The following is a 72,089-nucleotide window of genomic DNA, read 5'->3' as shown; positions in this document are numbered from 1 at the left end:
ATCAAAATCTACGTTACCATAGAACGATACCGCAGGTAAGTATAAACCAAATAACCACGAGATAAAAATATATTAATGCAACTAACATGCATGCATATGATGAAATATGCATCAGATCCAAAAATATTATTTTTCCCGAAATTGGATATTTTTCAACATTCGCCAAAATCCCATTTTGGCCCAAAAATAATAATCCGCCAGTTTTCCAGAAAATAACCTAAATCAATAAAACATCATTTTCCCAGAAAATGAATCACATAAAATTCCTTTTATTCAACACACCCTATTTTCCCAAAAAACAGCTCATTAATCCATTTATCAATGCACCATGATCTCCCCTAGGGACCATCCGCACGTCCTGGCTACGTAGCGATGCTCAGTTCCTCACCCAGCGCGTTCGTAGCCAAGCATCCTCTAAGCCCTGCCAGTAGAGGGGCCACGGAGTCGGCACGAGACCATCTCGTCCGATCCCGTTGTCGCCCAGTGACAACCCAGGGGATGTCACTCAGTATATTCAGCTCCTGTGACCAGAGGAGTTCCACCGATATAATGCCTCATCTTGGCTTGGGGTCGTGATACACACGCACCCAAAAATCATCTAACACATGAAAACCCAGTTTTCAATAAGCACATGAACATGCATGCAATTACACGAAAACACAGTTTCATTTAAAAACATGATCATGCGTGCAAAATGCCATGTACATGAACAACTTTATAACCAACAACCAACAACTCACAATGTAAACCAAACATACAATAACTCCGTCCACAATCCATCCGACCCCGTACTCCTCGGTCTCAGTCTGGCATAACCAACTAGATCATAATAAAATGAGTTAGTGCAAAAATATATTTAAATCATGATAGTTCTTTGGAAAAATACTTACAGTGCTATAATATAATTTTTGAAGGATTACGGAGGTGCAAGAAGTGGCGACTCAGCAACGAAAGTGTAAAATACACTGTGGTCGTGGGTCTCAAAAATCCACTTTTGAATGGGGACAAACCAAGACCCGAAATTGATAGGGAAGGGCTTAGAGATGTCGGTGAAGCTAGTGATGATGGTGGTTGACCGTGGGTGGCGGCGTAGAGGGCGGTTTAAGGCCAAAAAGTCCAAAATAGAAATGTTGATGGTGGAGCTTCACTGATGGCAGATCGGGACTAAGGATGGGTGCATTGGGTTGTTAGGATGTCGATGATGAAGTGGTGAAGAGATGGTGGCTGGAGGTAGCGCGATAGCAGCGAGCAAGCTCAAGATGTGCCGCGGCTTTGAAGGGTTCGTGGGGGCAAACGGCGGCGCGAAAGCTGAGAATGGAGGGGGGCGGTCGCCGGAGGCAGGGGAAGAAGATGGGTTGGGCGGTGAGGTGCACGGCGGTGCGGTGGCAACGGGCTGGGTGAGGCGACGAAATGCACGGGGAGGGAGAGAAGAGAGTTTCGCGCGGGAGAGAGGCAGAAAGAAAAAAGAAAATGGAGAGAAAAAAGAAAGAAGAAAAGAAAAAGGAGGGAAAAGAAAAGTGAGGGAAAGAAATGAGGTTCAATCCTCACATCTTGGGTTACAAAAAATGATCCAACGAAAAAGATTTTAAAACAGCAAGTCAATTAAAATAATTTAAACGTAATGATAAAATGAAAATAAAATAATTAAATCCAACAACCAATTAATTTAAAATAAAGAACAATTTAAATGCATAACAATAATTAATATTAAGAAACATATCAAATTTAATTTTCGCAAATTTAACAATTATAAAAATAAACCCACTAAAAATCCAACAATTTTAAAATAAGAGAATAAATTTTTAAATTAATAATAATAATCCTTCAATAAAAATACACTAAAATACGGGGTGTTACATCCTCCCCCCTTAAAATAAAATTTCATCCTCGAAATTGACAAGGTCAAACATTAAAGCTAAGACAGGAATAAGACTCGACTAAGAGCAGTCTTAAGAAACATACCGCCAGGGTCAACAAACGTGGCTCTTGTTGTCCAAAACTCTTCTTCAATGACGACACATGGAACACATCATGAACTTCCCCAAAATAGTCCGGCAATGCAACTCTATAAGCAACAAGCCCAACTTTCTCTATAATCCGAAAAGAGCCAACATACCTCAGACTAAGTCTTCTCTTCTTACCAAAGCGCTTAATGCCTTTCATATGAGAGACTTTGAGATAAACCCAATCACCTATCTCCAAGGATAAGTCTCTTCTCCTTGTATCTGCATAACTCTTCAGACGACTTTGTGCTTCCGCCATTTTAGTCCTTATAAATCAAACTTGATCTTTCATTTCTTGAATTATCTTAGGCCCAATTAATTTACTATCACCAACTTCATCCCAACACAAGGGTGATCTACACTTCCTTTCATACAAAACTTCATACGGGCCATCTAAATGGATGAATGAAAACTATTATTATAAGCAAACTCAACTAGCAGCAGATGATTCTCCCAACTTCCCTGAAATTCCATGACACAAGCTCGCAACATATTCTCAAGAGTCTGGATAGTACGCTCTGATTGGCCGTCTGTCTAAAGGTGATATGCAGTACTAAACTTCAACTTAGTGCCTAAGACTGCCTGCAAACTCTTCCAAAAATGGGATGTGAACCGCGGGTCCCGATCTGACACGATACTCTTGGGTACTCCATGCAAACGCACTATCTCCTTGACGTACAACCAAGTCAACTTACCCAAAGAGTCGGTATTATTAACAGGCAAGAAATGGGCACTCTTGGTCAACCGATCAACAATTACCCAAACTGAGTTCCTTTCACTAGGGGTCCTCGACAAGCCTACAACAAAATCCATACAAATATCATCCCACTTCACTCAGGAATAGGGAGAGGTTGAAGTTTACCAACGGGTCTTTGATGCTCCATCTTAACTTGACGGCATGTGACACATTTCTCAATAAACATGAAAATATTCATCATACTCGCGTTAGTCCCCAGTGGCATATCACGCCCAATATTCCTATGGTGCTTATGTTATCCAAAATCTCCTTTCCTCAAGAACATTAATACAACATCCAATAAATTTAAATGATTAATAGCTCCTTACAATAATCCATGCTAATCTCAATCAACTCTTATGCTACAACTTCTAAACCTCCATTGAATTCTTCCTTTGGTAACCTAATGGCCACTTCCAAAGTTAACCATCAATAACAAATTTTGCACAACCAAATGATTAATCTCCAACTATAAGTATCATCTCAAAAATTCAAGTTACCACTCATTCCTCAAGATTGGCACAAAATTCGAACTTCTAACTACACCAAAAAATATCACGCTTCCGCTGCACACTTAGATAATTCGCCACATGCATACAATTTATGTCCTCATAAAACTAACACCATCGAATACAAGATGGCTCCATACCTACTAATCAAAAACTCTTATCATAATTTGGTAGAAAATACTCTCTTTTCCAAAACTACGAGTTATCACCCATAGTCCTCAAGTAACTCCGCTGCTTTAATCAAAATCAATATTCCGCAAAATACATCCATGATCATAAACAGAAAACCAATATCAACCAACATCAACATCCCAAATTGAAAATAAGTAACCTAACCTAAAATACATCCGTCTCATCTACGATAAGGAACATACTCTAAAAGGCTCGATTCCAACCAAGCCAACCAATATGAGCGCCTATAAACTTCTACCCGACAACCTAAACCCAAAAGCTCATCACCTACATTCTGAATAACATCTAATCTAGCGATAACTAAACTCACTACTAACCATCATTGACTTCACCAAAACATTATCGAAACCTTCTCAGTAACTCGCCCACCTACTTCTACTCCTATGAGCTAGTATCAATACGACTAGTTCCTTCAATAGCACATCACTATTAAACCTCAAGGCAAGCCATACTGCTCAAAGCATCAATCCACCAAAAGCCAAAGCAAAGTATCCAAGGATCCTAATGCTATATTAACTCACATACTTGATCATATTATCCACCGCTGATGCCTAACCTTCAACTTCCAAGATCTTATCATACACAAACATGACGACCCTTCAGCCTCTCTTCAAGTTAAATAACAATGTCCTTAATTCAACCACTGGATGCTCAATCTCCAAAAGAAAGTATAACCTCAAAATTTAAATTCCTAAATAACCTCAAGTCACAATTAATTCATGTAGATAATCACAATAATTATTGTCAACCATCATTCTATTGAGTAATCCGCTTCGACTACGCACTCCGATCGACTCACAAAAAAAAACTCCAAGCCAAAATCCCTTGAATTTAATACTATTGTATTTACTCCTCTTCAACACCTACCAAAGTCACTTCCTCCAAACCAAAATGAGATTAGGACCTGCACTCTCTGAAATGCATACACACTCATCGATCTCATGCACCCTTAGCCAAAACCAATAATCCTCCAAACGTGTAAGTGATCCATCATTACCATTCCCATCATCTGGACCTATATCCTCAAAATCAACAAGAATCATTTCCTATATCCGCACCATCTATTATCCTTAAAATTCATATGGATTAAATCTTTAACCTGACACTGTAACCTCGACCTAAAAAAAACAATCACTTTCTGAACTAGATCAACATCTTCAATTCTCGAAAAATATCCAAACTAGATCATTATCTTCCATCTCCAAAGAAATTCTCTCCTGAAAAATTCTCATATCAGTAACTTAACTCTGATCAATCTTATTATAATTCAGCCCTTCAACTCTGCAATTCTAAAACCATAAATCAAATAAGAATCATTTCCTAAGATCCTCGAGATCGATGACCTTAAATCTAAAACATTTCACCTTATAAAGCTTGAAAATCCTAAAGTCCCAAGTGTTAACAAACTGCTTATCAAAGTCGGCAAGATCGTAAACTTCTAATCTAAGTAATCCTTCAAATGCTTGTTGAACCTACCATCTTAAATCCAATAAACTTATTTCCTAAAAATTATAGAGCCACAAACCTTAGATGAACTTATCATAAATCTAACCTTGAAGCTTGTTGAACTTACAACCTCCTATTCTAAAACCTCCTGTCATATCTCCACAAAATTTAAAACCTCAATTATCCTATTCCCCAAAGAGATCACCCAGACCATGCCGTTCCCTTCAAGCCTCGATATTTAAAACAAACCAATCACTAAGAGTTCAGGCCTACTACACTAAATGTTCAAGCCTAACAATGACATTTACAGTCGTACCATCTTCCTGCCATAGCACAATCTTTAACCCACTTTTCAAGTCCAAACAAAACAAACAAAATAAAACAAAACAAAACAAAACAAAATAAAATAAAATAAAATTACATAAATAAATAACATACGACAAAATAAATAAAACAATTGAAGAAGTACACAATAAAATAATTAAAACAAATAAAATAACTTACCATAAAATAAAACAAATAATGTAAAATAACATACAATAAAATAAACAAACAAGTAGTATACAATAAAATAAATAAAACCAATAAAAACAACATACTTTAAATTAAAAAATTTAACTTACAATTTTAAAAATCGCTTACCATACAATGGGTACTTTATACACTCCAGTATTCAAGAGGCTAAACTAGATCTAGGTGGCTCTTTTCCATTGTAAAAGTTTAATAAACATTGAGGTAATTTAATAAGAGATATGCAGCCAAGTTTTTTGCTGAGGCCCATTGTGCCAAGAGATGCGCACATCGGTTTTGATTCCGGTGTATTTTCTGGATTGACCATGTTTGGAATCATTTCAGTAGGCTTGAGATATCAGTGAGGATGTTGAAGATTGACCATTCAAGGGATGTTGAAGGATTTGTTATAGCAGATGTAACCACTTGGTTGTAACCTTCAATAATGATGTGGTTAACTATCAATGAGATGCTTCTTCAATAGCCAATTTTGCTGCCATGGCTTCTCCAAAGTTTGGATAGACTGAGTCTATAGGTTTGGTAGCAGCAAAGATGATTTCTCCTATATTTGATCCACAAATGGCAGTTGCAGTAGACCCATTATTTCTAACAGCAACATCATAAATGTGGCGCCCCCGACCCCCATGTAATGAAACATGGGAATCGAGACGCCAGGATGATGACAACACGGTCACGCATCCCAATGAAAGTGTCAAGTGTGTGTACATGCAACAGTATACAACAAACAACGCAGCGGATAAATATAAATAAGTCAACTAAGTACCAGAATTTTTTTAATACAAACTAACATAAGTAAAATGATTAAAAGAGTTATACAGTCATCTCAAATAAAATATAATACAAGTCTCAAACCAAATGCGAGTGGTCTCAATCACTCCTCAGGCGAAGCCGAATCCTCAGGCTCACCCTCATCCTCCTCTGCATCAAAATCTGCGTTACCATAGAACGGTACCGCATGTAAGTATAAACCAAAAAACCACGAGATAAAAACATATTACTGCAACTAACATGCTTGCATATGATGAAATATGCATCAGATCTAAAAATATCATTTTTCCCGAAAGTGAAAATTTTTCAACACTTGCAAAATCCCATTTTGGCCCAAAAATAATAATTTGTCATTTTCTCAAAAAATGACCCAAATCAATAAAACATCATTTTTCCAGAAAATGAATCACATAAAACTTATTTTATTCAACACACGCTATTTTTTCAGAAAACAGCCCATTAATCCATTTACCAATGCACCATGATATCCCTTAGGGACCATCCGCACGTCCTGGCTACGTAGCGATGCCCAGTTCCGCGCCCAGCGCGTTCGTGGCCAAGCATCCTCTAGCCCTCGCCAGCAGAGGAGCCATAGAGTCGGCACAAGACCATCTCGTCCGATCCCGGTTTCGCCCAGCAACAACCCAGGGGACGTCACTCAGTATATTCCGCTCCTATAACCAGAGGAGCTCCACCGAGATAATGCCTCATCCCAATTTGGGGTCGTGATACACACGCACCCAAAAATCCTTTAACACATGAAAATCTAGTTTTCAATAAACACATGAACATAAATGCAATTACACGAAAACTCAGTTTCATTTACAAGCATGATCATGCGTGCGAAATGCCATGTACATGAACAACCCCATAACCAACAACCAACAACTCACAATGCAAACCAAACACACAACAACTCCGTCCACAATCCATCAGACCCCATACTCCTCGGACTCAGTCTGACATAACCGACCAGTTCACAATAAAATGAGTTAGTGCAAAAATATATTTAAATCACGATAGTTCTTTGGAAAAATACTTACAGTACTATAATATAATTTCCGAAGGATCATGGAGGTGCAAGAAGTGGCGACTCAGCAATGAAACAGTGTAAACACTGTGGCTATGGGTCTCCAAAACTCACTTTTGAATGGGGACAAACCAAGACCCAAAATTGATTGGGAAGGGCTTAGGGATGTCGATAAAGCTAGTGACACTACAACAGAATGTGTGTTTTGTGACAGAGAAAACTGTCACAAAAAAATGGCAAACCGTCACTAAACATATTTGGTGACGGTTTGAAACCGTCACCATGACCATCACCTAAAGTGCGTCACAGAAAACATTTGGTGACGGTTTACTGTTCAACCGTCACAAAAAATATTTTTAGTGACGGTTGGAAGTGTTCCGTTCAGTACAACGTTTGAACGTTCCTTTTTTTGTGACGGTTATGAACTGTCACAGAAAATCACGTTCGGACGTAAAATCAAACATTCGGACGTTATACCCGACCGATTGGCGTTCGAATGAGAGAAGTTGACATTCGTTGGATATCGTTCAAGCGTATCATATTTACGTTCAAATGTTAATGCGTCCGAACGTTAATTACAATAAACGTTCGAATATTTGTTCGAACGTAAATGGAAATGTTCAAACGTAGCGCGTTTAATGTTCAGACGTTATTTTGAATGTAAACGAAGGAGCGTCTGAATGCAAGTTCTTTGTTCGAACGTTAGTCGCTTTACCGTTCGAACGGTTTGTTCGTTTTAGTGTGAGTACGTTCGTACGTATAGTTTAACGTTCGAACGATTCAATTGTATTTACGTTCGAACGTTTGTTACAGTGTAAACCAACATTCGAACGATTTTTATTTACATTCAAACGTACAAATCAGAAATACTAATTTCATAAAATTTAAAAACATAATACCAATTGTATCATATTACATACCCAATTAACAAGTAACAATGTCTTATAAAAGCACAAAATTAGATATTAAAACTAATCAGAAATATTGATAAAATTTATTTCTTCTTTTTTCCTCGCCCACGGGGATTCTGTTGCAACGACATAACACGCTCCATTTGCACCATCATCTCCTGTTGCACTTGCTCTTGCACTTCACTGTGTATTCTTTCCTCCTGGTCTCTCTGTTGGTCCTGCAAACGCGTCTCTAAATGAGACTGTCGTTCTAAGAGAGACTCTAACTCTTGCTGTCTCAACCTCATATACTCATTCTCACGCCGTGCAGCTTCTAAATCTACCGTAAGATTATTAATTTGTAAAGCCGATGAGGTTGAGGAGGATGAACATTTATGCTTGATAGATCGTCCTAAACCTCTTGCCATACTAGACTATGGCCCGAGCACTTGCGTGAATATGTCTATGTCACTAGAAGAGGATTCCTCAGAAGCCAACTGTATCTCCAACAATTTGCTCTGCAATTTAAAAGGTAATGATCGTAAATAATTAGTAACGTATTAAAAGAAATAGAAATAAGAAATAAACTATTAAAATGTTATATAAATAATTTATTTAACAAAATTAACACTGCCTACATAATTATCTGCAGCGACAGGATCCATCCACTCACTATACTCATTAGTGTGAGCAGCAGCATAGACATGAATGAGGGAAGAGTTTTCAGGATCATCACGTTTCTAACAAAGCGACAATATTAGCAATTTCAAAAAGATAATGTTAGTACTTATCAGAAAGAATATCAGGAAAATAAATGAATTCTATAATTTTTTAATTACCATTTTTTCAGCAAGACGGTGGAATGACCTTGAACCGGCACGATGGTGGACAGTCAGAATGGATCTATTCTGTGTATTTGTATAACTCAAGTGCTACAAAATATATTAAAAATGTTAATTGTAATATGTATACATATAATATATAAAACGAATATGAATGTAAATAATTAAAAGATATAAATGTAAAATACCTGATAATTTGGAGATGCGAAAAGATCACAACACTTTCTCCAATCATCTAACTTCATCTGCTGAAAAGGAGATTGCGCAGCCTCTTCCAACGTCTCAAACTTCTTGAAGTGGTCATGACATCGTCCTTTGTGACGTCAGAATAGTGTAGCCATCAACTCATTCACGGTTCTCAAATCCTCGCTACGGCCAAAGTCGAGGTCGAATTCATCCTAACAAGGGAATCAGGTCAAAAATATAATATATTAATCTAGGTGAAAAAAATGTACTGAAAAGTAAACTCATCAGCACACGACTTCGAATGTGCTCCTTAATCTCATTCGGAACATCTCGCCATGAGCACACATAAAATGGAGCATAAGCTCAAACTACTGTGCCAATATAGGAGGAAAGCGCTGCTGCACTATCATCCACTCCTCCAATAGAATTATCAGGAATTGTGATCTTCAGTTTACCATGCCTTCTATTTTTTTCAAGAGAGATTCCACGTGTATAGCCACGACCGCGACGTGCAGATGCATCAACTAGATGATAATAGATATACTATAATTATAATTATATAGTTATTGAGAAAAAAGTATTAACTATATATATAATTATCAACGACAATATTTCCTTACTGGTAGGTGTTGACTGGCTGTTGTTCTCTTCTGTGTTAGCTTGATCTTCAGGAACGGATTCCTCGAGTGGGGAGTCCTCAATGGATTCAAGACTTGGACTTGGCGGAGGCACATTTCTTCGTTGTCGTTTTGGCGGCATTCTTTAAAATAATTAATTATATCAAAGAAAATTAATTAGAAGAAATTATGTAAATTCAAGATATTTTATAGTCACCTATATGAATAAAATATTTAGTACTTTTATTCTTCAGATGAATTTTCCATGCTTGTTTCAGAATCTCCATCAATAACATCTTCATCATCATCATGCACCTCTTCTTCATCATCTTTATCCACCTCCTGCCCGGATTCTGATTCGTCTTCATCTTCTGACTCGTCTTCTTCTTCTTCCTCCTCACTGACTTGAATTGAATAATCATTTAATACAGACGGGTCGAGATGTACGGGTGGGACATCATCTCTACACAAGGGGAGCAACTCGAGTGCACCGAGGTCAACAAACAAGTTAATACCCTCTCCATCTTCCTGGTATGCCTCAACAATCGGAGTGTCATCTTCATCTCCACTATTCTCGTAATCTGCACTCGTTCCTGCTTCATATATATTTCGAGGAACAAATTTTTGTACGACTCGCCAAGTTATCTCTCCACTATCTTCATCAGCACTTTTCATTGGATCAATCAAGTAATAGACTTGGGTAGCTTGAAAAGCCAATACGAATAGATCATCTTCGTACCATTTAGATGCAGATTGACACTCGTAAAGTGATTATCCCTATGTATCGAAACTCAACCCCCGCCTAGATCCCACCAATCACATTTAAAGACATATGTTACAGACCCACCCAGATATTTCAATCCGATAATATCACGTATGACACCATAATAGTCAATATCATCTGTTCCATGACTCCCCTCGACCAACACACCATAGTTTTGAATCTTTCTATTACGTTCACGGTCCAAAGTATGGAATCTATAACCTTGAATCGTGCATGCAGTATATCAAAGTGCTCTATTTGAGGGACCACGGGCCAATGCATACAATTCAGAAGAAATTGATCTGGGATCACGAGCACGTTGTTTCAAAATCAATAAATTGAAATAATATATATTTATTAGTTCATTCTCCTGAATTAAAAATTTCACAATATAATATATATATAATTTTAATTCATACACGTTCTTCAAACCATCCGGGAAATTCTTCCTCGTGTCTTGCCTCTATATTTTCTATGCCTTCCGTCCTAAGTTTGTCCATGTGGTCACTGTTATAACATGTTGCAAAAGAAGTATATTTTGAGCACAACAATTCTAATTAATTTAAAGAAAACTATAATTATTCAAAGAAATGAAATGACATACCTAAGATAATCATTAATCTCTCGGCAGTTATTTAGCACATACCACCGAACTTTACCCAACTCTCCATCAATTAAATCGTAACCTGTTTGTGCACCCAAGGGTCGTACATTCTGGGAAAACACCGATAGCTCACAAGGAGGCGGAGTAGCAAGATCAGCATTTCGCTCTTGACGATTAAATCGTGTCTCAACACCACGAAGATATAGAGAGCAAAATGTTAACCATTCATCGTGTATATAGGCCTCTGCTATTGAACCCTCAGCTTTGGCTTTATTCCCAACAGTGCGCTTCAATCGACCCAAATATCTTTCAACTGGATACATCCAACGGAACTGCACCGGTCCACCCAGAAGTACCTCTCGCGGTAAATGTATTGCTAAATGGACCATGACATCAAAAAATGATGGTGGAAAGATCTGCTCGAATTTACATAGTATAGTAGCAATGTCTTCTTCCAATTTCGACAACACATCTCGATTTACTACCCGAGCGCACAAATCCTTGAAAAACATACATAGTTCAGATATGGCGACACGTACATTAGATGTCAGCTTCCCACGAATTCCCACAGGTAATAAGTTCTGCAAAAATACGTGACAATCATGACTTTTCAATCCATTGATTTTCCAATCATCAGGACTCACGCATCTACCAATATTTGAAGCATAACCATCTGGCAACTTCACACCTTGCAACCATTTGCAGAAATCCATCCTTTCCTCCCTCGTTATCGTAAAACATGCATGCGGCATGACCACCCTATTGCCTTCCACCCGCAAATGCAGATTATGTTTAATTCTCATTCTCTCAAGATCTTTCCTCGTCTTGATCGTGTCTTTCATCTTTTTGTTAATACTCATCAGTGTACCCAGTATATTAGCACAAATATTCTTCTCTATATGCATTACATCCAAACTATGTCGCAACTTGCATGACGACCAATACGGCAAGTCAAAAAAAAATACTACGCTTTGTCCAATTCAATTCTGGTACGGCTCGTTTTCTCTTGTTCTTTCCCCGACCTTTGCCAAAATTGTTCGCTCTAACATGTTGCAGCTGTTCCACTATCTCTTCTCCAGACAACGCTTTTGGTGCAATCCTATCCTCTACTCTCCCATCAAACTTGGCACATTCTCTCTCCATGCATGATTTGCTGATAAATAACGTCGATGACCCATGAAACACAACTTCTGAGAAAATTTTAGCCACTCACTAGCAGTTTCTTTATTACACGTCGGACACACTAACTTCCCTTTCGTACTCCAGCCGGAAAGATTCCCATACGCCGGAAAATCATTTATGGTCCACATTACCGCAGCATGCATCTGAAAAGATGTCGACTTAGATGCATCATAAGTTCTAACCCCTGTTTCCCATAACTCTTTCAGCTCTTCAATCAACGGCTGCATGAATACATCAATATCATTCCCAGGTGATCTAGGGCCAGGGATGAGTAAAGTTAACAAAAAGTTTGGCGCCTTCATGCACCTCCATGGTGGAAGATTGTACGGAATCAATACCACGGGCCAAGTGCTATAACTTGTACTCATATTCCCAAAAGGGTTGAATCCATCGGTTGTGAGTCCCAAGCGCACGTTCCGAGCTTCTAACCCGAACTCTGGATACTGATTATCGAAAGACTGCCACGCAAGTGAATTAGCTGGATGCCTCATATACCCGTCATTCTTAACTCTTTTCTCCTCGTGCCACCTCATATCATGAGCTGTTTTCTTACATATATATAGTCTTTGCAACCTAAGTTTCAAGGAAAAATACCGCAACACCTTAACCGGCACGTTTTTTTTACCTTTCCACCTCGACTCTCCACATACAGGACATGCTTGTTTCTCCTCGTTCTCCTTCCAGAACAATACACAATCATTCTTGCATGCATGTATGGACTTGTACTCAAATCCTAATCCCTTTCTCAACTGTTTCGCTTCATAAAAGTTCTTGGGCAATGCAGACCCTTCGGGAAGCACCTCGTTAAATAAGTCCAATACCATGTTTATTGCTTTCGTCGACATCCCACACAATGATTTAATGTGAAGCAACCGCGCAATAAACGATATTTTGGAATGTTTTGTACAACCTGGGTAAAGCTCGAGCTTTTCACAATCAGTCCCTGATCCACCACTTGAGGCATTGTCGTTAACCTCATCCATAAATATCCCAGCTCCAATGTCACCCAACATCTCCTCCATCTCATCATGCTCATAATCATCATCCATGTGCCGCAAATAATTGTGATGATCGACCAATACATTTGCTGACCCTTCATACGGCTCACCATGCAGTACCCATCGCGTATACCCCAGATCCATACCGTTCACAAATATATGACGCTCTACTTCATCCAATCCTATCGCACACAAATTTTTACACCCTCGACATGGACACTTAATGTAACCACGACTATCAGCAGAGACCCGTGCAAAATCAATGAAAGTTCTTACTCCACATGCATAGGGTACGTAATCCTTTCCAAGTCTATCGTCCAGACGCATCCAATTTTTGTCCATTTCTAAAAATATATATATATATATATATATTAATAACACGTACATTGAAAATTTACATGCATCTCATGCTCCAATTCTCATTACTTTTTTTATAAGGTAGTTGGTCCTATCCCATTCGAGATTATATTCTCCATATTGCACAAATTTCGTCACTATACTAATTTCCACATTAGTAGAAATTTCGGCAGCACCTCCCCATAATTCTCCAAGTATACACGTTCAAATATCGAGATTGTGAACCTACGAACATTATACCCGAAGAACAGTAGAAGAAGACACCGAAACTTCATATTAAACGTGGAAAGTAGCGAGTAACAAAAATGTGCAATACAGATAATATAATCTCAAACTGTCCACACAGGACAATTCAGGAATCAACGGACACATAAATGTACACTGATTCCCAAACGGGTCTAAGGGTGTTTATGCAATGTCACACGCATCTAGCAAAAAATCATACAACAATATCTCCATGTTGTTTAAATTAACAATGTCACCTTCAAGTAGTGTTATATTGTTAAAATTAAAGAGAGATGGAAGATTATGTGACCCTACGTTTCGTGTCTTGTACACAACGAGGGAGAATGATCTTGAAGAAATGTTTAAATTTTAGTCTAATTACTTAACCGTCACAAACTGTCCGACCTTGACAACTCTCAAGGCCGAAGAGACTATGACAGTCAAGCAATTAGACTAAAATTTAGAGATTATAATTGTTATATATAATTTTAAAGGTTATTATATAATTTTAATTATTATCATTCCACAATTATAATCTTAATTGTTATACTTAATTGAGTGAGTTATTTACTTATATAGACAATAAGTATATAATTTTTATATAAGAATCTATTTTATCCTTATTTTCTTTCTCTTTAGTTTATAATAAATAAGTATATTTACATATTCAAACTCTACTTATTTAGTAGGTTCAAGACTTTTTTATTGAAGAGTATTTTAAAGGTTATATTATAATTTTAATTATTATCATTCTTAAAATATAATTTTAATTGTTATACTTAAATTGTAAAAGAAGTATAATATAATTTTAAATATTATAATTCTTAAAGAGTTACTTTTATTTGTTATTACTTAATTTCAAATATTATTATAAATATTTAATTATCATACTTAAATTTCAATGGTTATACAATAATTTTAATTATTATAATTCTTAAAGAGTTACTTTTATTTGTTATTACTTAATTTGAAATATTATTCTCACAATTTTTCAAATCCATATCACAACATATTCACAATAACTCACAAACTATTTACAAACTATACAAATAATAATCACAATATTTCAATTGTAAGTATAAAATAACATGCCACATGTATTAACAAAGCTTAAGGACAATATATTTGTAACAATGTAAACATATTCAAACGTCATTCACAAATAATAATTTAAATATTTAAAGTCCATATCACAATATATTCACAATAACTCACAATATATTCACAAAATAACATGCCACATGTATTAACATATTTCTAAACTTGAGTAAGCAATAAACATGTATTAACAAAGCCTAATGACAATATATTTCTAATAATAAACACAATATTTCAAATTCATATCACAACATATTTACAATAACTCACAAACTATTTACAAACTATACAAACAATAATCACAATATTTCAAGAGTAAGCATAAAATCACAACAACATATTGATAAAGTTTAGAACTATACCTAGCACTCACAATATCCTCTTACAAATCAAAATCCTCCAACTTCCCAAAACAAGCAATCCTTCAAAAAAATACAACACTAACTTATTAGAAATATTCTATAACAAAAACACATTCTATAAATATCATAAAATTCAAATAAAGACAAGAAATAAAAATTTTTTCTTAGCAAAACTCAACTCTCTCTCACTCTCTAACTCAACTCTCTTTCACTCTAACCCTCTCTCTCTCTCTCTTTCTCTCTCTCCTGCAGGACCCTCTCTCTCTGTTGCGCGCACGGTAGAAGAAGAAATGATCCGCTTCCTCCCGTACGCATACTGATTAAGTTCTAAAATTATTAGTTTAAACGTTTGAACGTTTAAGTTGTACGTCCGAACGTTATATTCTAAAATTATTCCTGCCCAGAACGTTCGGACGTTTACAGTACACGTTCGAACGTACTCTTCTTATGATATAACATAAAATCTAGCGGGAAAGTTCCCGCACTTTCCTGATATATGCTCGAATGTATCACAATTTTTCGTTCGAACGTTCGTAGATTTACAGATGAACGTTCGAACATTTAACTTAAACGTCCGAACATACATTTCATCAAAGTGTTACCATATTTGAGCGGGAAATTTCCCGCACTAATTTAACTAACGTTCGAACGTTAACAGATTTGGTGTTCGGATGTACGTAATTTGCTGGTGATTTTCATCAAATAACGTTCGAACGTATAGTATAAACGTCCGAATGTCTGAATAATCACACAGATACCTTAATCGAGCAGGAAATTTCCCGCCTCTTAGTTTAACGTTCGAACGTTAACTTGAAACGTTCGAACGTACGATTCCGACTATACTAACTTATAATATAATATATATACTACATTTTATATATCTATAACTATATACTACATTGTATAGTATGATAGCATAATACTTTAAATGAGAATATAAATGTATATAATATATAAATTATACCATATATATAAATCAATAATATATATTAAATTGTTACTTATTAAATTCTTTATTATATGCTAACTTATACTATAATATATATACTACATTTTATATATCTATAACTATATACTACATTGTATAGTACGATAGCATAATATTTTAAATGAGAACATAAATGTAACTAATATATAAACTATACCATATATATAAATCAATAATATATATTAAATTGTTACTTATTGAATTCTTTATTATATACTAACTTATACTATAATATATATACTACATTTTATATATCTATAACTATATACTACATTGTATAGTATGATAGCATAATACTTTAAATGAGAACATAAATGTATATAATATATAAACTATACCATATATATAAATCAATAATATATATTAAATTGTTATTTATTAAATTCTTTATTATATACTAACTTATACTATAATATATATACTACATTTTATATATCTATAACTATATACTACATTTAATAGTATGATAGCATAATACTTTAAATGAGAACATAAATGTATATAATATATAAACTATACCATATATATAAATCAATAATATATATTAAATTGTTACTTATTAAATTATTTATTATATACTAACTTATACTATAATCTATATACTACATTTTATATATCTATAACTATATACTACATTGTATAGTATGATAGCATAATACTTTAAATGAGAACATTAATGTATATAATATATAAATTATACCATATATATAAATCAATAATATATATTAAATTGTTACTTATTAAATTCTTTATTATATACTAACTTATACTATAATATATATACTACATTTTATATATCTATAACTATATACTACATTTAATAGTATGATAGCATAATACTTTAAATGAGAACATAAATGTATATAATATATAAACTATACCATATATATAAATCAATAATATATATTAAATTGTTACTTATTAAATTATTTATTATATACTAACTTATACTATAATCTATATACTACATTTTATATATCTATAACTATATACTACATTGTATAGTATGATAGCATAATACTTTAAATGAGAACATTAATGTATATAATATATAAATTATACCATATATATAAATCAATAATATATATTAAATTGTTACTTATTAAATTCTTTATTATATACTAACTTATACTATAATATATATACTACATTATATATATCTATAACTATATACTACATTGTATAGTATGATAGTATAATACTTTAAATGAGAACATTAATGTATATAATATATAAATTATACCATATATATAAATCAATAATATATATTAAATTGTTACTTATTAAATTCTTTATTATATACTAACTTATACTATAATATATATACTACATTTTATATATCTATAACTATATACTACATTGTATAGTATGATAGCATAATACTTTAAATGAGAACATAAATGTATATAATATATAAACTATACCATATATATAAATCAATAATATATATTAAATTGTTACTTATTAATTCATCAATAAACACTATAAACTCATAAACTATTCACAAAATTCACCAACAATAATCACAATTATTTCAAGAATAAGCATAAAATCACAACAACATGTATAAACATATTGCTAAACTTTAGAAATATAACAAGCACTCACAAAAAAACCAATAATCTAATTGTCAATAATATTATATAACATCCTAATATATAACATAAACATTTATAATATAATATATTATAGATAAAATTTTGGAAATTAAATTGAAAAACGTTCGAACGTAATAATAAGTACGTTCGAACGTTCTATGTATATAAGGCCAAAACCGAACGTCGAAACGACATTTCCAAAACGTATCCGTCGTCTACTCCGTTGCACGCCGCCACGCCTCCGTCACCGCTGCCGTCAACTCCGCCACAACCATCACTAAAAGTTAGGCATTCATCTTTTATTCAAATAACATGTATTTTATTGAGATTTGGATTGAGATTTGGATTGAGTTTTGTTTAAAACCGGATAAGTGGTTACCGGATTTTCAACTTCATTTTTCGGCCACCACGGCCAGTCATTGGCCGAATAGTCACCGTACAAATGTTTTTTGAAGTGTATACTTCATTTCCACGGTGACATTTCGGCATTTAGAACCTTGTAGAGAAATTTTTGAGATTTCAATAATGGCTGAGTCGACTCAGTCATTCTGCCTCAAAATGTTCAAATGTTTCACCAAGACATTCGAACGTACGACATTTAAATTACAAAGCCGTTACGGCTTCCACGTTCGAACGTTAATTGTCTTACATTCGGACGTCATATTCATCAATTTTCGGTCTAAATGTTTAATGTCTACGTCAGGACGTACTACTTTTTAAATGTTATTAAACAACATACGTTCGAACGTGAATATTTTATTTTCGCACGTAAAGCACATACGGTCGGACGTTTAATTATAACATCCGAACGTAGTGATTTTCTACATTATTCATGCTTCGACGTTCGGACGTTCATATTTACGTTCACATGTAAAACAAATACGTTCGAATGTATTTGTTTTAACGTCCGAACGTATGTCAGCCAATATTTATTTACTGATTATGTTCGAACGTACATTTTTACATTCGAACGTATTTGTTTTACGTTCGAACGTAAATTTATTTACATTATTTTACGTGCAAACGTATAAATAAACGTCCGAACGTTTTATCTTTAACGTTCGAACGTTAAAGATAAAACGTTCGAACTTTACTGCAGAGCAGCTTAAAATTAATACAAAAAAATGCATTTTTGTAAATAATTTTTTTTTTTCCTTTTCTATTTTCAGGATATGGCTCTTCCACTGCATACCAGGAAACGAGGGAGGGAAGGAGCCACGTCGGACACTGCCCGTATCGGAGCTAGTACTATTATGGTAGAGCGAGAAGTCTTAATTAATGAGTTCGACGAACTCTGTTGGCAGCAGACGAACCTGAGAGATGTTTTCCTCAGTAGAGGTTGGAGAAATATCTGCACATTGAGGGGGAAGGTATACCCCTTAATGGTTCAAGAATTCTATATGGGGATGTGTGACATGCTTCAGGATGCATTCTCTCACATCGTGACAGTACGCGGTGTTTCCATTGAGGTATCAGCAGATGTCATCGCCGAGCACCTCGGGATTCATCGAGGAGTTGAGACATTGCACACTCAACACCCCGTGAGGATGTAGGCACTTCTACATCATCTACTGGCCGCCCATTTGAACCAGCATCAGCCAGAGATGCAGGCCAGTCAGAGGCTGAGGATACTGGCGTCGAGACTCGGGATGATGACCGAGACGAGGATTTCTACATCCTCACTGGGAAGGACCGCATGCAGATCGAGTGGAAGAACGCCTTCAACCAGAACCATCTGCTGCATTTCTTCCTCTTGTTGCACCTTATTGTTACAACAAATGTCGATCCTGTAGCTCATAAAACCACATTTAGTCGGCTTCGGGCACAATTTTTTATACGAGTGGCACGTGGAGATCTTATTGATTTGCCACTGCACATCTTTGAGAGGATTCGTTACGAGGCGAGCATCGTCTCCACAGATAATCTCCCATATGGTGTCCTAATCAGCCGACTATTACTTGCACGGGGAGTGCCGACCCAGCCAGAGGAACGGGTCAAAGATCAGATGAGCCCCCTCGACATGACCACGCATCGACGTAGCATTGGACAGGCGAGGGGACGTCAGCCACCCCCTGTAGAGGATCTAGTTCCTCCGACGTAGCCTGAGCCAGGTCATGTCGGGAGTAGTAGTCAGCATACGCCGAGTACATCTGCAGGAGATGTGCTACCTGCTTGGGTTGATGCTGTCATCTCATAGCTGACTGCGCATATCGATCATAAGATCGATCGATTGCTCGAGGCTATATCGGCGTCTGTTGCCGAACTCACCCATCGTGTAACTATCCTCAACGACAAGGTTGATACCTTGACTAAGGAGGTACGGAGTTCGACTTTTGCGGATAACGTTATCATCTGACTGTTGTTTACTACATTCTATCAAATTTTATATTTTATTTTTAATATTTGTAACGAAAAATATTATTGAATATTTCTATCGTTTTTTAATTTCAATTTTTAATCTTTTTTGATGTTATATTTTTCAACTTTAATACTAAATTACTGCATTTCAAATATATATAAATCAATAATATATATTTATATATTACAAAGTGTGTATATATAAATATATACAATTCAATTTTTTAGACTTTTTCACAAATTATGCACAATAAAAATCACATAATTTTTAAATTAAGGTCATTTAATTTAAATTTACAATGAACGTTCGAATGTTATTACTTAACGTTCGAACATTGGTGCAAACATTTTACGTTCGAACGTAAAATGTAATAACATTCGAACGGTTGCGCCAAAACATTTTACGTTCGAACGTAAAATGTAATAACATTCGAACGGTTGCGCCAAAACATTTTACGTTCAAACGTAAATAGATATAACGTTCGAACGTATATGTGACGTTCGAACGCATATTTCCCATACGTTGAAACGTAAAAAAATCTCATTCTATCTTTAGTGACGGTTTCCAGAAACTGTCACAGAAAATACCTTTTAGTGACGGTCTAGGGACTGTCACAATTTCCCAACCGTCACTAAAAAGCAATTGTGTTGTAGTGTGATGGTGGTGGTTGGCCGTGGGTGGCGGTGTAGAGGGCGGTTTAAGGCCAAAAAGCCCAAAACGGAAATGTGGATGGTGGAGCTTCACCGGTGGCAGATCGGGGCTAAAAATGGGTGCATTGGGTTGTTAGGAGGTCGAGGATGAAGTGGTGAAGAGATGGTGGCCGGAGGTGGCGCGACGGCGGAGCGCGAGCTCAAGATGTGTCGTGGCTTTGAGGGGTTCGTGGGGGCAAACGGTGGTGCGAAAGGAGCTGAGAATGGAGGGAGGTGGTCGCCGGAGGGAGGGGAAGAAGATGGGTTAGGTGGTGAGGTGCACGGCGGCGCAGCGGCGGCAGGCTGGGTGAGGCGACAAAATGCACGGGGAGGGAGAGAGGAGAGTTTCGAGCGGGAGAGAGGCAGGAAGAAAAAAGAAAATGGAGAGAAAAACGAAAGAAGAAAAGAAAAATGAGGAAAAAGAAAAGTGAGGGAAAGAAATGAGGTCCAATCCTCACATCTTGGGTCACAAAAAATGATCCAACGAAAAAGATTTTAAAACAGAAAGTCAATTAAAATAATTTAAACGTAATGATAAAATGAAAATAAAATAATTAAATCCAACAACCAATTAATTTAAAATAAAGAACAATTTAAATACATAACAATAATTAATATTAAGAAACATATCAAATTTAATTTTCGCTAATTTAACAATAATAAAAATAAACCCACTAAAAATCCAACAATTTTAAAATAAGAGAATAAATTTTTGAATTAATAAAAATAATCTTTCAATAAAACTGCACTACAATACGGGGTGTTACAGTAAGATAATGAAAATTGACTTACAAGGGGATGGATCCATTCAAGGATGCTTGTTTCCATTTGGGGTCTCTGTGTTCCACGTAAGTTGGTGTTCCTTGAGAATCTTGGTCACAGATTGTGAGAAGGTGATGAGGGGTTGACAAGGGTGATGGTGAATGACTTGATTTCTGAGGAACCAAATGGAATCCATTGCAATGACTGCAAAAGGCTGGAAATTATGCTGAGGTAATGGGTTTATTGTATGGTCTGCAAAATGCTCGATAGATGGGGTTGAATGCTCTTGAGATTGAAATGGATTCGAAATTAATTATAGAGTGGATATTATCTAGACGGTGTAGGTTGTGGTACCTTGACGATTTCTAGGAGGAGATTATGCATTATCTTGATGATCTTACTTTCACCTGTAGTCATATTTACAGAGAATGTAATGTTGTTGTTGGTTGCCTGGCGAAGCTTGGTGCAAAGGGGTGCAATACCATGTACTATTCTGCGCTTGACCTTCCAAGGGAGACTAGAGGTCTTTTAAGACTTGATAAAAATAATTTGCCGTATCTGAGACGAAGATAATTGCTGGTTTTTTTTTGCTAGTATTTGTAGTAGGATTTATGGATTTATTGGATTATTGCATAATGGGTTTATTGATGTTTCTAAGGTATTTCTCCGCCTCTTAATAAAATTGGGGAGGGGCTACTCTTGGACATGTGGTCCTGACTCTTTCTTAAAAAAAAAAAAAAGGCTGGAAATTATGAGACATCTCTTTGTCAAGGTTGAGATGTTTTGAAGGGTAGATCTTTTTTATCCAAAGGTGGAGGGGTTGTGCAGCAAAAGATAAGATGTTTAAGGGCAATGGAGAAAGTCTCCAAAGTATTTGGGGATGAGCACAACTTAGAAAAAGATGATAGATAGGGCAAAGTGAGTCATTGTCCGAAAGAGAAATAAAGGGTTTTAGTCTATACCTTGTTGGGATGATATTAGAGATAACCTTCAAGAGGAACAATTTCTGACTATCTTGAATCTTGATATTTCAAAGCTTTTTCCAATATTTTTTTTGTAAAAGGAGAGTTTTGAAGAGTTTGATTGTTTTGTTGTGACATAACAAAGTCACAGACAAACTTTACTAAAAATTTGCCCAAGCTGTGGTTAGTCCAGATTGGCTTATCTACCATATGGGAATGGACAGATTGAGGTAAGTGGATTTGTGGACACTTGATCATATTCAAAGAGAATATTCATAGACATAACCAATATGCATCAGGTAACAATGGTGTTTTTCGGTGCTCGCTTTTAAAGGGGAAAAAAAAGTAAAAAAACGGTTCATAAATCGTGAAAAGTACTCGATCTAAATAAGCAATCTTTTTAGACAATATGTTCTGAACAATGATAGAATGATCTAATTATAAGAAAAATCAAAGAGAATTATGACCTAAATTTGTTTGCAGCAAAACTTGGGAAAATAACCAAATACTTGTCTTAGCTGCAGTTCAGCAAAAATTTCAATATCTAGTTCAAATGATGCAAAACATATGAATTTAATTGAATGTGTCATTTACCAGCCCAAACTTTCCAATAGGCTTTCTAGAAGTGAGACAATCACTGCCACAACATCACTACAAGTAATTGAAGACTTCAATTGCCATAGAAACTCTATTTGTTGTGAAATATCATTTGATGTATGCTCAATAGGCATCCAGTTTAACTCTTGGCTTGGGAATTGACTAATTTGAAGTCTTGACCTATAAGATGGCCTGTTCTGGGAAAAGCCATACTTGAGGCCGTGGTGGGAAGCCAAGCCATCGTTACTGGGACTCACTCTATTATCAAGTAGTGCTTTGCTTTCCAAGGGTCAAAATTTTCCACACATCATCTAAAATACATGGACAAATTTATTTTCCATAGATCAATTGGACCTTAATGTTGTTATGCTTGTCTGTTACCATTAGCTTTGGGGACACAAAACGCATGGGTAATGCAGCAGGTACTACAGTCTACATCAAAATTTGAAACGTCAAGTTGTTCTGTGTTATTCTGTATCTCCTTAGTTCTCTTCTTCTTTTTTTTTTTTTTTTTTTTTTTTTTTTTTTTGTATCTAGTGGGATTTTTATCACACAATTCTTTCGTAGCCCTCTGATTTTGGCCTTGTGTATAAGCCTTTGAAATTCTTACCTCTATACCCATCTTTCTTCTACAATGCCCTCTTCAATCCCAATGTAACACCCCATTCCCGTAGGTTAGGAGTGTCACGTGTTTTTCATAAAATAAACCCGACAAGAGATATCATATTTAATAACATGAACTAACATTTATTTCATAAAAGATTTGTCTAATAAAATGTCTTCTAAAAACTTAAATGAATAAACAAAATAAATTTATGTTATAAAAGTTATTTTATTTTAGAAAGTCTGAAAATAAATCAACTGCTCCTTCTAATCCTAGCATGCCTGCTTGTGTTCATTATCCTCACTTGGGTGGTTAAAAAACATAAAATAAACTAAAATGAGTCGAAGACTCAACAAGAAATCCATCACAATGTAAACATGATAAACATAAGGTTTTCATAAAAGTTTTCATGCTGAGAGCTTAAATTCATGATTGTTCATACTAATGTTTATGCTATGCATAACTGATTTATCTGAATTAACTGACTGATTTGACTAGCCAACACACTTAACTCTGTGTGCGAGGTTGGGCACCGGCCCCACGTCCTAGGCCGCAAGTGGAGCCGCTGAAAGTATTTTAGCAAATGGACCATGCTTGAGTCCGTAGCTTGCACATCCACCCTGATCTGAACTGCATTGGTATCATGCATTAAATGGTCATCTGATTAACTAATCTGATCTTATCTTGCACTTGAACTTTACATAGCTTACATGTCTTATGCATATGAGCTGCATGACATAATACATACATAATTATAATTTTTGAATACGAACATGATGTGGAATGACATGATCGTATGCTATGTTGGATGACATGTTTGCATATGACATGGGTGGTACATAAAAGTGGCTGTCAAAGAACTAGCGTTAATAATAATCTATAAACAGCTGAACACTGATAATCCTAATTTATGATCAAATTATTTACCTCACAATGCTATTTCCTGAATCTCACTCCGTAACTCATCACCGAAAGAGACGAAAATCGTGTGATGGTGGACCTAGGGTGACGGAAAAAAATCAATAGGAAAATTTATATGCGAGGTGATGGGGTCCTGAGAGATTTTTGTTACTAGTAGTGGAAAAAGAGACAGAAAAGATCAATTAGAGCGAGAGATCGAGCATGGCTTACCCACAGAAAATAGGGTGTAGTGGCAGTGAGGGAGGCCCCTGTTTTTGGTGAAAAATCAAGAGAAGTAAAAATCAATTTCTATAGTGCCCACCGAGAAACAAATGAGCAGATGGAGAGAGATCTAAACGTCTTATGGGAGTAGTTGTTGAGGCTTTTCTGTGATTGAAACTACATATGGGGAGGGAATAAATAGATGGAAACTATCGTGTCCAACTAAAGTGCTTCAAAAAGTTGCAAGAGAAATATTTGATTATCACACCGAAAATAGAAGAATAATGAGGGATGACGTGAAGTGTAGAATGGTTTATTTGAATTGAAATTTGGTGTAGATAGAACTGACTTAGGCATGTTTCGCACATGTAGAGAGAGTCTGGTAAATCACTAGAGATTCAATCTAGTGTTTACATCCGATAAAAATTAATACAGATTTTGGGTTAAAGAAAATTATAATAATAATCAATAAATAAAACCTTAATAATAATAATAATGACAACTAAATGATTTATTTATATACTCCAAATTTATGATTAATATGTTACAAATCTTCCTTCCTAAAAGAAAATCTTGCCCCCGATATGGAAAGTACTTCAATTAAAATAAGCCTGAGTATTTCCCTCTCATGTTTTCCTCGTGTTTCCAAGTGGCTTCTCTCTCGCTTTGGTGATTCCAATGTACTTTGACCATTTGAATAGTTTTGTTTCGTAGCACTTGGGCCTTCTGTGCTAATATTCTCACTAGAACTTCTTCATAGCTGAGGTCGTCTCGAATCTGAAGAGGCTTGTACACCAATACATGTGTGGGATCCGGGGCATACTTTCATAACATAGAGACATGAAACACATTGTGCACTGTCAACAAGTGAGGTGGAAGTGCTAGTCTGTCACCTGCAGTAACTATTCTTTCTAAGATCTCGAAAGGACCTATGTACCTCAGGCTTAACTTTCCCTTTTTACCAAAACGCATTATCCCTTTCATCGGTACAACTTTCAAGAGTACTTTGTCTTCTATCTCTAATTATAATTCTTGTCGTCGTTGGTTCGCATATTTCTTTTGTTGCTCTTGCGCTATTGCAAGCTTCTTTCTGATAATTGATATTTTCTCACACATGTCTTGTATAATTTCTTGTCCTAGTATCCTCCGCTCTCCTACTTCATCCCAGTAGAAGGGCAACCTACATTTATGTCCGTAGAGAACTTCATACAACGCTGCCTGAATACTTTCCTGGAAACTGTTGTTATATGCGAACTCGATAAGAGGTAGATACTTAATCTAACTACCTTTCAATTCCATCACGCACGCTCTGAGCATATCTTTTAGGATATAAATTGTCCTTTCTGACTGACCATCTGTATGAGGATGAAATGTCATGCTGTAAGTCAGTTGAGTTCCCAACTTCTTCTATACCTTTCTCTGAAAAACTGAAGTGAACTTGGTATCTTTGTCAGAGATGATATTAGATAGTATCCTGTGTAATCTGGCAATTTCTCTAATGTACAACTTTGCCAGTTCATCCATGGAGTACGTCATCTGAACAGGAATAAAATGGGTTGGTTTTGAGAGTCGATCAACCACCCATGCCGCATCCTGACCTCCTAGCACCTTCGAAAACCCTGAAACAATGTCCAACCCAATCTCGTCCCAAGTCCACACTGGTATAGGGAGTGGATGTAGTGTACCTAAGGGTCTTTGATACTCTGCTTTGACTTGTTGACATGTCAAACACTATGCTACATATGTCACTATGTCTTGCTTCATTCCATTCCACCAAAAGCATTGTTTTAATACATCTTGGTGCTCCTCGGATGAACTGTGTATAGTGAACGATGGGCTTCTCTCAAGATCAAATCTTTGATTACTCTATCATTGGGTATACATAATCTTCCCCTAAATCTCAGGGTGCCATCATCTAATACTAGATAATCAGGTCTCTTACCTTCTGATATTTCTCCTTTAATCCGCATCAATTCTGTATCACTAGCTTGTGCAACTTTAATTTGATCTATTAATGTTGAACCTAGGGTCAAACTATATATCTTAGATTGATCGTCCTGGATTACTGTAATGTCTGCTTACTCCTTATCTAGTAGTATATGCTTCTGGAGAGTATACATCGTAGCCAGGGTACCAGAGGATTACTTTCAACTAAGTGCATCTATTACGACGTTTGCTTTGCTAGGATGGTCGATAATATTGCAGTCATAGTCCTTTAGAAGTTTCAACCACCTACATTGTCTCATATTCAACTCTTTCTGTGTGAAGAAATATTTCAAGCTCTTATGGTCAATATAAATCTAGCACATTTTACCATAAAGATAATGTCTCCATATTTTCAAGGCAAAAACTACTGCTGCAAGTTCCAGATCATGAGTCGGGTAATTCTGTTCATAATTATTTAATTATCGGGAAGCGTATGCAATAACTTTCTCATTCTACATTAAAACACAACCTAAACCCTTCAGTGAAGCATCGTTGTATATAACAAATCCTCCATCTTGTAAGGGAATTGTAAGAACTGGTGTCGTCATTAGTCTTTTTTTCAATTCTTGGAAGTTGTCCTCATACTCATCTGTCCATAGGAACTTTTCATCCTTCCTAGTCAACCTTGTTATCGGAGCTACAATGCTTTAAAATCCTTCTACAAATATTCTGTAGTAACCAGTGAGACTTAAGAAACTTCGTACCTCATTAACATTACTAGGCTTGGCCCATTTTACCATTGTCTCAACCTTCATTATGTCCACCGAAATTCCTTTTGCTAACACCACGTGTCCCAAAAAGAAAATCTCTTGTAACTAGAACTCGCAATTCTTAAATTTTGCATACAATTTCTTTTCTCTTAGTGTTTGAAGGGCAATCCTCAATTGCTCCTCATGCTCTCTGCTACTCTGAGAATAAATGAGAATATCGTCGATAAAATCTATTACAAACTGGTCCAAATAATCCTTAAATGGCTTATTCATAAGATCTATGAAAGCTGCTGGGGCATTAGATAAACCAAATGGCATAACAAGGAATTCATAATATCCATACCGCGTCTGGAAAGTCGTCTTCTGCACATCTGTCTCCTTAACCTTCAACTGATGGTATCCGGATCACAAATCTATCTTAGAAAAGACTTGTGCTCCCTGATGTTGATCAAATAAGTCGTCTATCTGTGGTAGAGGGTATATGTTCTTGATAGTTACCTTATTTAACTAGTTATAGTCAATACATAATCGCATAGACCCATCCCTCTTTTTCACGAAAAGTACTGGAGCACCCCACAGGGAGACACTGAGGCTTATGAAATATCTTTCTAGTAACTCTTGCAACTGATCCTTGAGTTCCTTTAACTCAATTGGAACCATGCGGTAGGGCGCTTTAGATATAGGCGTTGTTCCTAGAGTGAGATCAATCGCGAACTCCACTTCTCTATCCTATGATAACCCTGGAAGATCTTCAGGAAACACATCAATAAATTCTAACTACTTTTATGTACTCAATCTTGAATCCATCTACCGGTGATAAGACCAAACTCACTAGGAATCCCATGCACCCTTGTCTCAAAAGTTAGGTGGCCTATGGATTTAAACTCCTCACTATCTGTGAATTTAAAAACTACTCTATTATTAAAGAAATCTATACAGCCATGGTTCTGGGACAGCCAGTCCATTCCCAGAATCATGTCAAATCCGGACATATTAAATACGATTAAATCCGCAGGTAGAATTCTCCCTTGAATCTCTATCAAGCATCCAATTAGAATAGAATCACAAATTATATGTTCTCCCGAAGGTGTCAACAGACAGACCAGGTTCTAGTGGCTCAGGTATCTTCTTAGTCAAAGATGCATTGTGATTTGAAATGAAAGAATGAGTGACACTGAAATCTAATAAACTGGAGGCTTGACGTGAAAATAACGATAATGTGCCTATATGAATGTCATAACAATTTAGAGCTATCAGGATCATATGATTTATTCATCGTACTATATACATATCTAAATTTAGGATAAGGAAAGGTACCTCTGACTACATCGTTTGACACTCCAGCATCAATAGGGGTGAGGGAATATACTCTTGCCGTAGCTGTCATCTTCTCTCCTCCACTCCTTCCTGGTTCCTCGGATCTCTTTATTAGGCAATCCCAAGCTAGATGGTTGGACTTCCCATGCTTGAAACACACGTTCTGGCCATACAGACACTTTCCCATATGTCTTTTCCCACGTGTTGCGCACGTGGGGTAAGTTTGTCCTGTTTGTGGTTGTCATTGATGATTCTCGATGTGGGGCCTCTTGTCCTAATGCGACGCTAATTGGAGTTGTTGTTGCTGTTGCTAGCGCTTCCTTTAGTTGTTGTACTCAATGTTTTCTTGTAGGTCTTCTTCAACAATTGTAGCTTGGGTTACTAGCTCTGTAAAACTCCGAATCCTGAGAGTACGTACACGTTCTTGAATCCTACAATCTAGTCTGTGCTCAAACTTCTCAACTTTCTTTTCCTCATTTGGAATTAAGTGACTGGCGAAACGGAACAGCTCCATGAATCTCATAGCATACTGTGCTACCATCATTGTTCCTTGAGTGAGGTCCAGAAATTGGCGAGCTCTCGATTCCCGAAGGGTCTATGACAAAAAGTGATCTAGAAAGGTTCTCTTGAAACGTTCCCAAGAAATGGGGACTCCAATTGAACCAATGCTCGTGTCGACTTCCACCATTGTTTTGCCATGTCAGTCAAATGGTAGGTGGCATATTTCACCTTCTGATCATCCGTGCAATGAAGCATTTCAAAAATCTGTTGCATACGTTCAATCCAGCTTTCAACATCCAATGAATTCAATCTGCCTTCGAAAGTAGGGGGTGCTGGCTAGAAAATTGTTCCAAGGTACAACCGACCTGTGGAGCTTTAGATGTCGTAAATTGGCCACTAGCCATTGATTGGAAGAGTTGAGTAGTAGTTGTGACAAGAGGGTCCGGGTTATCATTCTACTTAGATCCAAAAGATCCCTTTCGATTTGGGTGATTTCTAGTGTCGGGGGCCATGATCTACGTCAAGATTTCATAGTAATAATTAACTAGTATTTGATAAGAATGTAGAACAATGACAATAAAAACAATTACAATGATGGTTCTAACTATTAAGAGCTATAAAGTATTCAACACTAAAAGAAACCTCAATTACTCACGAGCAGACCAGGAGCATCCTAGGTAACCTAACTTTAGAATTTATAAAAGTTCTTCTTTTCTAAAAGAAAAAAGGACTGCAGAATCTCTCGACCGGCTCTGATACCAAATTGTAACACCCTTCCTCGTAAACTAGGAGTTTCACGTGTTTTTCATAAAATAAACCCGGCAATAAATATCATATTTAATAACATGAAATTAGCATTTATTTCATAAAAGATTTGTCTAATAAAATGTCTTCCAAAAATTTAAATGAATAAACTGAATAAATTCATGTCATAAAAGTAATTTTATTTAGAAAGTCTAAAACTAAATCAGCTGCTCCTAATCCTGGTCTTCCTGCTCGTGTTCATCATCCTCACTTGGGTGGTTAAAAGACATGAAATAAACTAAAATGAGTCAAATACTCAGTAAGAAATCTATCACACCGTAAACATAATAAATATAAGGTTCTCATAAAATTTTTCATGCTAAAAGCTTAAATTCATGACTGTTTATATTAATATTTATGTTATGTATGACTAATTTATCTAAATTAAATGACTTATCTGACTTAACTAATTGCTCTGACTGGCCAACACATTTAACCCTATGTGCGAGGTTGTGCACCAGTTCCACGTCCTGCGGCCGCAAGGAGAGCCGCTGATAGTACTCTAGTATACTATGGTGGACCACGCTTGAGTCCGTGGCTTGCACATCTACCCTGATCTGAATCGCATTGGAACCATGCATCTAAATGCTCATCTGATTAACTGATCTGATCTTATCTTGCACTTGAACTTAAGAAGATTACGTGTCTTATACACATGAGATGCATGACATAATACATACATAATTATAATTCCTGAATCTGAACATGATGCAGAATGACATGATCATATGCTATGTTAGATGACATGAGTGATACATAAAAATGGTTGTCAAATAACTAGCGCTAATAATAATCTATATAAGCTAAACTCTGATAATCCTAATTTGTAATCAAATTATTTACCTCGCAGTGCTACTTCCTGAATCTCACTTCATAACTCGTCACGGAAAGAGACAGAAATAGTGTGATGGTGGACCTAGAGTGACAGAAATAAATCAACAACAAAATTTATGTGCGAGGTGATGGGGTCCTGAGAAATTTTTGTTACTAGTAGTGGAGAAAGAGATAGAGAAGATCAATCAGAGAGAGAGATCGGGCATAGCTTACCCACAGAAAATAGAGTGTAGTGGCAGTGGCAATGAGGGAGGCCTTTGTTTTTGGTGAAAATTTGAGAGAAGTAAAAATCAATTTTTGTAGTGCCCCCCGAGAAACAAAGGAGTAGATGGAGAGGGATCTAAACGTCTTCTGAGAGTAGTTGTTAAGGCTTTTCTATGATTGAAACTACAAACGGTGAGGGAATAAATAGATAGAAACTGTCATGTCCAACTCCAAGTGCTTCAGAAAGTTGCAAGAGAAATACTCGGAGATCACACCGAAAATAGAGGAATAATGAGGGGTGACGTGAAGTGTAGAGTGGTTTATTTGAATTGAAATTCGGTGTAGATAGAACTGACTTAAGCATGTTTTGCACATGTAGAGAAAGTCTAGTAAATCACTAGAGACTCAGTCCAATGTTTACATCCAATAAAAATTAATACAGATTTTGAGTTAAAAAGATTATAATAATAATCAAGAAATAAAACCTTAATAATAATAATAATAATAATAAAAACTAAATGATTTATTTATATATCCCAAATCTATGATTAGTATGTTAAACCCAAGAACTTGGTTCTTTTGCTGGTTAACCTCCATGTCACAGATGATACTGGTGAGCTTCTGAATTGTATGGAACGAGTTGCCTCAGGCATACAAAGTACACGTAAGACCTAAAAAAGATCTCACAGACGGTGCCACTATTAATGTTGTTTTTCACATATCTTTAGGCAAGGCTCTGATAACTCAAGTCTTCATAAATGGGCCTGCAAAAGATATGGGGGAAGACAACTAAGAGAGGGCGACCTTAGGCCGGAGAGTCTCCTATGCCGAAGTTAGTAAATTCTTTTGGAATTTTGTAAATAAATGAAAAAGTCTTGGAATTAGAGAGATTTCTCATACCTGGAGCTTGTTATTTATACCATGGGTCTAGAGAGGTACAGATCGTGTTTGTCTCCATGGAGTTCGCGTCCCTCCTACTATTCCTACTATTAGAGCCCTTTAATTTAGCGTTGATTTGCGACGGCACCATCAATGTGGCGTGTAGCTCGATAGTGGCGCCATTAATGCGACGTGGTTTCCAGGCCCTGCTTTTATCCCTTGTGAGTCGTAGATGTTCTCTTGCTAGTGGATCGAGAGTCTTTCGAGATACTGAAAATAATAATCTGCCCATGTGATGAGCCTAACAACTAGACTTGGACTCAAGAGAAAAATGGTCAGTTCAATGTTAGAAGTGCTTACAGGTTGATAGGGAAGAGAACTCAAAGCAAGTGAGGAGAATACTCTAATGCAAGTAGACAATAAGCCCTGTGGAAAGCTATTTGGCAAATGCAAGTTCCAAACAAAGTGAAGGTATTTGCATGGAGAGCTTGTAAGGATGGTTTACCTACACAACACAATCTGAGAAGGAAGAAGATCATCACAGATGAAGTCTGATGTTTCTGTAAAGCAAATAGTGAAGACCTGCCTCATGCTTTACTTCATCATCCTTCTTTAAAAGATCTGTGGGGTAGCTTTGTGCCTGTTATGAAAGAAATGGAAAGAGGTATTCTAATAGTGGAGGTTGCTTTGTGAGTTAAAGATTCTGGTAAAGCAAAGGCTTTGACAACTTTTTTCTTAATAGCTTGGAGATTCAGGTTTAGGAGAAACAAGATGATGCATGAACAGGTGACTTTTGAACCAAGGCAAGTTGTTGAACATGCTTTATCTTTTCAGAGGATGCACTCAGATCTATGATCAAAGCCTACTTCTGAGGTTAAGAATTACTATGGCTAGAAACCACCTCCAAGACATTTTCTGAAACTTAATGTGGATGGGGTCATGTTTAGAGATCAACATAGAGCAGGGATTGGAGCTATTCTCATAAATGATAAAGGTGAAAATGTTATGGCTGCTAGTAAAGCTGAACATGAGGTTGTTGATCCTAAGGATATAGATCTTCTTGCAATTTTCAGAGGTCTTCAATTATGTACTCATTTGGATATCTAGAAGTTGATCATTGAAAGTGATTGCCTCTTGATGATTCAAGAGCTTCAAGCTACAAATGATTCATCTTCCATGTTGGGGAACCTACTACAAGAAATAAGATCCTTTTGCCTCTATTTGGTGAATATCAAATATAACATGTTAGTAGGTTAATGTTAGTAGGTTAGGGAATGAGGTTGCTCATGGACTAACCCGACATACTTGGTCTGTTGACTCTATAGAGATGTGGTGGGATGATTTTCCAGACTTGATCTCTCAAGCCATTAGGCTTGATAGTTATCTGTAATGTTTTTTTCAATAATGAAACTGCCTTGTTATTAAAAAAAAAAAAAAAAAGATATATATATCCCAAAACTTACATTTATTCATCTTACCAGTAGTGGTATTATAACTAACGTTAATAGAAAACATTTAATTATAGATAATATTTATAATTAAGAAAAAGAAATGGATAAAGAAAAAAATTTATTATAAAGGAATCAACTTTATGTAAATAATTTAGTTTTGCGCCATTATTAAGTAATTTTAGAATATTATAAATTAGAAAAAATATTATAAATTTATTAAATATATAATAATATTTCAAAAAAATACTAGATACAGTTCTAGAGTGTGTAGGTCCTGCTCACTTTTTTTGAAAAATTATGAGATCCACCATTAAAAGAATAATTCGTTTATGTGGTTGGTTCATAGTTACTCACTTTTTTAAGGCCTCGTTTGGATTGAGAGGGCATCTCAACCCATCTCACTTTATCTTATCTCATCTAATTATTATAATGTTTTCAAATTTATACATAAAATATAATAAATAATTCAACTGTTTCAAATTTAAAAAAAATAATATTCTAAAAATATTTTATTTAACTTTTAACTTTCATCTCATATTATCTCATCTTAACTCACTATCTAAACCTCTAAAAACTACTAATATTCTTTCTCAAATTTAAATTAATTATCAAACATTTCATACTACTTAAATGAGGTTTGGATAATAAGTTGAGATAAGATTAGTTGAAATGAAAATTGAAAGTTAAATAAACTATTATTAGAATATTATTATATTTATTTTAATATTTGAAAAAATTGAATTCTTTATTACATTTTATGTAAAAATTTAGAAAAATTATAATAATTAAATAACATAAAATGAGTCATGAGATAACTCTAAGACTGCATTTGGATGTTGAACAGAATTAAGTTGAATTAAGTTGAGATAATAAAATATTGTTAAAATATTATTTTTTACAAAAATGCTAGTTGCACCTGGGACGGGGGACACGCCGCGTACTCGGGTTCCAACTCAGCATTATTGAAACGGTGTGTTTGCACCTTAAGTCAAACGCACCGTTCCGCTCTTAGGTTTGTTTCATCGTAAAAATGTGTACAAGCATTTTAGTTAACCCATTAACTCGCAAAAGAGGACAGCTGAGGTCTGAAGACAAACCCGAAACACCCATGGAAGTCGATTAAGAACCCCAATCTTCACCTCGCACTGTGAACACCTCCAAGCTTCCCAAGCTTGCTACGAAAACCATTTGCCCACAAAGTTACGATGGGTGGCCACAAACTTCTCCTCAAACAACCTTGCCCACCGATGTGCTGCTAGACGAAACACGAAGGGAGTCACAGGTTGTTCTCATTCTCTTGAATCCTTGATCTCATTTCCTAACTTTTCATGCCTTAAAACGAAATGGGTGTTCTCAAAATTACCGAATCGGTATGGGTTTAATTTTGAATTTCTGGAAACCCTAACCCTAACTATAAATGGGAGATTTGGAAACTCTCATTGATTCGAAATAGCATTTGATTTAGAAATATTGAATGTGCACATGATTTATTTGATTTTTTGAATTTCTAGAAACCCTAACCCTAACCGTAAATAGGAGATTTGGAAACTCTCACTGATTCGAAGTGGCATTTGTTTTAGATTCGAAATTGCAACTGATTTATTTGATTTAGACAAAATCAATTACATTTATAAGGAAATTGCACTCGGTTTATTTGATTTGGTAGTATTTCTTCAACCCATAACATCTCTTTCTATTTTATTTGGTTCTTTATTGTTAGTTTTCCTTTTGTTTCTTCTTCTCCTTTCAGTTTGAGTTGCAGTAGCAATGATTTATGTACTCATTTACTCGACACCATCTGTATGCATTAATATTGCTCCAACTTCCTGCATTAATATAGTCTTAAAGAGAAATTTGCATATATGCACGTACAGATATAGCTCTGGTTCATGTTGTTGTTGATAATTTCATCATTGTTACAATGAAAGACAGTACTATAATGAAGTAGGTATAAACATGCGTACATTAATATTGACCTAATTGAGTACTCTCATCATAGCATGCTTGGCTTTCAATTATGCTGAAGGCTTCAATCAACCTCCCTTAATCAAATTAATTGGCTTTTAGATGACACTAGTTATATACGTACTATGTGGTATATTTTATCGATCTCAAGTTAGCTATATTTCTCCAAACATTGCATCCATGGAGGTCATGCAGTAAATATTCTATGACAGTTTAAGATAGCAAAAATGGGTATGATAGTTTAAAAAGATGAATTTGCATTTTTTGTATCCACAATAATGGTACATAGTACTTGTAAACCTCGTGTATAAGAAAACAATATATGTATGATTAAGGCCTTATTTTCCTATTTCGTGGAAAGTGAACATTTATGGTAGGAAGCAAACAAAATTCAAGTTGATTACTTATTCACCTGGTTATTGTATTTTTCTGAAAACTCTATTGGATTAAATTTAAGAATATGTCATCATCCACCACAGACTCTTGTTCATCTTATGGTAAACGAACTCTGTGTCGACCATTATACTTTTGTGAAGTTGAAGCCCAACTGAGATACTCATCTACTGCAAGAAATCCAGGATGGCTCTTCTTAGGGTGTCCTAAGTACAACACGAAGGTAACTACATTCATGTTCAATAAAAATTTTTAATATTATGTGCATCTAACAAGTTTCCAAAATATGTTTAAAATGATTAGGGATTACCATATTGTAAGTATTTCAAGTGGGGAGAGGGACATGAATACAAAAAGTCCGATCTTAGAGAAACTCACAATGAACTGTTAAGAACCAAGAAAGAGCTGGAGAAGATACTCGACGAGATCGAAAAGAGCAAGATTGACCTCTGTAAGAGAGCAGATGAGATCAAGATGAGAGAGATGGTGCTATCCAATAGAAATGAGGAGGTTGTGAACAAGGAGTTGGCACTTGTTGTTCACAAAGCTCAAATAAGACGTTCATACAAATTACTCCGGGTGTATTGGGCTTTTGCATTTGTTGTAGCGTGTTACTTGTCCTGCCTATATAAGTGACTTATGATTAGTGTTAGAAGTTGGTTGCTATGTGTATCTAAATTGTTTATATGTTGGTGATGCTAGAACTTAGTATGAATGTGTAATTAAAACTACTCCTGGTTATGGATATTTTTTGTGTTAGTCAGAACTTTATTTGTATTTTTATCACAATTCTATTTTTAGTTTTATATCAGTTTAGAATAGGTTCCCATATAAATGGAAGAGTTTTGACTATTTTTAATTAGTTTCTTTTTAGTTTTTGTTTTCAGTTTTTTAGTTATGGAAGAAACATGATTTTATGCAATGACTCTAGACATGATTTTATGCAATGACTCTAAACATGATTTTAGCTATGGAAGAAACATGTTTTTTCAGTTTTTTAGTTATTGGAAGGTTTATGATTTTTTCAGTTTTTTATTTATGGAAGAAACTGTTTTGCCTGACTCTAGACATTAGAGGTTAGATCATGTTCATGAAGATACAGGACTTGTTGCACTGGAAACTCTAAAGCATGGCGCCAGGAAGAGTAAGATGGAGGCTATGCAGTTTAATAAGTCCAGTATCCTCTTCAATTTGTATAGCTATAGAAAAGAAAATGTCATGTATCTTCTTCAATTTGTTCTTCCAATCAAAAAAAATAAGGTTATACCCCGAAAGAGAAAATTTCATATCTGAAGCACATCTCAAAATCATGATAAACTTACACTTTACAGTTTACAAAAGTCATGACTTTAACAAGTGATTACATGCCTCACACGGCTCACAACATGATAAACTTACAAAAAATACCCAACTGTTTCTTCCCAAAAAAAAAAAAAAAATCAAAAAGAACTGATCAATGCCAATCTAGTGAGCGGGTTGAAAATGCTGGAAGTTCACTCTTTTTACAGTTTCACCATAACGTTCAATCCATAAGTTTCCTGCATGTGAAGTAAGAAAAAAAATAGAATAAATATAATTAGAGTATATATTTGGAGGAACAAACAGGCTATATATGCTCATATAAAAAATGCCACGTCAACCCACTAAACTTTCTGCAACGGGAAAGCAGTCATCTAGAACCAGACCACACCATTGCTAAACATGGACAATCAGACAAAGAGGTAGTTGGACGAGTAGGATTAATTGGTTAATTAGCCCTTGTGAAATGAGTGCAAATTCACAGACTTCTTCCACCAAGTTTAACAACATCGCAATCGCAGTAGTTAATAGACTTGATTGACTTACATTTATGTTCATTAAACCATTTTAGAGATGATCAACATACTGTGTTCATTTTACTTCTAGAAATCCAAAAGCAGTCGAAAAAGCTATACAAATAACTTATTGTAGAAGTTTAAGATCTTGGCTGTAAACAATGCATGTATTAGATGAAACCCAAAAGGTAATAATAATTTCCATCCTCATAAAAAAAAAAAATTCAAAATACAACTGGAAAGATTGCAAACAACACAAGTATTAGATGAAACCCAAAAAGTTAAAATAACTCCCATTTTCACACATTTGCACCGGTTGTGATCCATACACACATTTGCTAATTTAACTTTATAATACTATTTGCAGTGCAATCTGTTAATTACATATGAACAAGCATAAATTAATCATATAAAAAAAAACTGAAGTTTACCAGAGTGTTGAACTAGATAACGAGCCATCTTATGCAATTTGACAGACTTCTTCACTATCTGCAGTGCAAATAAGAACTGTCAAATTGTGATACAATTCCCAAATCAAACCCAATTTAAAAATGATGATAAATACCCAACTGGTCGATGCAAATATTACGTAAATTAATTCCCTAGGCCTTCCAACGAAGGTTGAGCCACTTGTGATTCATCCAACCCAATTTGCACCGGTTGTGATCCATCCAACCCGAATTGTATCTATAAGGATTAATATGCAAAAATTTTCAGCATTGTCAATATTACTCTTAGCAACTGAAAAGTGCAGAAATATTACACTTTCTTGGCTCCCAACCACTGTTTCTCTGAGCTGGGTTCCACTAATGACATTAGCTGATTTGTCTTGGACAAGCTAGTGATAAATAAAAAATAAAAATAAAATCAATACACATATATATAACAATTCAAATATAAATATACCAAAACTAATATAATTGTACATAACCAACATTAGAAATATCTATCTCTGATGGGCCAAATAAATTCATGCACGTGTCCTGCACTGGTGTATCTCCACCATCTCTCTAATAAACAAGTAGCATTGGCAATAAGTAAGTTTTTGCATTAATAAATTTACCCGCCTAAACATGTATATTTAAAGCTTCAATAATGTGAACATGTTTCTGTTTTCGGTTTACTAGTGCTTTCTTTGTCTCTCCTTTAACTTTCCGCATGTCTTTCTCCATTCTGGGAGCTCTCCTCAGAGATGGAGGTCTGCCTTTCCCTCTGACAACTAATGGACTGAGTACTTGTTTTGAGCTATCCACTGTGGGTGTGTCATTTTGAGTACAACCAACATTGGAACCAATGAGGGTCAACAATGGGGGTTCTTGATTCTCAGTATATAATTCAATCATTGCATGTAACTTATGTGTGGCATCCTCAGTATATTTTTTTGAACCCGTTGCATGAGTAATCATTTGATAACAGTTTTTTAGTAGACTTGAATATCTGCAAGCATCTGGCCGTTGATCCCCTGCGTCATAGCTTCTATAGATTAACGTATATTCCATTTTGATATCCTTCCTCCATCGGTCTAAAATGTACTTCTCTAGTAGAGATTTTATCCCATTACATTTAAATACAGCGAAAATGTGCGTGCACAATATACCCCTCATCTGGAATAAACCACACGAATACTTAGCATCTGCATCTTCCGCACTAAAGTCTACAGAAAACGTAACCAACTTATCGAACTCTTCAAACCAAACTTCGTCCTCTACCAGATAGGTCTTTACTGCACCATCCCTCTTAAGTAACTCTGGATCCAAATCGATAATGCCAGTAAGTTGCATCTTAACTTCCCTAAATTTAGCATTCGTGTACAGTTCTTGAAACCTCTTTTCGATAGGAGATCTAGATATGCAAGGAATGGTAACACTAAATGAATGAAAGTCCGCGTTATTTTCACTCTCAATTTTTTTTTTCAACGCACTATCAAACTGATCGATAAACTCTTTCAAGTTTGTCTTAGTATGAACATAACCATTGAAAAAAGCATTCATGCTCTCACTGCGTTGCGCTGTACTCATCCCAGCCCAAAAACAGTCCTTCACGAATGCCGGCACCCAATACTCAAGCTCAGTGTATAAACTTTTTAGTCAGACATTCTCATGCAACTTGTAAGTGGTGATAAAATGATCCCAAGATTTCTCAAACTCTTCAACAGTTTGAGTATCATACACACATTTTATCAATGTATTCTTCATCCCACTTTTGTAGGAAGCATAAGAGGACAGCTTCTCGGGGACTTTTTTCAATATATGCCACAAACAAAGTCGATGTCGGCTTTCAGGAAAGATAATAGCAATTATATTTTTCATCGCTCTGTCCTGATCGGTGATAATAGCTTTCGGAGCGATACCATCCATACACTGCAACCACGTCTAGAATAACCACACAAAGGTCTCTATATCCTCACTGGAAATCAATCATGCTCCCAACAGAATTGACTATCCATGGTGGTTTACCCCAACAAATGGTGTAAAGGGCATCTCATATCTATTCGTCAGGTATGTAGTGTCGAATGTGACCACATCCCCGAAGCATTGGTAGGCTGCCCTACTACGAGGGTCTGCCCAGAAAACATTCATTAACCTCCCATCATCATCCAGATCAATCAGTGTAAAGAAACCAAGATTTTTGTACTGCATCCTACAAAAATCTCTTGAAGCGCTCTAGCACCACATTTCCCAAGCCTTAGATGTCTTGCCTTGTCTATATAATTTCGACAATCCTTTTCTAAAAATGGAAGGTTCTCGAATTCACTAGCGCCAACGATGAGAGATTCGAAACTCTTATTCATTCGGATGCCAGCCATATCGTTTATATCTAGGACTCTTTTTACAGAGTCACTCACTTCTCTATTACATCGAAGGAAGCGAGATTTATTTGGACTAAGGCCATGGCTATCGATATTATGAACTGTTGTCAACCGGAACTTTCCATCAACTTTTAAAGCATTAATATTTACCTTACATTCTGTCTTTCCCGTTGGACGTGGTCTGGTGACATTCAATGTCCTATTTCGGGCCTTCCCACCATAGACATAACCAAGAGTGACATATCGGACAGTCTCATCATCCCCCTTATCAGTCCTTCTTATCATTACCCCAAACCCTGATTTCTTAGCATACTGCTTATAATAATCCATTAATTCTTCAAAAGAATTGAACTTCATTCCCGACTTTGGCTCTTCAATCGTATCACCACCAACTTCATCCTCTAACTGCGGTGTCTCGGCAATGCCATCCTCAGTTTTTTGTGAATTTGGTCTATCTTCTTTGCTTTCTTCAACTATTCCAGATGTATATGGAATATCAGTTTCTCTACATAGAGGTGGTTCCTCTATATCAACTCTTCCACTCGTAGCGGAGCTTGTAGTCATGAGAGGAGTAGGGTAACCAGCATTCTGCAAAAAGAAAAAAAAAATCAATGACATTAAACTAAAAAAAAGGCCAACTTATACAAACAAAAAAACAATAACACAATTGTATCACCACTTGAATGTTTGTTAGATATTGGTCATCATCTAGATATGGTGGAAAAGGCATTGGCCAGGCAGGAAGTGGTCCGTAGTAACCAGCATTGGTGTAATTTACAAAGTACCAATTATTTGATGGTATATCCTAACATGTTATTACACAAATTATTTATGTATTTTGTAAATAAATATCAACTCAACACAGAAATAAAGCAAATTTGTAAAAAATTATAACATATCGAGGTTGGGGGATTTGAGCTAGATGGTGTTTGGGGAGATGAGTGTTCTTCCCCTTTTCTTATGCCGAGAGGAGATGAACTGCATAATTCCACAAATTATTTTTTCTTCAAAAATATAAAAAAGAAAAAAACAGATCAATAAAGCAATAAAGAAAAAAGGTGCTGGTTTTGTAACTTATATGAGAGAGAAAATCACTATGGAATCAGCCAACCATTGAGAGGCACCCACCACCATCATTGTAACTTTACATATCTGATTGTAACTTTACAGATCTGAAAATTGGCACTCTGACCAAATTTTTTTTTTTTTTTTATTTAAACTTATCCTTTCTCTTCATTTTTTAAAGCTTGTTAATGTTTCTCTCTGAGTAGATATATAGTTCATATATTCCACACCAACTACAACCCTCATAATCTTGTTTACAGTTGTATTTCTTGTCTATCTGGTCTATGAAGGTATCAGGTTGGGGTTTGAATAAGAGGAAATATGGCAGGTACACTCAGAATCCACATTAGAGGTCAGACCATTAAATTACAGGTCCCAACTTCATATTTTTCTGTCTGCATTAACCTGGTAAAAGAGACATTAGCTCAAACATTGCAAAAACTTTACCAAGAGCACAAGCCTGACATCAACTTGCACCCCAATTGGAAGGTTTATTTTAAAACATAAAATATACATGTCTAAAACTGTCAGAGCACCTTTGATGGTTTTTAAAATTGTATATTGCTACAGCCGACCAAATTTAAGCTTGTCAATGCATTCTTAAGAGTTGTTCTGTGTGAAATGCATCTACGGAGAAACCATAACCAGCTTAATAAACATCTACAGAAAGTGCTAGACTTTTTTGATTCTAGGATAAACCGGTCCTGGCTATGAATACACAGGTTGAATAAATTTGCGTGCATCAGTTCTAGAATAAATACACAGGTTGAATAAATACATGATGGTGTCGTTTCTTGAGGAATATACAAGTAGAAGAAAGGCTATCGTAGCTTTGTCACACTGGGTGGCGAAAAATATACAAAAATAGAAAAAAAAATCACTAAAACAAAGCAAAGAATGCTCATACCCAGAACAAAAAAAACTTAGATGCATAAAACAAAAAAAAAATGCTCAGATGGCCATGGAAGACAACAGGAACACGATGAAGAAAAATAGAAAAAAATCGCATAAAACAGAGTATGGGTACAACGGCACTCACTTGAAGAACAACGAACCTGCTTTTCTTTTCGCAGCAAAATGGTTTCGGAACTCGGAACCTGCAGAATGGTTTCTACGCAAAATGGTTTCTTGTGCTTTTCTTCTTCGGTGCAAAATGGTTGCTGGTGCTTTTCTTTTCAACGCAAAATTGTTTCTAGTGCTTTTCTTTTCAGCGCAATCAGACCACGATGAAGAACGGCTTTCGCGCACAATGGTTTCTGCGCAAAATGGTTTCTGGTTTTTGAAATCATAAACCAGTTTTGCGCTCATTTCTCCTGTCGTCTTTTTCTTTTTAATATAATATTAAATTGACGTGGCTAATGCCACGTCAGCGATTCCGCAACGGGTACTCAAATACGGGTACCTGTAGCAGAATTGTATTTTTTAATATTATTATTATTTTGATATTTGAAAAAGTTGTATTGATTATTATATTTTATGTTGAGATTTGATAAAATTGTAATGATGAGTTGAGATGAATTTAGTTACCAAACGAAACATTATCTAAACAATTCCTAACAAAAGTTTTCAAGTCTCTTTTATTTAAAATTTATAGACTCAGAATTAAAGAAACAAAAACAATAATAATAAATACATATCACTTTTCATAATATTTTATATAATAATATTTTTATAAAATATATAACATCATTTTATAAAAATATGTTAATTTTTTTTTCATTTTTTTATTTTTTTAAATAACATTATTGTTAGAGGCAGCTGCCTTCGTACCCATACGCAGTCTGGCAGCTTGTTTGTAAAGCCGCCCAGGGGACACCCGGTACTCAATTATTGGCATCATAATGCAAGCGTTTTCTTTTCTAGATATCTTATCATCTTAATTTCTTGGAATGCGTAAATATATCTTTTTTTTTAAAAAAATAGTAAATACATGATGTCATGATTTATATTTAAAAATAAATAAATTTCACCTTTTTTTTTTTTCTAAATTATGGGCATTTATAGACTCCAGGATGTATGATCTGACATTACTCTTAGTTGCATATACTTCCTAGATCATGTCTGACTTATTGGTCGCCGACGGCTAAATTTTCAGTCAGCATGTTGTTTGTAGTAACAAAAACTCTACATACAACCTGCTTGGGGACTCGGTGCGGAACTGGCCCCCAGCGTGGCAAAACAAAAACGCTGCGTTTTGGGTGAGTTGTAGCCTCTCTTTTGCTATCCCGCATTCCCCCCCCCCCTTCCCCCTTTCTAGAATCCCACTTTCCCTCTCCTTGCGTCTCTCCCTCTTCGATTTTCCATTGCCCCCCCTTTCCCCCCGACCCTTCGATCCTCACCCTAACCCCTCATAGATTTCCTTTCCCCTTCGATTCCTTTCCCCTTTCCCCTCATAGATTTCCTTCGATTCACCCATTCCTTCGAAATCGACCCACGAAACCGTGGTTTTGTTGAGGATTTCACCTTCGTTCGTGCGTGTAACCCTAACCTTAACCTTCGTTCGATTCACCCATTCCATCAAAATCGACCCACGAAACCGTGGTTTTGTTGAGGATTTCACCTTCGTTCGTGCGTGTAACCCTACCCCTAACCTTCATTCGATTCACCCAATCCATCAAAATCGACCCATGAAACCGTGGTTTCCTTCTTCCTCAATCACGGCATTTGACCTTCGTTCGTGTGTGTAACCCTAACCCTAACCCTAACCCATTTCCCACTTCAAACCCCAGTCCCTTCGATGCTAACCCTAACTTGTCCAAAATCGCCAGTGTAACCCTAACCCTAACATCAACCACTATGTAGATCAGGTTAGTTATCCTACAGTTTGGTCACGTGGATTTGGTTTTACTTTCGAGCATAGTTTTTGTATGTAGAGTTTTTTGTTCTTTTAAATATCAATTATACTTGATAATTTTTGATGGATTGTTTTATTCCAGCATAGACTTGAATTACATTTGTAGTGATGCTGATGACTTTTGTTCCCGATAACATAGCAAATATATGCTTCTGAAAGGCTGAATAACACTGATGTGGATGTTTGTAAATTTTCTTTCGAGTCAAATATTAAATTTACCCACTACTGCAGACGTTTGAAATTTATGTCATATGTAATTAACTCTGGATTTACATTTTCCTAGCCACCAAACAGAATACCTCTGTTCCGAAAACTGCCTTCTGCTACAGGTAATGTTACAGTTTCTTAATTAATTTTTACATCAACTGTTTACAATGTAAATGTTAGAATGTTACTTTTACATCAATCTTTACAATGTTACAAGTAATGTTATAGTTTTTAGTTTAATTGTTGCATTCTGAATTAGATTTTTTTGCTTACAATGTTACAAGTAAAGTTACAAATCTTTATGTCGACTCTTTAGGACCTGTTTTAGTTTAGCATCAAGCCAGTTTAATGAATTACAACTTGTTTTTGTTTTTCCCTAATTTAGCATATGAATCAGAACATGTCTACATTTGTATTTCAAAAAACACAAGTAATGTTACATCAATCTTTATAATGTGTCATTCTTTCTAATGTAGACAATTTAATTAAACCTTTTTGGTCTAATTAGAACCTGTTTTTGTTTGGACATCACAAGTAATATGAATACTCACTTTTTTTTTTCCCTTTACTTATCAAAACAATTGGTCTTTCCTGCTTACTTGCACATTCTGAGATGGCCTTCGTCCAGATGTCATCATCACCATCATTATCATCAGCAATGACTTCTTCATCCTTTGCTAAATCTACTGTTGGTCAACCATTCTGCTACTGTGAGGTTCCAGCCACATTGAGATACTCACATACGGGCAGAAATCCAAGACGACCATTCTTAGGTTGTTCGAAGTATAACACAGAGGTAACTAAATAATTTGTACTGTGAGATTCTAGATATAATGAATAATTTTATTTACATCTAACATTTTCTATATGTAAATAACCATCAGGGATTACCTTATTGCAAATTTTTCAAATGGGCAGATGGTAATCATGAATATGAACTGCAGCTTCAAGAATGTTTAAATGAATTGTTAAGGAGCCAAAGAGAGCTCGAGAAGAAACTTGATGACATCAAGAAGACATTGATTCAGCTTTGTAAGAGAGTGGAGGAGACCGAGAAGAGAGAGTTGGGGCTTCAAAAGCAAAAAGTTGAAAATTGTCATTCACATAGATTACTCGGTCTTTATTGGGCCTTTGTAGTTATTGTGTCATGTTATATAGTACTATGTAGGTGATTTTGGAACTTGGTATATGTTGTGAAGTTTGTAGGCTTATGTTAGAGTAATGTAGTTGGTAGTTAGTGCTTACTTAGAGTTCACCAATGAATTTTGGTATGTTTGTACTTTGCTTAAATACTTGATCCAGCATAACTTGTACCCTTGTAATCAAATTATTTTGAGCTAGATGGAATATATCTGTTTTAGTTTTGTTTTTTCAGCACTTGTATTGACATGGTTTTTGTATTATTTATCCTGAGAAAACAGAAAGACAGAAAGAAATTGAAGAACGTTATTCCCCTTTGGTTTCCTATGGGTTTCCTTTGGTTTTGTACCCTTTATTCCCCTTTATACAGCACGTTATCATGAAAGAAATGGACTAAATTGCTGCAACTGTGTACTATATTGTTCAGCACCAGAAAACAGGAACCATGTCAATCGGATCAACATGTACTGCCACTCATCTACCTGTGTACGTTATTGTTCAGCACCAGAAAATAGAAACCATGTTAATCGGCTGAGTACATATACTGCCATTCATCTAGCCATTTTCTGTTTTCTGCTCTAACCACAAAGCACAAACAATTTCATCTTCTGCTCTAACCAGAAAATTGCATCAAAATTATTTAACCATGTCAATCGGCTGAGTACATATACTGCTACTCATCTAGCCATTTTCTGTTTTCTGCTCTAACCACAAAACACAAACAATTTCATCTTCTGCTCTAACCAGAAAATTGCATCAAAATTATTTAAATGATACCTCATTACATACAACCTTATGAACATATAAATTCCAACGTTGATCAACATCTAGAAAACAAAATCCATGACATAAGCCAAGTAGATTGATCAACATCCACCTATACATTCCAACGTTGCAAGCAGAAAACATAAACCAATTGATGACATTAAATGATACTAGATCAACATCCACTTATAAATTCCAACATCTAATGACAATGATTACATAACTATAATCATCTGCACCTATCATAAACAGAATTAAGTCAAGTATGATTATCATCAGACCATAACTAACCCAATTATACAAAAGTTACAACTCATCCCTATCTATCTTGCCTTCCATTTCTACCTTCCGCACATAGGCCAAGACTTCACCTATTTGGAACCAAATCACCTCCTCATTAGTGAGAGTCAATTCGTTGCTAGCATCCTCGAAAATATCATTTGTTTCCTGCAGGAAAGAGATCATTTAGTCCAAACAGGCAAATAACTTAGTAGAACAGGAAATATCTATCCAGCTTCATATAAATATAAATTTTCACTGTCAAATTGCATTCGGCATAGTAAAATACATTTCATGCTTTAATGAGCTTTAAAGTAGACATAAATAGTACCCACGGCTAAATTAAGGGCCAAAAAAAAATCAAAGATTAAAAATACATGATATCCAACAACTTCATGACATTAACTTAAACAATTCCCATATCATGAATTACATGCAATACAAAAAAAGTCTCGCTTAACTTATAATGATACCATCTAATTGTGCCGATTGTGATCCATCCCCGTAAGGCTGCGTTGGTTGTGATCCCTCCAACCCAATATTTTGCACCGGTTGTGATCCCTCCAACCCAAATTGCATCTGTAACAAATAATATTCAAATATTAATGTAATATCATTACTCCAATCTTAGAAATAAACATAAACTTACACTTTCTTGACTTGCAACCACTATTTCTTGGACCACAGTTCGTATGTCTGGAACAGCCTGTTGATATATATTTGTTAGAAAACATTTCAATATTGTAACTCAAATATTAACCCTTCATATACCTGCACGTCATGGACATGTGTCATATCATCCTCTGAATTACCAAATAAATTTCTGCAAGTACCCACGGCTGGTGTATCTCCTCCATCACGCTATTAATCACATAAGAAATAACAATATACATTAGTCAGTCATATTTGTAGTTATAAAATATAAATAAAATGTCATTAAATATCTGCACCTCTTTACGTTTCCCATTTCCTTTCACTTTTTTTGCCTTCGCTTTAGCTTCCTTCGCTTTAGCTTTCCTCATGTCTGTCTCCATCCTGAATACTCTCCTCAAAGATGGGGGTCTGCCTTTCCCTCGCACAACACGTGGACTGAGTACTTGCTTAGAACTGCTAAATGTAGTTGTGTCCTGTGTCGCACAACCAACATTAGAACCCGTTTGAGTCATCGATGGGGGTTCTTGGTTGGCACGATACAACTCAATCATAGAATATAACTTAGTAGTTGCATCCTCAATATGCTCTTTCGATCCCGCTGCATGAGTGATCATCTGATAACAGATATTCAACAAACTTGAATATCTATTAGAATCTACTCGCTGATTCTCTCCATCATAGCTACTCTGGATTAACGTGTATCGTCTCTTGATGTCCTTCCTCCATCGGTCTAAAATGTACTTAGCTGGCACAGATTTAATTCCATTACACTTGAGTACTGCCAATATATGCCGACACAATATTCCCCTCATCTCAAATAAACCACAAGAACACTTTGCATACCCATCTTCCTCACTAATTTCCACAAAATATTTAACCAGCTTAGTGAACTCTTCCAAGCGAACTTCATCCTCTAGTAGATAGGTCTTTATTGGACCATCACGTTTAAGTAACTCTGGATCCATATCGAGTATGCCGGTAACTTGATGCTGCACTTCCTTGAATTTAGTATTTGTATACAAATCTTGAAACCTCTTCTCAATCGGCGATCTAGATATGCAGGAAATTGTGACATTAAATGTGTGGAAATCTGCAGCATTTTCATTCTCAATTTTTTTTTTCAACGCGTTGTTAAACTGGTCCACAAACTCTTTCAAGTTTGTCTTAGCATGAATATAACCGTCAAAAAATGCATTCATGCTCTCGCTCCGTTGCGTTGTACTCATTCCAGCCCAGAAAACATCTTTCAAGAATGTTGGCACCCAATGTACACGCTCATCGTATAAACTCTGCAACCACGTATTCTCATGCAAGTTGTAAGTCGATATGAACTGACCCCAATCTTTCTCAAACTCTTCAATTGTTTGGGTGTCATAAACACATTTCATCAGGTCATTTTTCATCCCACCTTTGTACGATCCATAGGAGCCAAGTTTCTCAAGGACTTTCTTCAGTATATGCCATAAGCAAAACCTATGTCGTGTATTTGGGAAGACAATAGCGATTGCATTTTTCATCGCTCTATCCTGATCAGTGATAATTGCTTTCGGAGCCATTCCATCCATACAATGCAACCAGGTCTGGAATAACTAAACAAAAGTCTCGGTATCCTCACTAGAAATCAAGGCAGCTCCCAACAAAATTGACTGCCCATGGTGGTTTACACCAACAAATGGTGCAAAGGGCATCCCATATCTATTTGTCAGGTACGTGGTGTCAAATGTAACCACATCACCAAAATATTGGTAGGCTGCTCTATTACGGGGGTCTGCCCAGAAAATATTTTTTAACCTCCCATCATCACCTATATCCATTAATGCAAAAAAACCAGGATTTTTGTATTGCATCCGTAAAAAGTACTCTTGAAGTGCTCCAGCACCACCTGCGCCCAGTCGTAAATATCTAGCCTTGTCGATATAGTTACGACAATCTTTTTTCAAAAACGGAAGATTCTCAAATCCACCGGCACCAACAACAAGAGATCTGAAACTCTTATTCATTCGGATCCCTGCTAAATCATTTGTATCTAAGACCCTTTTTACGGCATCACTGACTTTTCTATTACATCGAAAAAATTGAGATTTTCTTGGACTGAGATCGTGATTATGGATATTATGCACTGTGGTCAACCGAAACTTTCCATCCGATTTTATGGCATTAATCTTTGCCTTACATTCTGTCTTTCCTGTTGGACGTGGGTTGGTGACATTCAAAGTCCTATTTTGGGCCTTCCCACCGCGGGCACGAGCGAGGGTGACATATCTAACAGTTTCATCATCTCCTCTCTCAGTCCTTTTTGTCATCACCCAAACTTGCATTTCTTACCATATTGTCTATAATAACTCATTAAATCTTCAAGGGAATTAAACTCCATCTCCGACTTCGGCTCCTCAATCATATCATCACCATCCATCTGCACATTCTGAGATGTCTCGGCACTGCCATCCTCAGTTTCCCGTGAATTTTTTGTATCCTCATTACTTTCTTCAACTCTAGAGGATGTACATGCTTCAGTTTGCCTACCATCTGGTCTATTATCCTCTGAACCAACTGCTTTGCTTGTAGTGGAACTTGTATTGGTGAGACCAGTCGGAGGTTCCAACGAATGTTGAAATGGGTAAACATTCTGAAAAAAAAACATTAAAAAAATAAGGGAAATAAAACTCATGAAAAGAAGCCAATGTTATTTAAATTAAATAACATGTACGTTGAATGGATATTGGTTCCCAACTGGATATGGCAGAAAAGCCGGTGACCACACAAGCATTAGTCCATAGTAACCAGCCATGTAATTTGGGATGTTTGGACAAGTTGATGGTATGTCCTGCCATCATTTTTCATTTTAGTTATTTTTTTTTTTTTTGGGAAATAAATATTAACTCAACAAATTCTAACTCACTTTTCATATATTAAATTAAATAACATACTGCGGATGGTGGATTTGAGCTAGATGGTGTTAGCGTAGATGGATGTTCTTTCTCGTTTCCCATGCTAAGATATTGACAATATTAAGTTCAGTACATACAAATTCTTAGATATAGCATGAACAATGAATTAAGTTCGGCACATTCTCATTCGTTAATTTATTTTAAGTAGCAAGAACAATAGCATGTACTACTTGTAATGCAAAGAAAAGAAAAAAAGTCGTGTACTGCTTGTAAGTGTTTGTATAAAGATGCCCGGCCATCTAAATCTAGTTGGGAATATATTTCAATCCAAACAATGATGCCTACCCACATTCCCTGTTCTGATTCTTGCACTAACTTTAGAACTTTTATGGTTGCAATTGTGTTGCCATTTCCTAGTAAACAAGGTTACCTTTTGCATTCAACTACTTTTTCAAGATAACATGCAGCTTATAGCCTCAAGGAAGATCATTTCATTAAGAAAAACATTCAAATAAATCCAACTTCCAGATTGTTTGTTCCAATATTGAGGGAACTTTCCCGTTTCCCATGATGGCACATAAATAGTCATTGACTATACACAGGTATTAATAAATTTCAGCATCAATGACTTTTTTTATAGGTAAATTTCAGCATCAATATATAATCTCATACACACATCAAGTGAAAATTAAGACAAAACCCTTGAAAATCCATTTCTTCTTCTTTTTCCCTAACAAAAACTAAAGAAACAGAGTGGTATCGTTAGTCCATCTTTGTCTTACACTCTCCGAGCTCTCACTTGTGACAAACAACCATCAAATTCATCATACACATCAAGGAAGTAACTTTCTTAGATTCAGTACCCATTGAAAAAAAAAAGCATGGTATAAAATGTACAACTAATTTGCAGCTCCCGAATTTACTTCACTTCACAAACATCGCAAGAACATTTTACTTCAATTTCACTCGGATTCTACTGAGATAGTACACAAACAAAACTCTAGAAGATCAAACTTGCCATTACCGAACAAATTTCACCGGCTTGAAGAATCGACGGTAACTCTCACGGAGTTCACGCAGCTAGCAGCGATGGAAACTCTCACGGCGTTCACGCAGCTAGCAGCGACAGAAAACTCTGACGACGTTCACGCAGAGCTCTGTCTCACCCACAACGCTGCGACCCAGAGACTTGTAGGCTGTGACGACATCGACCGCGGGACGGCGATCGGAATGGGCGAACGGACTTCCTTCAGGCGCACTGGGTATCTCCCTCTTCGATTTCGCTCGAAATCTCTCTGCTTTGTTTTCGTTTCGACTTTCCCTCCCAATCTGCACGGTATGTTTCATTTCATTTCATGTTTTTTTTTAATTTAATATTTTTTTGTTTTTTTTTAATTTATTTTTTTTATTTATCAGCTAACGTGGCAGGCTGCCACGTCAACCAGTTCTGCGCCGGGTCCTCAGCCCGGTTGTCTGTAGAAGAATTGTTGTAGTAATATGTTGTATGAGGCCATCTCCATTATTAAGGCCTTGTTGGGTTTGAAATGAGGTTTTGAGTTATTTTGAAAAAAAATAGAAATGAAGTTAAATAAAAAAATTATAAGATTAAAAGAAGATTTGAAAATGACTTTTTAGTATTATTTTTATTTTGATATTTGAAAAGGTTATTTTTTTTTTCATTTATAATTTTGAAAAAGTTATAATGATTATATAAAGAAGTTAACAATTTAAAATTAAAAAATAGTTATATTTAAATAGTATTTAGACTTTGAGATGATATAGTATGAGAGGGTTTGAGTGGTTTGGTTTAGTTTCCTAATTATTTGCTGCCATCCCTAGATTCATATTTTTAACTCTGCAGACAGATCAACATGCATTTTTAGAAAATCTCCCAATATGGTTGACTACGTGACTGTTTTCTGTTTGGCAAGTAAATTGATTCAGCTTTTTCTCCAAGAAAATCAGAAAAAAAAAAAAAGGCAAAACTGCTAATCATGTTAAGATAATAAATAATAATGAAATGAACACATGCATAATCGAAGAACCCAGAATATTATGACATTGATTATTCATGACCATATATATATATACTTGGATTTTGTAGCTCGTGATCAAGGGACAAAATTCAAAGAAATGTATGCTCTTCCTTGCATGCCTTACCTTTCCCGGATGCAGGGGATGCAGGCCGGCTCAATGGTAAGGTTATTTAAGCTATTGCCTAAGACCCTCACCTATATAAGGCTCTCAAAAATAAAAGTGATGTGTTTTATTTTTAAATTTTTTTTTGAAAAAAAAAATTATTTCATTAAATAAAATTTTAAATAATTTTTATAATTTTCAATGTGTACAAGGCCCCATAATATTAAATTTAATATTTAATACAATGACTTTTTTTATAAGTAATACGATAAATTATTTATATTTTAAATAATTTTTTTTAAGATTTTACTAAATTGAGGCACAAAATCAGCATTAAAACCTCATTTTAAGTTGTTGTAATTAAATATAAATTCACAAAATTACATTTAAAAATTTAAAATAAAATCTCATTTTATTGTAAAGTTTAAAAATATTCTATATAATAATTTATATTTTATTATATTTTAATTATAAATGACTCAGGTAAATCTTGCTTAGGCCTCAATTTATATTTAGCCGCCCCTGCCCGGATGATCCTGATCTACCGACAAGCTGCAGGTTTTGTACAGCATTATCTTTCGAGGACAATATTCAATGCACATTGCATATAAATCTAGCTGCCCTGCAGCTTAATTGAATCTTGAAAACTTGTTAATTATTAATTATTGCCAAGTTGCTTAACAATCCATGACAACTTGATATTTGTCAATTTGCGTAAAAATATCAATATTCCTAGTTTATTAAGTTCCAAGTGTCTTTCCTTCTTTATCTTGTCAACCAAATAATGCTATAAATTAAACATCGATGTGCTAAGTTCCCGTAAATTAGACTGAAGGATGGAACGTGCATATTGCATGAGAGCGATGCTCAAATAATCTCTCGTCATTATAAGAAAATTACTTATTTATGACCAGTTGATTTCAACGATCTTTCGATCAAGCTTAGAGAAAGCTGATCATCAGTAGGGCTATATATCACTATATATTGAAAAACGATGCTTGCATGCAACATCTCCTTAATGTCCCAAATGACTCCGTATGGTATTGGCCTTATTCAAGTCAAGAACTTCCCCGGAAAGTTTGGATTTTGGCATATCCTATGCTCCGACAGTCGGGGCAGTGCTCGAATCAAGCAGCCATCGACTCATGAGTTGGCATTTTCGAAGTGGGAAGCCATGGATGTCGAAAACGTGCTTTGCATGAAGGGAGGAGTGGAGCAAACTAGCTATGCAAATAGCTCACTCATTCAACTCTCTCTCTCTCTCTCTCTCTCTCTCTCTCTCTCTCTCTGCGCGCATATATATGTATATGTATATAAATTATATAGCCTGAACGTACAACTTACACTGCTCATTAATTTCTCAGAAACATGCGATATTGAAGATGAGGCCAATCTTGAAAGACACAGTCAAGGATATGGTTAGCACCAACGACTTTCCCACTTGTATTAAAGTGGCGGACTTAGGTTGCTCTTCTGGACCCAACACTCTCTTGGTGATCTCCGATGTTATTGAAACCATCTATGGAATGTATCAACAAATGAACTATGAATCACCCGAGTTCCAAGTTTTTCTAAACGATCTTCCAGCGAATGACTTCAACACCATTTTCAAATCGTTGCCAGCATTCTATAATAAGCTCAAGAAAGAGAAAGGAGACAAGTTAGCTGGACGTTCTTTCATTTCCGGACAACCAGGTTCTTTTTATGGGAGGCTCTTTCCGAGCAAAAGTCTTCATTTTGTTCATGCTTCAAACAGTGTTCACTGGCTCTCTCAGGTAAGTTCTTTCCCTCCCCCCCCCCCCCCCCCCCCCCCCCCCCCCCCCCCTCTATATCTATTTATATATACACACATATATATAAAGAGAGAGCCTATTGTGTCACCTTCCTTTTACCGCCCAAGTGTACCGCTCGAAAAAGCAAAAAAAAATTAATTTTTTATCTTAATGATTAAGGAAATGATTTTAAGTGTATTGGAGTATTTTTTTATTTTTTAAAAATATTTAAATATAGTAAAAAATTTTAAAAATTTAAAAATTATTGTACGGTCAAACCAAGCTGGCTATTCTGAGCATAGCCCACTCAAAGCACTCTCATTGGATTAGTTAAAGTTAAAAGACATTTTTTATAAATGTAAGAGAAATTTGACTTTTAGTTATTCCATTCACATAAATCTCTAAATTGTAATAGCTATTTTTTTATTATATAATAATAAAATAATATAAGATGAATTTAGTTTTGATTATTTACATCAAATCTCCACATTAGATTATACATTTATTCATTATATAGTAATGAATACTAATAATTTCAAAAATATTTAATTTTTTTAATTATTAATTTATTTTATTTTATCATATTTTACTATTCTACCTATTATATATTAATTAATAATCATATTCTTATTAATATATCACTAACTCAAATTAATATATCAATTGTGACAAAATATATGATAGAAAGAAAAGGAGAGATAAATAATTAATAAAATATATATTTGATATATGTACAATAACTTTTAAATTTAAAAAAAAAATTCAAAAGTCACTGTAACTAAGTTTTATTTGATTAATTTAAGTTGAGTATATTTTTTTCTTTAATAACTAAATATTTATTAAATTTAACTTTTAATTAATCAAAAAAATGATCTGGTATATAAAAGTTTTGCAACTCGTCCGTTTCTTCCACCGCACACCCTGACAAGAGTCCTACTTTTTATTTCAACAGCCGCATGCATCTTAACATTTTGTTGACAATGGGTCCCACTCATCTTTTAATTTCATTTAATTTATTTTATTTCTATAGCCGCCGCATGTTCAGTTTGTGCTTGGTTGGATCTCAGTTTAACGGAAAGTTGGAATGATATAAAATTAAATAAAAATTAGAAATTAAATAAAAATATTATTAGAATATAATTTTTTATTTTAAAATTTAAAAAATTTGAATTATTTATTATATTTTATTTAAAAATTTAAAAAAATTATTATGATTAGATGAAATGAGTTGAGATCAATTCTGAATCTAAACATTCCCTTAAGTGCAGTTCGGATAATGAATTGAGATGAGATTAATTGAGATGAAATTTAAAAAATTAAAAAAAATATTGTTAGAATATTATTTTTTTAATATTATTATTATTTTAAAATTTAAAAATTTTAAATTATTTATAATATTTTGTATAAAAAATTTAAAAAATTATATAACTAGATAAAATAAATTAAAATGAATTTTGTATCTAAACAAAGCTTCAATCTTCTTCACTTTTTGGTTGGTCTTCCTTGCGGCTGTAGAAATAAAATAATTAAATGAAATTAACAGATGAGTGGGACGCATTATCAGGTGTGCGATGTGAAGGCGCACAAGTAGAATTTTCCTTGTGTGTGTTGTACATGCATGTATTAGAGATTGTCGACAATCCGTACGTAGTACTTCACCGTTGACAGTTACAAGAGCTTTAGAAATCTAATCTTATCTAGTTTACTGATTTTGTCTCCATTAATGAATTAAGTACTCGTATGGGTATAATAGTTAACTGATGTGGTATATTTATTACTTTTAAATAATTATTTAATACATATTTTTTATTATTTAATAATGATAAATGTATTACATATTATTTAATATAATTAAAATTAAATTAAAATGTAGTGTATAATATTATTCTTATATATGTAAAACTGATCATCGATTATATATAGGTTCCTAAAGGGATTTCCAATAACAAGGGGAATATATTCATGGCAAAGTCGAGCCCTCCTAGTGTATTGAGAGCATACATGGAGCAATTTCACCGAGATTTTTCAAATTTCCTAAGCTTGCGTGGTGAGGAAATAATGCCTGGGGACATATGCTTCTTACCATTACAGGGAGGAGTGTCCAGGATCCTACATGCAATGACTGTTGCAAACATTGGGAACTGCTGGGAAAATCACTCATGGATTTGGCAGCTGAGGTTATTATATAATGGAAAATGCTAATCTTCCCACTCCTTCCTTCTGAAAGTTACTATTGTGACTTTTTTATTTTTTTTACTTAATGATTAAGTAAGTAAATTTTAATAATATTATGATTTTATTTTATTTTTTTAAAAATATTTAAAAATGTTAAAAAATACATGAAAAAAAAAGTCAAAAAAAAAATATAGAAAACACTAACGGGAGCCCCAGCGGGAGCTCCCAACGGTGGGAGTAGCACCGTCCTTATATTATATATAACATAACACTTCATTGATAACTTTTATTTCAAATCAAGATATTTCTAGTATTAAGAAATGCTATGCATCAGTTACTATTCACTCTCACATTCCACACTTATGACTTTTTTATAAGATGTAAAGGTATTTTTCATAAGATATGAAGATGTTTTCATAAAGTATTAAGTGTAAAGTGATGAATAGTAAATAATGAGAGTAATTTTTTTTAATACATTTTATTATTAATTATAAAATAACTATTTTTGTATGATGTTTTGTAATATTTTAGGGCGTCGTTGTCGAAGAGTTGGATGTGGATTCTTTCAATTTACCTATATATAGACCCTATATGGGTGAAGTAAATGAGATTATTCAAGAGGAAGGGTCCTTTGGCATTGAAGGGCTTGAGACAATTGAGCTGAATTGGGATCCTTACGACAACATTGAGAACCGAGACTTTGTGTTCAACAAGAACTCTAGCGGGAGAAATGTGGCAGATTGGACGAGAGCAGGGACAGAACCCATCCTGGCAAGTCATTTTGGAGGTGCCATTAATATAATGGACAGGTTATTCGACTGGTTTGCAGAGAATGTTGCTGAGCATCTTTGCTTGGAAAAGAGAAAGATGTTTTTCATAGTCCTTTCCTTGTCAAAGAAGTAGATCATCTTTGCAGTAAAGCGCCACATATATATATATATATATATATATATATATCAGCTTTGAGCTTCTATAAATTATGAGATCGGCACTGCGTGTTATTATTTTCAGATCAATCAACGTCTCACCATTATCGAAGTGATGCAATAATGGGTTTACTATTCTATTAAGATTAATAATATACACATAATAAATTATATAACATACTGTATAATAATATTATAAAAGGAAGATATTTTTATAAAATTATATTATTTTTATAAGATGTTTTATAAAATATCTCTCATTTAAAATATTATTATATAATATATTATACAAAATATTAATAAAAAATTTTACTTTGTAGTAACTGCTTTGTTGAAATGATCCTTTTGATTAGATTTTAGGGATCGACAAATATTGAAATATGTAAAGGGTCGCCCCGATCAAGTCAATATGACAAAAAGTTGTCCCTTTTTTCATTTTGGTTCTAATATAATATAATATATATATATATATATATATATATATAGAAAAGGAGAAGAGCACCTCTATAAACTTTATTACCTCTCACTTATATAAGGCGGACGAACACCTTCAGTACAAACAAGCCAATCCTCCCAAACAAAGAAATAAACCTATCCCACTCAATAAAAAAACTATACACTTTAAAAATAACATCCAACATAAGTTGTACCATTTTGTCCGATCCATACAAGCATCTAGTCAACTAAGGAAGCTGAAAACAATTCGTGAATAAATTATTATCGCCCATCACAAACGTCTAGCCAATGACTCCGCCACTTGATTCCCTTTCTATAAAAATGTTTTATAAAGAAATCATATCCCCCAACATTGACCTCAACTGACTCAATAGTCATAAAGATACCACACTGTACATTTATTAGTCAAAATCCAAGAAACTACAATAGAAGAGTCACACTCTATATCTATTGTTGTATAACCCAATTGTTGACATAGCCTTAATCCTTTTACCACCACATGTAGCTCGGCTTCATTATTAGAACAAGAACCAAAAAATTTTGAAAACCCAAAAACTATATTTCCACAAGAATCCCTCAGAATACCACCTCTTCTAGCAGGACCTGGATTGCCAAAACTACTCCCGTCCAGGTTTAACTCTAGACATCCAGGCCAAGGTTTCATCCATCTCACCACCTGCACTTTAATATATTTTTGTTCCACAATCGGTATCTCTAAATTCCTCAACACCTGTGCATCCAAAACTGAAAGTTTTTGGACTTTATTTATTCTGCTAGCAAGTGTCAGCACCTAATACGTAATCGAGCCCCACACCTCCATAATATTTTCAGATCTCCCCTCCATTCTTCCTGCACACTATCATCGCCAAAGTATCCAAACCACTATGCATGGTATTAGACCTATCAAAATCCTCAGTTGCAATAGACAAGATGCCCTGTTAAACCATACTTGGGCCCTTTCCTTCCAACTTTGTTGAATGAAGAAAGGAATTCCAACCTCTATCGAGAACTTCCGCCAGACATTCACAGCAAAATCTCTCTTGCCAAGGACGTGTTCCAAGTTTGCAACGTTCCTCAACGTGCAACAATTACAACTAGAGACTAGAGGGATCCCCAATTTACAAACATGCTCATCTACACTTAAGCAGTTAAAAATTTCCTTTCACATGCACAATGCAATCTTCTTTGGTAACAAATTATGCCACACCCAATTATCAGACGGCATTAACTCTGATAACCTCTCATGTCGATATTGTAGAAAAAATCCCACTCTTCTCAGGTAACCACAGTAGAATATCCTTTGCATTTCTCAAAGTCCCTACCATCTCCATAACGTCAAATGTCGTCTGCCTACCCAACATCTAAAGCCTTTCAACATCCCACCTATCATTAACTACCAATTCTTGCAACCTAATATTCAGTCCTTCCATCCCAAACACTACTTCAAACAATCGACCAGTACACAAAAACTTGTCATACCACAATGAAATACTACCTTCCCGAACCTTCCACCTTCAGTTTGTCAGTAAGTCCAGTAGGCCTCAAGAATTTTCTTCCAAAACGTCGACCCCGACCTACTTTGTATACTTAACGCAACATGGCCATGCTTTACATATTTTGCTAGAAGAAACCTAGCCCAAAGAGAATTTTGAGTCAATAGCTACCAACCAAACTTCATAAACAAAGACTGTTGCACCATAGACACATCCTGCAACCCTATACCACCCTTCTCCACTGGAACACACAACTTCTTCCAAATCATCCACTTTCTTTTTCCTTTACCACCCTGTTCACCCCAGAAAAAATTTGCAAATGAACCATGCAGCTTTCAAATCACAGTTTTTGGAGCATGAAGCACCAACAATAAATGTAAAGGCATGCTTGAAAGTATATGTCGCAATAGAATTAACCGACCCCCTTATGACAACAACCTACACTTCCACCCGGATAACTTCTTACCAATTCATTCAAGCAAATGTTCGAAATGGCTAACCTTCAACTTACCATCCACAATCGGCACCCTCAAATAAGTAAACGGGAGACGACCTTCCGTAAACCTGTTTCCATCAACAACTCTCCCCTTCTTTGGTGATTCAGCTTCTTGGACAAGAAAATTGCTGACTTCTCATGATTTACCCTTTGACCAGTCCACCTTTCATAATTCTTCACCACCTCCATTAGGCACCGAATAGAACCTTTACTTGCATTAGCAAAAACAACAATATCGTCAACATATAATAGATGGGAAATAGAAGGAGCACCACCCGAATGAGTAAATGGAAAAATCCTCTTCTCATACCTTCGCTTATTAATCATTCTTGAAAGCACCTCCTCCATAACTTCCTCCATAATAATAAATAAATATGGAGATAGCGGATCACCCTGAAGAAGCCATCTTTTAGACTTAAAAAATCATTTATAAGTGCCATGCATCATAATCGAAAACCACAGCATCGCCACACAATTATTAATCAACCTACAAAAGAACTCCAGAACGCCAAAAGTACGAAGAACATGTTCCAAAAATCGCCAATCCACCCGGTTATACGCCTTACTCATATCTATATTTAGCATAATATTTCCAACTCTAGCCTTCCGATGCAACAACTTTGTCATCTCCTGCGTAAACGTAACATTTTCAAAAATGTTTCTACCTTTCACAAATGCACCTTGTTCTGGTGAGATTATATCTCCAAGCACCATAGACAATTTAGCAAGCAAAATCTTAGAGAAGAATTTGTAAATAACATTACCAAGACTTATTGGACGAAACTTGTTAAAACTCTGAGGATTTTTACCTTCGGAATAAGCACTATGTATGAAGATGAGTAAAATCTAGGAAAGACCTCACCTTTATAAAACTCCTTCACTGCCTCCATCACATCTTCCTGAACAATACTCCAGCAAGCCAAATAAAAAGTTGAACCGAACCCATCAGGCCTCGGGCTACTGTTTGCCGTTATTGAAGAAAGTGCCTCATAAACCTCATTCTTTGTCGGCTCTTCCCACATCTTACTTATCATGCTTTCCATTATTACAGGTTGGATCAAGATATCCAAGCTTGGTAACTACACCGAAACATCCTGGTAAAGAAAATTCTCAAAGTAACGCATAGCTCCATCATGTACCATTTCCATAGTTACTAGCACCGAACCATTAGGCAAACTCATGGATTTCACACAAGAGTTCCTCCTTCGCTGAGCAATAACAGCATGGAAAAAAAAAGAATTTTGGTCTCCCTCTGCTAGCCAAGATTTCTTAGCTTGTTGGGCATGCCTTGTATCTTCCCTTTTATTCCAAATTTTCATTTCTCCCTTTGTAATCAAAAACTCCTCCTCAATAGCCTCAGAATAAGAAGACTGCAAAACAACCTCATAGTGTTCCAACCTTTCTTCCATCTCCCGAATCATTCCACCAACAAGACCAAAAACCTCTTTATTCCACTGCCACAATCATCGTTTCAACCTTTTTAGTTTCCCCTCCAGCCTATACAAACCCGAATCACAAACCATCAGGTCTTCCAAGATTTATCCACCACCTCCAAAAATCCATCATACGAAATCCACATATTCTGAAATCTAAATCGTGTCGGCCCATACCTCCCAACATCCAAAAGAAGCTTTAATAAAATCGGCAAGTGGTCTGATGTTCTCCTCCTTAGCAAATTAGCAGTAGCTTCACCATGATTAGAGACAAAATCAGTATTAATCAGCACTATCAAGCTTCGCCCAACTTCTAGCCAATCCTTGTTGTCCATTGCACCAAGACAATTGTCTCCCTTCCAACCTTAAATCCATCAAACCACACCTATTAATGAACTCATTAAAATCGTCCATAGCATATGGGAGTCTTGGCCTTCCACCCACACGTTCATCATCAAACCGAATAATGTTGAAATCTCCCATACCACCCAAGCCACAACAACACTCGAAATGCCACTCAAGTGATCCCACGGCTCCAAACGTTCAACCTATGAGCACTTTGCATAAACAAAGGTTGCTAACAAAGAACCACTTGAGTCTACAAATAAAGCTATCAACGACTGACTCAACAATCCCACAATATCCATCTCTATTTCATCTTTCCAACATACCCATATTTTTCCACTTTCCTCCACATTAGAACAAAAATTAGGAAATTGCATACTAAGAGCCCACTTCTACAACTGTGACACATCTTGAAACGGCTCCGATACAACCAACACAGAAACACCATATTTTTTAACCAGCTTTCTTAATCTTCTTTTCGATGTACCAATCTCCCTAATATTCCACACCATTATTTTGTCAATCATAAATTCTGTTTTTTGAGGTTGGGCCTTTGTCTTTTAAGACTTCCTCACAAGCACATATTTTGAGCCTTGTACTCTCAAAACACACTTAGATAGAGCCCTTGGATCCGAACAATAATCTTTTCAACTTTGTTTTCCCTTTCCAGTAAAATTGCAAAACTATTTCTACAAACAACAACCTCCTCTTCCTTGTCTCTATCATTCACTCCTCCATAACAATTATATGCTCCACCCTTTTTGAACCCTTACCCTTTACCTCGAGGTCATGTTTAGAGACAAAGCTGTCCCCCACCTCAAACAGACCTCGATCTTCCACCAAAGCGTCCTCCTTCAAAATCTGCCCCTCCTCAACATGCTCCACAAAATTCAACTTCATTCCCACTGACTTTTCTTTACCCTCAACACCCTCAATCTGCAACAAACTAGGATCCATAGCCGACATAAAACTCATTTCCTGATTCATGACCACCACACCCTGTTGCACATCATAATGCTTCTCCTTTTATTGTCCTTCCTCCCCACTTCCTTCCAAACTTTCTCATCTCCCTCCTTTCGTGGCACCCCCATCCCCTCCTTCCTACTAGGTTTGGCCTTAGCTCTCCCACCAAACCTACACACCACTGCAATGTGTCCCTGACAAAAATATTTTTTACAGTAAAATCCTCTCTTCTCATAGATCACGTGCTGCCAGATCTGTTTTTACCCTATTACCAATGGAAAGCCACCAACAGGCTCTTCTTGCAGATCCACTTCAAACACAGTCTCGCCCCTGTAGCTTTCATTATGTACAATGTCACATTATTCGTGCTAAGAAACCTACCAAACCAAGATGCAAGGATCTACAAACAATCCAATCTATACTAATACAAAGGCAACCCTGGTAAATAGATCCACTGAGGCGTAATGGAGATCTCCTTTTTTACATCAAAGTCTACAGACCAATTAAACAATCGAAATTGACAACCTGGCACAACCCTGCCCTCTCTTGCCCAAGCATGAAGTTAATCTTTTTCATCTCCAAATGCAACACGTGAAACTCATCCATAAAACTGATCATCGGACTTCACTGAAACCCCAAGTTGGCCTCGTTCACTTTTACAAAACTTTTCATCCCATCCCATCTCATCTTTTTTTTTTTTTTTTGAAATTTCCATAGCATGTATTAATAGCTCTTAAACCAGAGTCTAAATACAAAAAGGTACTGAATCAAAAGAAGTGGTATAACCACTAATGCATAGAGCATCTTTACTTAAGGCATGAGCAACAAAATTATTTGCTCTCACAATATGCCTTGCGGACCAATGAGAGAAGAAGTCAAGGGTTTTCCTGGTATCTGCTATTAGCTTTCCTGCATAAGTAATAGAGTCAGTTAGTGAGTTGAGTCCTGTGACAACCTACAATGAATCGCCTTCCATGATGATGTCTTTCAAGCCCGATGACTTGCAGAATAAAGAGGCTTGAAGTGCAGTAAATGCCTCTGTTGTTAATGGGTTAGGATAAAGGTCTTGCTTCATTCTGAGGGTGGCCAGGACCCGACCCTGCTAGTCTCTAATGACTGCTCAAACTCCTACTTTACAGGATATTTTTTCTATAGATGCGTCCCAGTTCAGTTTATAACTACCTTTTGGTGGAGCTTCCCATTTGGTTGTCTGATGGCAGGTGGTTGATTGGGTCCTCTTCTACTGTGAAATTTGATGTAGCTCCTCCACCAATTGTCTTGCTTGCTGGCTAATGTGTGTAGGATGGGAGAAAAGGCCCTTGAAGATTAGATCATTCCTTCTTTTCCAAATGAGCCACGAGGTAATGGCAAAGGTCATTATGTCCTCTTGTTCCAGACCTTCAACAAAACCATTCACTAGCTCTGTAAAATCATGAAAAATAGTACTTGTTTTTTGAAGTTTCCTGGTACTCTGAGCCCAAGTGTCTCTTGCCGAGGGGCACTCCCATAGAATGTGTTCTGCAGTTTCAGGTTGTTGCTTGCAAATTGGGCAGGTAGAATCTTCAATGGCTTTCCTTCCCTTAAAATTGACTCGCGTAGGTAAAGAGTTTAAACAAGCTCTCCAGAGGAAGGATTTGGCAGCGTTAGGGATGTTCAAGTTTCATAATTTTGTCCATGAGGCCTGTGGTGTTTGGAAAGTTGAAGATTGACCCTGCTTTCGATTATCTATCTCTGTCTTCAGATGGTAAGCGCTTTTGACACTAAATTGGCATGAGATAGTGCATCTCCATTGTAATTTGTCTGGGCTAGGGTAAGGGCTGAGAGGTATGCCCTTGATCAAGTCAGCTTCCTTTTTCATGAATAAGGTTGATATCAGTTCCTCTTTCCATTGGTTTGTTGTCTTGTCAATAAGAAAAGAGACTTCGGTGTCTGCATGTATGAATCTGAGAGAGCTTTGGGGTTTGAAAGTGTTCTTCCTGGGAAGCCATTTGTCCTTCCAAATGCTAGTTGTTTCCCCATCCCCTATTCTCCATAGCAAACCCTCGTTGAGCAATGCTCTAGCTGCTATAAAACTTTGCCAGAGAAAAGATAAATTTTGACTTGATGTGGCAGTGAGAAAACTTTTATTATGAAAATACTTTTCTTTAAGCACCTGGGCTGCCAACGATTCGGGATTAGTGATTACCCTCCAATCTTGTTTTGCTAGGAGGGCTTGGTTGAAATTTTTGAAAACTCTTAGTCCAAGGCCTCCTTTGCACTTAGCTCTCTTTAACTAGTTCTAATGAATCCAGTGTATTTTCTTCTCCTCAGTTTGTTGTCCCCATCAGAAATTCCTCACCATTTTGTTCAGTTCATGTACTAGTTTCTTTGGAAACTTGAATATCCCTATACTGTATGCTGGAATGGCCTGAATGATGGCTTTAATGAGCACCTCTTTACCTGCTTGGGAGAGGAATTTATTCTTCCAGTTTGTTATTCGGGCCTGCACCTTGTCCAGAATATTTTTGAAAGAATGGGCTCGAGATTTTCCAATTAGAGCTAGGCCTAGATATTTTTCATATGAGTTGGTCCCTCTTATCCCAACAATGCCAGTAAGAATCTCTTTGGTTTCCTCTGAAGTGTTCTTACTAAAATATATTGATGTTTTTTCCTTGTTGAGTCTCTGACTCGAGGGTAGCTCATATGATTCTAGAAAGTAGTAGAGTCTACTCCATTCGATGGAATTGGCTTTACAAAATAGAAGACTATCATCTGTAAAAAAATAGATGATTAATAGAAAGTTTTTTCCTTCTGATAGGTAAGCCAGTAAGGATCCCAGATTTTTCAGCCGTGTTTAACATGCAACTAAGAACCTTGGTGCACATGATGAAAAGGTAAGGGATAAGGGATCCCCTTGCCTAAGCCCTCTAGTTGGGTGAAAACAATCCTAAGGAGCACCATTAAGGAGAATGGAGTAAGAAACAGTTCCCACACAATTCAATACTAGGTCCACCCATTTATTTCCAAAACCAAATTTCTGCAGGATAGATTTTAGGAAAGACCACTCTATTCTATCGTATGCTTTGTTCATGTCGAGTTTGAGGGCCATGAAACCTTCCTTACCCTTTAATCTTGTCTTTATAGTGTGGAGAGACTCAAAGGCTACCATAATGTTGTCTGTTATTAACCTGCCAGGCACAAAGGATGTTTGTGTGGCTCTTTCAGAACACTTTTCAACTGTTGGCCACAGTCTTAGCAATGATTTTGTAAAAAACATTGCAAAGACTTATTGGTCTGAAGTCTGTGACTTGAGATGGTGAATGTTTCTTTGGTATCAAAGCTATGTAGGTTTTATTAATGTCATTTGTCCACCTGCCTCCATTTAAAACATCAAGAGCTGCCCGAGTGACTCTATTTCCCACTGTTGTCCAGTGATCTTGGTAAAAAATTGCAGGAAAACCATCCGAGCCAGGTGACCCTAGTGGATTCATGCTAAAAATGGCCTCTTTGACTTCAGTTTCTTTGAAAGGACAAGAGAGTATGTGATCCATTTCTGCTGTCAGTTTCCTTAGTAGGACTGAAATGCAATCATCTATACCAGTTGGACCCGAGGTGGTGAACAGACTTTGAAAACAATCCTGAAAAATTTTGCTTATCTCTTGTTGGCTGGTGAACTCTTGACCAGACTTAGACCTAATCTTGGTAATGGAGTTTTGCTTCCTCCTTTGGGTTGCACATTGGTGAAAGAAACGTGTGTTCTTGTCCCCTTCCCTTAACCAAGTTTGCTAGGCCCTTTGTTGCCATTTTAAATTTTCTTCCTCCAACATAGAGTCAACTTCCTTCTGAAGAGTTCGTATCTCAGCATAAAGATGGCCTTCATTTGTTTCTTTGAGAGAGTTTAGTAAGTCTGTTTTTTCTTTAAAGAGTTCCTCTCTGCTTCTATACATATCTCTACTCCATCTTGACAGTCCTTCTCTACAAGTCTTTAATCCCAGGATTGTATTTAACAACTGATCTTGTTGTCCTGTTGGTTGGTCCCAAAACTGTTTGATAAGTGTCTCACATCCATCCTTTCTACCCCAGCTTGCTTCGTATCTAAACATCCTGCCTTGTTTTTTCCTGGTGAGTTTATTTTGGATTTTAATGAGGAAGGGTCTGTGGTCTAAGGTAGTTGTTGCCAAGTGGTGGACAGCATGGTCCTCAAATCTCTTAATCCAATGAGCGTTTCCAAGGACTCTATCAATCCTTTCTTTGGTAAAAAGAGCCCCTTCTCTGTTGTTGGCCCAAGTAAATTTGTCTCCCTCAGATCATTAAGGTCACAGTGTTCAAGAGCCCGCCTAAAGTTCACTATCTGTTTGTATGGTTTGTTGGCAGCTCCAAACTTTTCATCTAGGCTAGTAATCTCATTAAAATCCCCAAAGCACAGCCAAGGCGTGTTTAATTCAGGGGTTAGAGCTTTGAGAAGCTGCCAAGTCTCATTTTTTTTTTTGTAGTGTTTGGGTGTCCATAAAATCCAGTTATTAACCAGGGGTGCTCATCACTGTTAGATTTAATAAGGCCTGAAATATGCCAACTAGTATATGTAGTAACTCTAAAGTCAACTGAGTGGTTCCAGAGAAGGGCCAAGCCACCACTCCTCCCCTGGCTATTTACACTGAAACAGTTATCGAAGCCCAGCTTTACTCTAACATTCTCCATCTTATTACTGTTGCACTTGGTTTCTATGAGAAATACCAAGTGTGGGAACTTTAACTTCACCATCCTGTGAAGTTCATGAATTGTTCGGGTGTTCCCAAGCCCCCGACAATTCCAGCTCAAGACATTCATGGGGAGGGGTGGGGCTGCTGAGCAGCCTCCACCTCGAGATTCTGAGTTAGCCTCTTTGTAGGTTTGAGGGTGGTTTTTAACTTTTTGTAACCATGAGAACTTAATCTAGTTTCCATTGCTGAGCCTGGCCTTTTAGCATTGTGGGTTTCGGAAGGGGTTTTGAAAGAGTTGGTTATGTCCCCGAGTGCTTGGTCTTGTTCCCTAGCCTTCCTTTTCCACTTGTTACCCTTGGCAGGTAGATTGGGGGTAGTACGAGGTGTTTTGGTGGGGGATTTGCCAAAATGGGACTTGACTTGTTTAGGGAAAGACAAGTGCCATAGGAACTATTCTCAGTTGGCCTACGAGTATTAAACAAATGAAAAGGTGATTTTTGACTTTTGCAATTAACCTCTTGAACTGCGCACTCAGGGAGGGATTGGCATTCCGCGATTTGGTCAACAGGTATCCTGAAAATTTGGGGATCTTCAGCCAGCTTCATCGGGCTGTAGGTCTGCTCAGTGGACTTGCTACTTTCCTGGTTGTTCTGACAAAAGTTTGACTGCCTCGTGGGTGGATTCTGGTGAAAAGCTGTATTTTTCTGACTTGAAGACCTATCCTCTGCATCTGATTGTGATTTCTCAACCACCACATTCCCATCACCATCTACCTCTGATTGCTCCCTGCGCGAAGTCCTGTTTAGGTGTCCATCTCATCTAATCATTACAACTTTCTCAAATTTTCACACAAAATAAAATAAAAAATCAACTTTTTCAAATTCTAAAATAAAAATAATATTAAAAAAATATATTCTAACAATATTTTATTCAACTTTCAACTTTTATCTCAACTCATCTCATCTCATCTACGAAAATAAACAAGTTAATGATCTGCAATCTCAAGACATCAATAGACGGTCTCCTCGAAAAGAACTTCAGCACCAACGCAACCTTCAACTCCTCTGCCACCCTATGTATCTCCACATCCGAGAAAACAAACCCCAAATCCCCATTAATCAACTCAGGTTTTCTCAAAGGAAGCCTAAATTTTGCAGTCGGCAAAGGCCTTTGGAGTGCTTAAGCAAACGTACGACCACCCCCTCTTGCAATTCCCTCTCCCTTCCCACTTGCTTCTTCATCGGAACCACCTAGCAAATCCCTTACCCCTTCTTTCAGAGAACCCCAACAAAACCCACCCCAAAACCTCCGGTAACATGGGCCACCAGAGGTCCACACAGAGTGGCCATAGGCCGCAAATCGCCCACGCCACTCGAACCTCAAAAATCGCCCTGCCACGTCAAGCGCATCTACTCTCTGCTCCCATTTGGCCTATTGGCAAAGCATTCTTCATTCTTTTATATATATATATATATATATATATATATATAATATATATATATATATACACACTTGCACATAGATAAATGGTCTCCTATTCACTAGAACTATTAAATATATTTTTGTTAAAAGTTATTGATTTTCTAAAAATTATTTTTTATACTTTTAATCAATTTTTTTATTAAAGTGACTCAGGTAAGTAGTAGCTGGCATTTAGGTGACGCACGTCAGATTTTTAATTGGTTGAAATTAAACGTGGTATTAATGTACGTCTTGATCTAGTAATAGTGTTCTGTGCATAATTAGAAGAACTAATCATCATGATATTCATTCGTCAAAAAAAAAAAAAAAAAGAGAAGAAGAAGAAGAAAGTCTAAAGATCAGAGATTAGATCTATGGAGATAGTTAATGCATGAAAGGATTAAAATGCTAAAATTAAAATGCGTGAAAATTCAAGACTACTTAATTTATAAGTAATCTTTAACCGATCGAAAAAGCGTGGACGTTACAAATTAAAGTTCCAAAAAAGCCAGTACTACAGTACAAAAGAAACGAAAGGTCAAAAACAGAATTAATAATTAAGATTAATGAAACAAATTAAATACAAGTAAAACATAAAGAAAAGCCTGTAATTAAGTGCATGCAGGTAGACCTCCATGCATGTACGTACGTAGCACCAGCTTCACTACAACAAAAATGCATGCTTTTTTGGTTTCTATAAACTAATTAATTAAACTTTGTGCTTAATTGCTTGTTTCTAGCTCATATCGTGCATGCAGGTCCTATATATATATATATATATATATATATATATATATATCTATATATATATATCCCTTTTAATATTTGATTCACCATGGAATTAAGAATAACTTAATATTATAAAATGTTGTTTTGTTAAGAAATATCCAAAACACCATATATATAGTCCAACCTTATATTCAAGCATTCAACTACTTTACTAGTTGAAAGCCTTCCAATTTGGAAGACTTTGGATTGGAGAAAAAGTGCATGACTGCTCAATTGAAAGCCTAGGGGAGAGTCTTCTTTCCTGTAACAGGGGGCGGAACCCTAGGGGAGAAGCCTCTGTCATGCGAAGGGGTTGGATGTGAGGAAGAAGAAACTGGTGAACGTGGGTGAAATGTCGAAGTGAAGTGCAGATGTGAACGGAAGTGGAAGTGAAGTGTTGTGTTGACTGAATGGAGTTTATGTTAGTGGGCTGAGTTATTGAGTTAGTAGTGAGTGGATTAATTGTAAGGGGTGAGCCCAGAGTTAGTTGTTAGGAGTCCTTGTTGGTTGTAGCGCCTGGGCCGTGTAGGCCATTTTCTATCATTTTCCAGTTATATTTAGTTTCTTGTGAACAGTCCATTAGTCCAGTCTATATTTGAGTCTTGAGTCCAGTAGTAGGCCCATGGCCTTTTTTAGTCTGAGTATATGTACGAATTGGAAAATATTGTAAAGCATCTGAAAAGTAATCAAAACCCTAATTTTCTCTATTCTTTTCTCTTCTTTTCTACATTTGGAGGTGCTTCCTTCGAAGTGAGCTATTTTTCTGTGTGAATCCCGGGAGAAGTGTTACAAGTGGTATCTAGAGACTTGTCCTGTTAAGATACAATGGCAGAAGGAACTAGGTTGAATCAATTACAAAATGGGCTCAATGCCCTAAAAAAAGCTACGGATTCCCAATATCAAGAACTGAAAAAGTCTACTGAGGTTGGGTTGTCTCATATGGACAGCAACATGGCAACCCTCAAAAGATGAAATGAGGCCATAGTACAACAGCTGGACATTCTTACTATAGAAATGCAAAAAAGAAATACAAATAGCAGCCCTAATAGTGAGGCTTTTGACAGGGTCCCGCCAAGAGAGGATTCAGGATCCTTATAGTTGCAACAACACCTGCAACAACAACAGCAACAGACCTATTCTCAGCCACCTTTTTAGCAACATCAGCAGACCCATCCCCATCAACAGTAGCAACATCTGCACAACATGCAAATGGGTGATTTTCAGCCAAGAACAGTGAGGCTTGAATTCCCACTCTTTATGGAGATGACCCTGCAGGTTGGATTTACAATGCTAATCACTTTTTTATTTTTTATAACGCTGCTCCACAACAAAAGGTACGGTTGGCTTCATTTTACATGGAGGGTAGGGCACTGATTTGGTTCCAAGATATGGAGGACAACAGCCAAATTCCAAACTGGGATGCCTTTACGAAGGCTTTGCTTATTAGGTTCGGTCCAAATGCTAATGACGACCCTATGGAAGCACTCACTAGGTTGAGACAGTCAAGTACGGTGAAAGAGTACCAAGCCAAGTTTGAAACACTTTCAAACAAATTACGTGGGTTGTCTGATGCCTACTAACTTAGTGGCTTTTTGAGTGGGTTAAGGGACAAGATTCGTTTAACAGTGAGAATGTTTAACCCCACCAATCTTACCTTAGCCTTCAGTTTAGCAAAGATCCAAGAAGAAAAATTAAACATCTCCAAAAAACACCCAAGATCCAACCTAACCTATTCACCAGATCCAGGAATTTTAAAAAATCCACACCAACCAGCCAAGAGTTTCAAACCCAAGCCAACTTCACCACACATAAAATAAACCAAAACCAAATGAAAGAGAGGCGGGAAAAAGACTTATGTCATCATTGTGACGCCAAATGGGTACCGGGCCATAAATGTCAAAACCCCAAGCTTTACATATTGGAGGAGGTAGTATAAGACAGTGAGAGTAGTGGGCAATTTGAAAAAGAAACCTATGAAATGAAAGAAAAGCCCATTCAGCCCTTAGAATTGTGTGCTGTGCAACACAACCTAGAAATTTCATTACATGCCATAATTGGAACCCACAACCCAAGGACAATGAGAATAAGGGGAGAATTGGCACTCAGTGGGTGACTATAATTATTGACATGGGCTCTGCCCATAATTTCTTGGACCCTATCATACTCAAAAGAACCAACTTACCTTTGAAAGACAAGAATGTGGTAAAAGTGAGAGTTGTTAATGGGGAAATTATCCTTAGTGAAGGTGGAAATCCAAGGAACTTTTTTTTTTTCCTTAGAATTACAAGTGTTGGTGCTAATTGGATGTGATATGGTAATTGGGACTAAGTGGATTCGAGAGTTAGGGAAGGTGTTGTGGGACTTTAAGAAGCTTACTATGCAGTTTTCTTATGGGAATCAAAAGGTCAAATTACAAGGTTTGACAGTAGCTAAAATGATTGATG

The 72,089-nt window shown here is 36.1% G+C and overlaps 4 protein-coding genes and 1 long non-coding RNA gene across 5 annotated transcripts; 2 read left to right on the top strand and 3 right to left on the bottom strand.

The window, feature by feature from the left end:
• Positions 1–38,945: 38,945 nt before the first annotated feature.
• On the bottom strand, positions 38,946–39,896 carry LOC121259528 (protein FAR-RED ELONGATED HYPOCOTYL 3-like). Its single transcript, XM_041161181.1, has one exon. The coding sequence runs from the start codon at positions 39,894–39,896 to the stop codon at positions 38,946–38,948; it is 951 nt and encodes a 316-aa protein (XP_041017115.1).
• A 4,482-nt stretch (positions 39,897–44,378) lies between these two features.
• On the top strand, positions 44,379–46,183 carry LOC121249014. The gene is made up of 2 exons (XM_041147652.1): positions 44,379–45,609; positions 45,698–46,183. Exons 1-2 carry the CDS (start codon positions 45,427–45,429, stop codon positions 45,983–45,985), a joined length of 471 nt encoding a protein of 156 aa, XP_041003586.1. The 5' UTR covers positions 44,379–45,426; the 3' UTR covers positions 45,986–46,183.
• Positions 46,184–47,469: 1,286 nt separating this feature from the next.
• LOC121248655 lies at positions 47,470–48,315 on the bottom strand. Its single transcript, XR_005937494.1, has 3 exons — positions 47,948–48,315; positions 47,647–47,858; positions 47,470–47,576 (listed from the first exon to the last, which is right to left on the bottom strand). It is a non-coding gene; the product is annotated as an uncharacterized LOC121248655 (long non-coding RNA).
• Positions 48,316–48,392: 77 nt separating this feature from the next.
• Positions 48,393–49,954, bottom strand: LOC121259440 (protein FAR1-RELATED SEQUENCE 5-like). Its single transcript, XM_041161072.1, has 4 exons — positions 49,316–49,954; positions 48,923–49,231; positions 48,495–48,814; positions 48,393–48,396 (listed from the first exon to the last, which is right to left on the bottom strand). The coding sequence occupies exons 1-4, from the start codon at positions 49,952–49,954 to the stop codon at positions 48,393–48,395; spliced, it is 1,272 nt and encodes a 423-aa protein (XP_041017006.1).
• Positions 49,955–53,852: 3,898 nt separating this feature from the next.
• On the top strand, positions 53,853–57,528 carry LOC121252820 (probable methyltransferase TCM_000331). The gene is given in 5 exon segments (XM_041152645.1): positions 53,853–53,923; positions 54,039–54,453; positions 56,374–56,512; positions 56,515–56,627; positions 57,157–57,528. Coding segments are annotated over 5 exon segments (1,110 nt in total).
• The last annotated feature ends 14,561 nt before the right edge of the window (positions 57,529–72,089 follow it).

The sequence above is a fragment of the Juglans microcarpa x Juglans regia genome, chromosome 1D (genome assembly GCF_004785595.1).
Source record: "Juglans microcarpa x Juglans regia isolate MS1-56 chromosome 1D, Jm3101_v1.0, whole genome shotgun sequence".
NCBI classification, from domain to species: domain Eukaryota; kingdom Viridiplantae; phylum Streptophyta; class Magnoliopsida; order Fagales; family Juglandaceae; genus Juglans; species Juglans microcarpa x Juglans regia.
This window is presented reverse-complemented; position numbering and strand designations above follow the sequence as displayed.

Excerpts from the sequence above, each read along its gene's own strand:
- LOC121259440 (XM_041161072.1), bottom strand. The coding sequence starts at position 49,954 with ATGACAAAAAGGACTGAGAGAGGAGATGATGAAACTGTTAGATATGTC. Across the intron at positions 49,232-49,315 it reads CCTTTGCACCATTTGTTGGT|ACCTGGTTGCATTGTATGGA; the intron begins GTAAACCACCAT and ends TAGTTATTCCAG. Across the intron at positions 48,815-48,922 it reads AGAGTTTATACGATGAGCGT|ACAAACTTGAAAGAGTTTGT; the intron begins GTACATTGGGTG and ends ATTCATGCTAAG.
- LOC121259528 (XM_041161181.1), bottom strand. The coding sequence starts at position 39,896 with ATGAGTACAGCGCAACGCAGTGAGAGCATGAATGCTTTTTTCAATGGT.
- LOC121249014 (XM_041147652.1), top strand. The coding sequence starts at position 45,427 with ATGGCCTTCGTCCAGATGTCATCATCACCATCATTATCATCAGCAATG. Across the intron at positions 45,610-45,697 it reads GTTCGAAGTATAACACAGAG|GGATTACCTTATTGCAAATT; the intron begins GTAACTAAATAA and ends AATAACCATCAG.